The sequence below is a fragment of the Syngnathus typhle genome, linkage group LG1 (assembly GCF_033458585.1).
Source record: "Syngnathus typhle isolate RoL2023-S1 ecotype Sweden linkage group LG1, RoL_Styp_1.0, whole genome shotgun sequence".
Taxonomy (NCBI): domain Eukaryota; kingdom Metazoa; phylum Chordata; class Actinopteri; order Syngnathiformes; family Syngnathidae; genus Syngnathus; species Syngnathus typhle.
In genome coordinates this window covers 11,844,046-11,916,134 of record NC_083738.1, presented here as the reverse complement: position 1 = coordinate 11,916,134, position 72,089 = coordinate 11,844,046, and the positions used below count along the sequence as shown (strand labels likewise).

The 72,089-nt window shown below is 40.1% G+C and overlaps 1 protein-coding gene across 1 annotated transcript; it reads right to left on the bottom strand.

The window, feature by feature from the left end:
• Positions 1-15,104: 15,104 nt before the first annotated feature.
• LOC133165541 (protocadherin-9-like) lies at positions 15,105-70,693 on the bottom strand. Its single transcript, XM_061295297.1, has 3 exons — positions 70,667-70,693; positions 68,607-68,805; positions 15,105-19,371 (listed from the first exon to the last, which is right to left on the bottom strand). Exons 1-3 carry the CDS (start codon positions 70,691-70,693, stop codon positions 18,911-18,913), a joined length of 687 nt encoding a protein of 228 aa, XP_061151281.1. The 3' UTR covers positions 15,105-18,910.
• Between the last annotated feature and the right edge of the window lie 1,396 nt (positions 70,694-72,089).

The following is a 72,089-nucleotide window of genomic DNA, read 5'->3' as shown; positions in this document are numbered from 1 at the left end:
GCCACGAGAATCCAGATAGCCGCTGTCAGCATGGGTACCACCTAACCACCTCCCCGGCCGGGGAGGGGGGAGGGAGGGGGTGGAGAGGGAGAGAAAACAAACTCCAGCCGAATCGGCCACTACAGGTTAGTTAAAGGCCATGTCATAGAAATGTGTCTTTAAACGTGTCTTAAATGTTTCTACTGAGGTAGCAGTCCTAATATCCATTGGTAGGGCATTCCAAAGCTCTGGAGCCCGAATAGAAAATGCTCTAGAGCCTGCAGACATTTTCTTAGCCCTCGGTGTCGCTAAAAGGGTAGCGTTTTGCGAACGAAGGTTACGAGACGGAACATAAGGAACAACTAGGTCGACGAGATATGAAGGCGCTAAGCCATGCAGCGATTTATAGGTTAATAGAAGAACCTTGAAGTCACATCTTAAATGGACCGGAAGCCAATGTAAGTTGGCTAGTATTGGGGTAATGTGATCAAATTTTCTTGTCCGAGAGAGCAGCCTTGCAGCGGCATTTTGTACTAACTGTAGACTTTTGATGCGGGACTTAGGAAGACCCGAAAATAGTACATTACAGTAGTCCAGGCGCGACGTGACGAACGCATGTATAATAGTTTCCGCATCACCGGTCGAAAGGATCGGACGAATCTTTGCAATATTACGAAGGTGAAAAAACGCAATTCTGGTTATATTCTTAATGTGCTACTAATAATTAATGTGCTACTAATAATTGTCAAGCATACTCATTAAAATGGGTGGCCAGCTGTTTGAAAGGAGTACCTGGAGCACCTATTCAATGTCAAGCCTTAGCAACAAAAAAGTCATTTTGCTTTCTCAAACTAACATTAAACTTTCAGGACATACTGACATGGGCTGAAGAAGCGCGCGAGCCAGCACAGGGGGTGACTTTGTAATTCAAGGCATAGACTCTGACTCTGCCCACAGCCCGGAATCATTGCTAAATGGCACTTTGTTACAACAAATTAGAACGATATGCTGGTGGTCATTTTCGATTTACTTTCACTCGTTGCCTCTCTCTACTAACACTTTGTTTCAGCAGGAAAATAATGTGATTATGTTCTTGTTTCATGTGGTACTTTCCGCATCCAATTACAGGCAAAAGAGAGTCATTTTTTCACCGATTGTTGAATTTGCATTCCGTATAAAATATGCAACAGGGGTGTCAGTCATTAATCATTGTCCAATGAAGGCTGTCAGAGCCTGTCATGCTTGTCAAATGTGTACTCTCTTAACCCCCCCTAGTTATCAAATCCACATTTCTGATTCACCTGTGAAGCCTGACAAGGGTGGCCAATCTATTTGACTTGCAGGCCGAATTGGGTTCTAAATTTTGACCGAGGGGCCGAACCAGGAGCAGATGGATGTAGTGTTTGTGTGACGTAATATTAATGACATGTAAAGGCCATTGCATAAAAGGTTTTGGCCTTTACTAGGTAATAAAGCATGGATATTCAAAAAAGGCTTTTTGAAAACAAATGCATTTATTAACAGGAATAAAAAGATATATTTCACCAAAAAACTACTATCACTAATTCTCATAAAATACGACACTGTTATTATGAACTAGAATTTTGCAATTTCTGGAGAAATTGCGTGTGAAGGCGAAATGTATGAATAACTTTTTCGGGGAATGCTGCCGAACGATGTTGAAACGTGTTGAATTACTTGAGAAATGTAGAATATTTGGAGAATTTGTGGTGAATTTCAAAATTGAAAGTTTGGAATATTTGGTAAGTGGGAAGTTGTGGAATAGGTAGGCAAAAGATGAACAGCTGAAAGTTGGAATGGGTTGAAAAATGTAGAAATTAGAGTAAAAAACGAAATTTGGGAGAATTTGGTTGAATTTCAAATTTCGAATTTTTGGTAAGTGGGAAATTGTGGAATAGGTAGGCAAAAGATGTACAGTTGAAAGTTGGAACGGGTTGAATCAGTTAAAAAATGTAGAAGTTAGAGCAAATGTTGAATCCCCATAGAGAATGAATGGGAAAATAAGAAAAAGCAATTGCGCCAAAATCTTTCTAAATTTGGAACAAAACAAAAAAAACGGCCTCAGGAGGTTCACTTTTGGGATAAAAATGTTGAAACGGGTTAAATCGGACAATAAACGAAGACGTTAGCGCAAATGTAGCTATTTGGGGCACTTAGTGTTGAAATAAGGTCACTTCCGGCTTGATTCGGGTCATTTCCGGTCTAATTTGGGTCACTTCCGGTTTATTTGGGTCACTTCCGGTTTAAAACAGGCCACTTCCGGTTTAGCTGAGGTCACTTCCGGTTTATTTGGGGTCACTTCCGGTCTAAAAAGGTCACTTCCGGTTCATTTGTGGTCACTTCCGGTTTGATTTGGGGTCACTTCCGGTTTACCAGAGGTCACTTCCGGTCTATTTGGGGTCACTTCCGGTCTATTTGGGGTCACTTCCGGTTTATTTGGGTCACTTCCGGTTTAATTTGGGTCACTTCCGGTTCGTCTGAGGTCACTTCCGGTTTATTAGGGGTCATTTCCGGTCTAAAAAGGTCACTTCCGGTACATTTGGGGTCACTTCCGGTTTGATTTGGGGTCACTTCCGGTTTACCTGAGGTCACTTCCGGTCTATTTGGGGTCACTTCCGGTTTATTTGGGTCACTTCCGGTTTAATTTGGGTCACTTCCGGTTCGTCTGAGGTCACTTCCTGTTTATTAGGGGTCATTTCCGGTCTAAAAAGGTCACTTCCGGTACGTTTGGGGTCACTTCCGGTTTGATTTGGGGTCACTTCCGGTTTACCTGAGGTCACTTCCGGTCTATTTGGGGTCACTTTCGGTTTGATTTGGGGCACTTCCGGTTCATTTTGGGTTCATTGGGGGCACTTGAGGGTCAATCCAAGATGGCCGCCACACTGGAATTGGGGGTCAAGGGTTGAATGTGTAAGCGTAGTGGAAGTGGGGGTGAATGGGAGTGAATGTGGGAAGCATAAGGTGAATGCATTTGGAATGGGTTGAATCGGTCGAAAAATGTAGAAATTAGAGTAGAAAAACGAAATTTTAGAGAATTTTGGTTGAATTTCAAATTTGAGAATTTGGAATTTTTGGTAAGTGGGAAGTTGTGGAATAGGTAGGCAAAAGATGAACAGTTGAAAGTTGGAATGGGTTGAATCGGTTGAAAAATGTAGAAATTAGAGTGGAATAACGGAATTAGAGAGAATTTTGGTTGAATTTCAAATTTGAAAATTTGGAATTTTTAGTAAATGGGAAGTTGTGGAATAGGTAGGCAAAAGATGAACAGTTGGAATGGGTTGAATCGGTTGAAAAATGTAGAAGTTAGAGGTGAAAAACGAAATTTTGTGAAATGTCGAATGTGCCATTAAGAATGGATGGGGAAAAATTTGTCGGAATTTTGGGAATTTTGCGGAATCGGAAAATTTTCGGAATGAGAAAAATACAAGCGCTCATGTCGTGAATATTTGGAATACGTGAAAAGTGGAATGGAGTGAATCGGATGAATTATGTGAAAGATGAAACGGGACAAAAAAGTGGCGGGAATAAAATAGAATAATAATAATAACTAGAATTTTGCAATTTCTGGAGAAATTGCGTGTGAAGGCGAAATGTATGAATAACTTTTTCGGGGAATGCTGCCGAACGATGTTGAAACGTGTTGAATTACTTGAGAAATGTAGAATATTTGGAGAATTTGTGGTGAATTTCAAATTTGAAAGTTTGGAATTTTTGGTAAGTGGGAAGTTGTGGAATAGGTAGGCAAAAGATGAACAGTTGAAAGTTGGAATGGGTTGAATCGGTTGAAAAATGTAGAAATTAGAGTAGAAAAACGAAATTTTGGAGAATTTGGTTGAATTTCGAATTTGGAATTTTTGGTAAGTGGGAAGTTGTGGAATAGGTAGGCAAAAGATGTACAGTTGAAAGTTGGAACGAGTTGAGTCAGTTAAAAAATGTAGAAGTTAGAGCAAATGTTGAACCCCCATAGAGAATGAATGGGAAAATAAAAAAAAGCAATTGCGCCAAAATCTTTCTAAATTTGGAACAAAACCAAAAAAAACGGCCTCAGGAGGTTCACTTTTGGGGTAAAACTGTTGAAACGGGTTAAATCGGACAGAAAACGAAGACGTTAGCGCAAATGTAGCTATTTGGGGCACTTAGTGTTGAAATAAGGTGACTTCCGGCTTGATTCGGGTCATTTCCGGTCTTATTAGGGTCACTTCCGGTTTATTTGGGTCACTTCCGGTTTAAAAAAGGTCACTTCCGGTTTAGCTGAGGTCACTTCCGGTTTATTAGGGGTCATTTCCGGTCTAAAAAGGTCACTTCCGGTACATTTGGGGTCACTTCCGGTTTGATTTGGGGTCACTTCCGGTTTACCTGAGGTCACTTCCGGTCTTTTTGGGGTCACTTCCGGTCTATTTGGGGTCACTTTCGGTTTATTTGGGTCACTTCCGGTTTAAAACAGGTCACTTCCGGTTTAGCTGAGGTCACTTCCGGTTTATTTGGGGTCATTTCCGGGCTAAAAAGGTCACTTCCGGTTCATTTTGGGTCACTTCCGGTTTGATTTGGGGTCACTTCCGGTTTACCTGAGGTCACTTCCGGTCTTTTTGGGGTCACTTCCGGTCTATTTGGGGTCACTTCCGGTTTATTTGGGTCACTTCCGGTTTAATTTGGGTCACTTCCGGTTCGTCTGAGGTCACTTCCGGTTTATTCGGGGTCATTTCCGGTCTAGAAAGGTCACTTCCGGTACATTTGGGGTCACTTCCGGTTTGATTTGGGGTCACTTCCGGTTTACCTGAGGTCACTTCCGGTCTATTTGGGGTCACTTTCGGTTTGATTTGGGGCACTTCCGGTTCATTTTGGGTTCATTGGGGGCACTTGAGGGTCAATCCAAGATGGCCGCCACACTGGAATTGGGGGTCAAGGGTTGAATGTGTAAGCGTAGTGGAAGTGGGGGTGAATGGGAGTGAATGTGGGAAGCATAAGGTGAATGCATTTGGAATGGGTTGAATCGGTCGAAAAATGTAGAAATTAGAGTAGAAAAACAAAATTGTAGAGAATTTTGGTTGAATTTCAAATTTGAGAATTTGGAATTTTTGGTAAGTGGGAAGTTGTGGAATAGGTAGGCAAAAGATGAACAGTTGAAAGTTGGAACGGGTTGAATCGGTTGAAAAATGTAGAAATTAGAGTGGAATAACAGAATTTGAGAGAATTTTGGTTGAATTTCAAATTTGAAAATTTGGAATTTTTGGTAAGTGGGAAGTTGTGGAATAGGTAGGCAAAAGATGAACAGTTGAAAGTTGGAATGGGTTGAATCGGTTGAAAAATGTAGAAGTTAGAGGTGAAAAACGAAATTTTGTGAAATGTCGAATGTGCCATTAAGAATGGATGGGGAAAAATTTGTCGGAATTTTGGGAATTTTGCGGAATCGGAAAATTTTCGGAATGAGAAAAATACAAGCCACCCTTTCCTGAATATTTGGAATACGTGAAAAGTGGAATGGAGTGAATCGGATGAATTATGTGAAAGATGAAACGGGACAAAAAAGTGAGGAGAATAAAATAGAAGAATAATAATAATAACTAGAATTTTGCAATTTCTGGAGAAATTGCGTGTGAAGGCGAAATGTATGAATAACTTTTTCGGGGAATGCTGCCGAACGATGTTGAAACGTGTTGAATTACTTGAGAAATGTAGAATATTTGGAGAATTTGTGGTGAATTTCAAAATTGAAAGTTTGGAATATTTGGTAAGTGGGAAGTTGTGGAATAGGTAGGCAAAAGATGAACAGTTGAAAGTTGGAATGGGTTGAGTCGGTAGAAAAATGTAGAAGTTAGAGTAGAAAAACGAAATTTTGGAGAATTTGGTTGAATTTTAAATTTGGAATTGTTGGTAAGTGGGAAGTTGTGGAATAGGTAGGCAAAAGATGAACAGTTGAAAGTTGGAACGGGTTGAATCAGTTAAAAAATGTAGAAGTTAGAGCAAATGTTGAATCCCCATAGAGAATGAATGGGAAAATAAAAAAAAGCAATTGCGCCAAAATCTTTCTAAATTTGGAACAAAACCAAAAAAAACGGCCTCAGGAGGTTAACTTTTGGGGTAAAAATGTTGAAACGGGTTAAATCGGACAAAAACCGAAGACGTTAGCGCAAATGTAGCTATTTGGGGCACTTAGTGTTGAAATAAGGTCACTTCTGGCTTGATTCGGGTCATTTCCGGTCTAATTTGGGTCACTTCCGGTTTATTTGGGTCACTTCCGGTTTAAAACAGGTCACTTCCGGTTTAGCTGAGGTCACTTCCGGTTTATTTGGGGTCATTTCCGGTCTAAAAAGGTCACTTCTGGTTCATTTTGGGTCACTTCCGGTTTGATTTGGGGTCACTTCCGGTTCATTTGGGGTCACTTCCGGTTTGATTTGGGGTCACTTCCGGTTTACCAGAGGTCACTTCCGGTCTATTTGGGGTCACTTCCGGTCTATTTGGGGTCACTTCCGGTTTATTTGGGTCACTTCCGGTTTAAAACAGGTCACTTCCGGTCTAGCTGAGGTCACTTCCGGTTTATTTGGGGTCATTTCCGGTCTAAAAAGGTAACTTCCGGTTCATTTTGGGTCACTTCCGGTTTGATTTGGGGTCACTTCCGGTTTACCAGAGGTCACTTCCGGTCTATTTGGGGTCACTTCCGGTCTATTTGGGGTCACTTCCGGTTTATTTGGGTCACTTCCGGTTTAATTTGGGTCACTTCCGGTTCGTCTGAGGTCACTTCCGGTTTATTAGGGGTCATTTCCGGTCTAAAAAGGCCACTTCCGGTACATTTGGGGTCACTTCCGGTTTGATTTGGGGTCACTTCCGGTTTACCTGAGGTCACTTCCGGTCTATTTGGGGTCACTTTCGGTTTGATCTGGGGCACTTCCGGTTCATTTTGGGTTCATTGGGGGCACTTGAGGGTCAATCCAAGATGGCCGCCACACTGGAATTGGGGGTCAAGGGTTGAATGTGTAGGCGTAGTGGAAGTGGGGGTGAATGGGAGTGAATGTGGGAAGCATAAGGTGAATGCATTTGGAATGGGTTGAATCGGTTGAAAAATGTAGAAATTAGAGTGGAATAACGGAATTTGAGAGAATTTTGGTTGAATTTCAAATTTGAGAATTTGGAATTTTTGGTAAGTGGGAAGTTGTGGAATAGGTAGGCAAAAGATGAACAGTTGAAAGTTGGAATGGGTTGAATCGGTTGAAAAATGTAGAAGTTAGAGGTGAAACACGAAATTTTGTGAAATGTGGAATGTGCCATTAAGAATGGATGGGGAAAAATTTGTCGGAATTTTGGGAATCTTGCGGAATCGGAAAATTTTCGGAATGAGAAAAATACAAGCGCTCATGTCGTGAATATTTGGAATACGTGAAAAGTGGAATGGAGTGAATCGGATGAATTTTGTGGAAGAAGAAGCGGGACAAAAAAGTGGCGGGAATAAAATAGAATAATAATAATAATAAAGTAAATGGAGTAGAATAACATATGTGTGAAGGCCTTCGCCTTCACACAATAATAGAGAATGGTGTAGAATAACATATGTGTGAAGGCCTTCGCCTTCACACAATAATAATAATAATAGAGAATGGTGTAGAATAACATATGTGTGAAGGCCTTCGCCTTCACACAATAATAATAATAAAGTAAATGGAGTAGAATAACATATGTGTGAAGGCCATCGCCTTCACACAATAATAATAAAGTAAATGGAGTAGAATAACATATGTGTGAAGGCCATCGCCTTCACACAATAACAGTTTTCATCACTTCAGCGCCTGCAGGTCAGATTTATGAAAGATGTGTATCTTTATCTTATCAGGCGAAATCACATCAAACGGCAAACATTCTGACCAAATACATCATCTTGAAGAATCAGTGAAAGAATACATCTAAAAAAGTAGTCTAGCAGCTGGTCTAAAAGTGCATGTGTGTGTGTGTATGTGTGTGTGTGCGCGTGTGGGCATGCGTGTGTGCCTACTCTTGTGTTTTTCTTCCATTCGCAATTTGCTTTTGTCTGCCCAAGTAATTGCAACATTTGTTACTTTCAATGTTCTCAGATTCGAAGTTTAAATCAGGCTAATGACGGTATTCGGCTTTTATTTTTGAAAATAAAAAACATGCAGCCGTGAAGTGGTAATTCTGACATGTGCATGTAAAAATTCCTACACGAACCTAAATGCACGAATCTGAAACAAGGACGGAAGTTTTCTCTCGGGAGTTGAATTTTCCATCCATCCATCCATCCATCCATCCATCCATCCATCCATCCATCCATCCATCCATCCATCCATCCAGTGTGTATGTAGGGAGGGTTGGGGGGGGGTCCATAGCACCCACGCACTACATTCTACTAAAAAGTCTAACTTGATTCCTATATGTGTGTATATGAGTTTGTCTCTGAGAAATACATTTTTCTTTCTCTGAGACATACTTGCATGACTGACTTTTTTTTTCTTGAAAAGCAATGGGAACAAGCCAGAGGACGAGAAATTGCTACCCAATGGTTATTCCATTGTGAACCAAATAAATAAATACAAAGAAAAGCCACCAACAAAAATGTTGCCTTGAGCCCAATAGTGACAATAAATCCATGTCACATATACTGAATGTGAGACAATGAAATGCATGGTCTATTCGAATTGGCTTTACGTCACTTCTTCTTCTCAGTCACTCCAAATAACACCTTGATGTCCATTATCTGCACACGTAATTGCTGTATCGATTTTTCCTTGTTGTGTCTTTCTTTTCATCCCACCATGCTTGTCATTGTTCAATTGATGTTCTAGCAAGTCAGCGTTGATTGGCTAGAATAATGCTGCCTTGGAAAGACATGAAAAGGACAATTCGTGTGCTTTGTGCATTTTGACCTAATTACTATACAGCAAAACATTTCAGATTATTACAAACAATTTTCAACAAAGTGCATTGGTATCAAAGTGGTGCTTGCCAGTGTCTCTCATTCAGATGCCGTAGATTTGATTGGGCCAGTGGTCTAATACAGCTGGGCCGAGAGATACAAGTGACTTTCGAATTCAAAATCCCAAAACTACCCATTGTTCTGGCAATGTTTTTTGGTTTGAAGAATAAGTGACATCAGCACTGTATGGTGGCAACTCACTTCACATCACAAAGCAGTGAACAATTATAAAAGAAAAGAGGCTTCAATTTGTATATCGCCACTCTCAGTTGAGGTTTACTGTCACACCAAACAAAATAAAAGGAATGATGCAAATATTTCAAACAAGCAAGTAGCTTTGCTTTTTGATAAGGATCGCCATGTGCTAACTTAACAAATAGCACTCTGTTGGAGTGTTTTATAAACATTCGTTCATCCATTTTCAACGCCACACATCCTGTTCAGGTTGAATTGATTGATATTTGAAAACAAACAGTGGACACCATACACATACATGAATCAACGGGGAACAGCGGGGAAATTTACTTGTCACATCAGCGTACAAGAGTGCAAGAATACAAGAGACAAGTGCCAAATGTAAAAATGGATAAATAACAGACAAGGACAACGACAAGTGCCACTAGTAGCGGTAGAGGCGAAACACATGATTGTGTGGATTTTTATGCAGAACCACATCATCGTGCAATCATTCCAAACATGAGATTCGTGACAAAGTCAGGACCAGCATCTTTGTGACATATAAGACCGCTTTTGGACAGTAACAATGCTTCCAACGCAATGTTGTGGAAGAGTAGAGTGTCTCGAGTGAAACTCATCATCTTGTGTCCAAGCCTTCCTCTTTCCAAATGCATTGCCCGCCTCTCTTATGGGCCTGGGCTGATGTTATCTCTAAAGGTGAAGACTTAGTCTCCCCAATGTGTTGGAGTGTTGTTTGGATAGAAAATCGACATGCAAAATAAGTGTTAAAAAATGATCTTTAAAAGGCACTGTAAAAAGGGATGGTGACATCAAGTGTTTTAAAATTAATTGTGATATGTTTCCTCCCTTACTTTAGAGTTCTGCAACGATCACTTTTACTTTATTATCTAATATGTTTGAACATAGAGAATCTCTGAATATGTAAGGAGTGTGTTCTTGCAGTGCTACACAAAATAACTGCTATTATTTTTCAATAATTTTTCAGTTCATAAAACATGTAGACCGTACACTCTTGTCTAATGAGCTTACCTACATGGTAACTAACACATTATTGCTGTTGCACATCGATGGAGACTAAGAATACATGGTCGTATGGGTGATTACTCGTCCAATTGTTTATTCCATAATGTAACCTCAATAAAATAACACATACAACTTCTAACCATGGAAATGATTATATATTCAGACCACAAACGCAACACACAGGATGCGTCAACTGTATTGCTTTGTTTGCTCTTTACGCTTTCAAAGAGGAAGGAGAGGCGTCTCGCCATTGCAGCAACTCTGGCAACAAAGTCTGTAGAGGAAGAGCTGCAGGGACTTGCTACCTACCTTGATACAGCATAAAAGTGTGTGTGTGGTTGTGTGTGTGTGTCTGCGTGTAGAACAGGCTTGTCAGACACAGCGACTGCCGTCGGATGTTGTCTGTACAATTGAATGAAGAGTTCTATGTACAAGCATTTGCTTGATGTTTTTTTCCCCACTGCAAAAAGGCTCAGAATGAGCAAAGTTTCATGATCCGGTCTAGTTGATGGGTCACTCTAAATGTAACTACTATCTATCCTGGCAGGAAAACCTTGAGTTACAAAAAAAAAAAGTGAGTGTTATTAATTATTTAATTGATTATAACAATATATTAAATAATTAATGGTGTTGTTCTTTAATGAAAGTCTACACATAAATAAAACAAATGCGGTACTACTTGAGGCTATAGACTTTTATTTGCCAAATGGTATTAGATTTCATAGGCATGGCAGCCTCACAGGAAGTAATGTGAAGAGTTTATGTAAACAGTAAACAGAAAGCCAAGTTAGTCAATTGGCTGACCTGACTAAAAAGTATACCCTTTCTGTGATTCAAACTTAGCACAAAATAGATGCTGGCAAGTAGGGGATCAGGTTATTGGGGAAGAAGCAAAAATGAATAAGTAGTTAAATGATATTGAGTGACATAGCTTTTGTTTTCTCGTGTCTATAAGAACAAGATCAATGCTAAAGAATGACCACTATTCTAAAATATGACAATATAATTTGGGTTTCTTTAGATGGCTTCCTCTAAGGCAGGGGTGGCCAAACCTTTTGGCTTGCGGGCCGGATTGGGTTCTAAATTTTGACCGGGGGGCCAATCAAGGAGCAGATGGATGTAGTGTTTGTGTGGACTAATATAAATGACATGTAAGGGTCATTGCATAAAAGGTTTTTACTTTTAGTAGATACTAAAGCATGGATATTAAAAAAAACATTTTTGAAAACAAATGCATTTAGTAACAGCATTAAAAAAATATTTCACCCAAAAACTACTATCAGTGATTCTTATTAAATACGACACTGTTATAATGAATAACATTTTCCATCACTTCAGCGCCTACAGGTCAGATTTATGAAATATGTTTATCCAATGAGGCGAAATCACATCCAACGGCAAATATTCTGACTTGAAGAATCAGTGAAGGAATACATCTAAATAAAGTAATGAAGAAATCAATAGTATTGTTGGTTTCCCTTTTTTGATAGTGCCTCATAGTCTGGAGTAAAATTTGTTGTGGTAATTCTAAGGATAGAGCCGAGGTGTCGGTCCGTTAACCTAGATCTGTGACGGGCTTTGTTGACGTTCATATGGTTGAACGTCTTCTCACACACGTAGGTCGAGCTAAATTGGCCTCTCTTTTTTAACATTCGGCACTCAGTGTGCACCTTTCTTTTCTTCGAGCCACTCATTTTAATGGAAGGATTCCAGGGGAAGGTTTGTGGGCGGCATTAGCGTAAAACTGTATCTGAAAACTCAGCGCGCGAATTACGAGAATATTGACGTCACAGCCGACACTCCAAATTCGCCACTGATAGATGAAATTACTACGTACTACTTAGTACGCACACGCACTTGTGAGTGTGCACCGAGCTTTCTGATACGGCTCCCGGGAGTAAATGCGCGGACATTATACTCTTTCATCACAGCAACATCTTCATTACAAATCAAACAGACACACTTTCTGTTGATTTCTTTGAAGAAGTACTCATTTTCCCAACGTGTTTGAAATATTCTACGCTCACTTGCTATTTTGCGTTTCTTCGGTGCAGCCATTTCTGGGGACTCGCGGTAAAAGTTTTTCTTCGCTTGATTTCATTTGTGTGGCGGGCTCTATCTAGTGTTGAAACTGAGAAGTGCAACAGAGTTGAGCTCAAGCTTCTTGTGCGGGCCATATTCAATTATGTTTTCAAAATTTGTTGCGGGCCAACAAAAACTGGGCCCGCGGGCCGTAGTTTGGACACCCCTGCTCTAAGGTTTGACTCTCCAAGACCAATCACCAGATTGTGGCAAATTTGCCCCAGATTCCCACTGATTCCTTTGCTGGGACTTGTTGGTTGTTGGTAACAGCCAGCTTCTGCTGTGATTGGTGTGTCTTTTTAAAACTCTCAGCAAATATACATATATATATATATATAAACAAAAACACGTTCTGTGCACCCACACTTCTCTAAATCTCTCAATCTGGGTTAAAGTATGGATCATGGAACATGAAGCAGCAAAATTCTCTCAGGGGGCACCCATTGCCACTTACTGTCAACGGAAAACGGACATCACAGTGACGAAAAGGGGTTCAGTACCGATCAATCACGCTCGCCTGTTTACTGGGTTTGGTCATGGACATTCGCAAGCTGAGCCTTTGGGCTCTGTGATGTCATTTTCAATCGTCGACAGGTGGCAAAACAGGTCAAAATTGTTGTCCCCTGAAATGGGCAAAAATGAATTGTTTTTCTGCTTAATTTATATTCCAATACATATACCATGTTTTGACTAGAGGGGGCCGCATAGACGATATAACTGTAAAGAACAGTTTGTCTTGACTTGTGAAAGTTAGTCAATGCCTCATCCCAGTGCAGTATCCCAGTACAGGACATGTAGAGCCTGCTTGACTAACACCTGTATCAATCCTTTTGGACAACTCAGCTCTTATTATATCATAGGTACAAAGGACCTGATCACATCAATTACCAAGTGTGAAAGTGAAAACAACCCTCTCTATTTATGATTATGATTTTTGCTTCAGAGATGATCCTGATGTTGTTACCTGGGTTGTCACTCATCAAATGGCCTCATTATATTTGACAGTGTAAGTAGTTGATGGAGGTATTTGAGGAGGCGTGTACACTCAGCTATCCCTTGGATGTGGTCGGAATGTCTCTGAAGCAATTTTCCCAATGATGAATAATTCACTAGATATTATTCCAAAGGTCATTTTAGTAATTAGTACCCTGCTGTTGACTAAACAGCCTCAAGGTACCTGATGGCCAGTTTAATTACAATTGGAAATTAGTGTAATGTTTGACAAGCTCCGTGTTCTCCAGATTCCTTAACAGATGACACCTTGAGAACAAAGTGGTCTTACAATAAGTTTGCTTGTTAGCAGATGGAAACAGAGGGGTGGGTGGTTGTATGGGGGATCAGAAACAATCTGTGAGTGAGCTGGTACACACACAAAGCCCTTTGTGTCCAACTTTCCAGTAATTGCTGTAAATGCAGATTGCTCTTGTTGAGTATGCATGTGTTTTGACAGCGTCGACATACTTGGCACTGGCACTGTCACACTATTAGCCAATTACCGTGGAGAACTAATGGAACAGGTCACAGACGGGACTCTCTTGGAGATCTGGGACCGAACATATGCTCATAATATGGCAAGTTGACACAGTCCAGTAAAGGCTTAGGCCTGTTAAGGAGATGAACCGACTCTTGTTATGAGTCTGAATGGGACTTGCTTGTGTAAAGCCTGAACTACATTTGCTGAGAGCTCATACGAACTATACTTACATATCCGCGAGGCAATGTGGAAACTGCTACGGAGGTTACTGTTAAGGTTTCTCATGGATGGAGGCACTTTCGTAAAAAGGGGTGCACGAACTCTCAAGTACTGTTCTTTTACGTACAATTTTATTTCATGAAAAGATACCCAATAGTGCTACAGGGATTTATTCATTTCTATGCTATGCTGCAGTATATCGAGCTTGCTTTCAGTTAAGTAGTGAAAGTTTAGTTAGCTGATGTTCGACTTTCATCCAGCCTTTCATATGTTTTGGGGAATTAATGGAAATGGCAGTATATGGATATGGGGAGATTGTGCGGTCATAAACATTGACAACCTATCAGGGGAGTGTCTTGTTTCTGTTTTTCTTCTCTGCGTATACTTCTGACTTAAGAACACTAGAATATACTGTTGGCATGAGGGTGGATAGACCTACTCTGTAGTATATGCCCCCCTCATATCTTGGCAGAATTTCTATTCAGCATGTGCATTAACCTTGTATTCATCCAGAATTCAACATGTATCTAATACATTTACATAAACCGGAGTGTTGGGGCCGCTGTAGATGCCATCCCCACACCCCGCAGCTAATTGTCCAGGGCCACTGCCTAACTGCAATTTGCCTGGTGGGTTTTAACATGAGTTGGCAATTGGTTATAATTTTTAGAATTGTTATACTTTTTAAAGGACATAGACTATAATTTTGTTAAAATGACTTTTTCCTAAAAATAATGATATTCGCGTAGGAATGTATTGAAACAAGACAAAATGCCTTGTCTAAATACATTACAAATACTTTGGACAAAATTTCGCTTCGCATGTTGGCTTACCCCTTAGCAGGCATTCCAATTTCTCATGTGGCCCCAAAATTCAAGAGTTAAGAGTGAATACTCATACCAACATCTGTCTGAAACAAAAGGTGGTATCAAACATCCCCAATTTTATTGTATTGACATTTTTCAATATACTACCAGTAAAGTGTAATACATACTTTACAAGTAAGTGTGGTTAAATGATACCTACCTGTATAATATTGAAATGATGAGCAAAGCTTGACTCTGGGAATGAATTCATTGCACTCTGATTACACTCTGACTAATCAATATCAGTATCAAACCCTTGAATGTAGTTGGTTCCACTGTTTACGCAAAATGACAAGCGTGATTTCTGTACACGTTTGGAGAGTCAATATTTAATGGCGCAGTTAAAATTCAAAGACCAAGATCAAACATTTCACTATATCGAAGTCATTTTTATAATATTAAATGGTATCGCTTACAAAGGCATAACAACACAGACTTTATAGATTTAAATGACCAATACAGATTTGCTGGCAAGCACTGAAGCCTTCTCAAAGCAAACATAACTTCACTCACTGGTAACTAATTTACAAGCATATACTTATCATATTCTGATGTAGACTTTGTACAAGATACATGAATGGACATACATTATTATGGCAAAAGGTATATGCCAATTTGCCCTCACAAACACTCATACACACACGCACACACCCTCACATTATTATGTATTATTATTATTATACACATCCATTTACATTGCAACAGAGATTGTCATCTCATCTTTTCTTATATTCTCCTTTTACCCCATTTTTCCATTTCCACATTGTGTCTTGCCCCTGGCTTTAACAGTTACTATAGTGTGTCCATTAGTAATATTGTTCTTAGGGGTGCTATGTACAATGTGATGTCAGTGTTACCTATAACTTGTGTATACTTGGAAACCCAAGTAGTATGCAAAACATTAAGACATTTGAATGTGTGTTCTCCATTTAACATTGGTTTAGTTTCATAAGACAAACAAGTAGAGCAGATAACATTAATACTGACACCGAATCTAATGATGGATGCATCAACAATACAGTCTAAAACGCCTCGTGGGAGTCAAAACAGTTCATGCAAATTATACCACAGGTTGAGTGTGAGATTTGTTTCAAATGTAAAGGCATTGTCTTTTCTGTTGTGCATCTGTAGCTATTTTGAACTGTTTTGAGCAGTGAGCTTGCAAAAAGAGAAACAAGGAAAATACAATGAGATCTGAAGCATGGAGTGGAAAGTCTGTGATTGCTGACTACTTCAACTGTATATTTAGGCTGATAAAAATAAAAGAGTAAATTCTCAATGCTAGTTTTGCTTTCTGTTGAGAGAAATAAAAGAGGATAAATTTACAAAATCAACCAAAAACATCATTTTAGAATCCAAACCCACAACATACCAATGCGTTTAATTGGCACAGTAATGCTGCCGCTGCAACTTGACTGCACATTATATTGTCAAGATAACACCTTGAAGAAAACATATTTAATATTATACCCAAATATTGTGCATATTTTACACATGATTGGATAAATGATATTCATTGTGATCTTTTCTTATGACATAGTGACAGTGTCTCATTGAATATGAATATTCTCTCCCTCTGTGATATGAGGGAGGGCACAATTTCCTGCGACATCTTTCTAATAGTCCAACAAGAATAATGCATGTCCTCATTCCCCCAAATTGTTAAAAAAACCATTATTTTTGTTTAATGTCTTGTTTTTGAATGTCGACAATCTGTAAACATAGATTAAAATGGCCCTTTCAGAAGCAATTTCACTCAATCAGTATGATGTTCCCAATGATATGTGCGCCGTTGACTGAATATGTTTGTGCCATTTGCAAAGATTTGTGTTTTCAACGGCAAAGAAATTAGATGAAAAGTGATGGACGAAAGAAAATCGGGTAATCTCAAACAGGGAGCTCATCATCATCATCAACTGTTGTTTAGGAAGATTGATTAAAATGCTGTCTTTTTTATTGCATTTATTTTCATAATTACCTCAGGGAGAATTGAACGGACTCATTTCCCTGTCCATGACACAACTCATTCTATGTGATCATTTGTCGAAATCTTGGATGTGGCCTCTTTACAAGAATCAGATCCTTGACCCCAGATGGTCTTAAAGAAAAGTTGCAGAGGCGGCCTGCATGCAAACAGTTTGCTTTTCACTCTCTCCAAAGAATGCCTCAAAACATTAGAGATGCAGAGCTGTTCCCAATTTGCAAGATGGTACAGGGAAATGAATCATATACTTGGTGATTTAGACACCTGGCTTGGGTGTTTGTAGGAAGCGGAGACACTTAATGTGGTTGCAATAGATTATACTGCACCCAATCTGTTCTAGTGTAGTTATGTTGGAGCAGCTATCATCATCAGCACAGTTTACACGGATGATTTGGAGTGTTTTGCATTGTCTCAACCGTCATTGACGTGTGCATTTTTTCCCTTTTTCTGGTCACTGGTCATATCATGGTACACTGTAAAAAAACAAAAAACAAAAAAAAACTAGTAAATGAAAATGTAAAATAAAGTTTTGCACTGCGAACAGTAATGTCAGTACACTGTAAAAAAAAAAAACTAGTAAATGAAAATGTAAAATAAAGTTTTGCACTGCGAACAGTAATGTCAGCATTAACAGGTATTGATAATCACATATGATGAAACACAGCTAAATTGAATTTTATAATGGTAATTAGTAGCAAGCTATTGGGAGTTAGTAATGACACTGGAAGACTGCTAGCATATTACGAAGATATTTTTGAGGTCTTACCACCTTATCATTGTTGGTGCAAGTCGCGAGAACATTCCGCTGTTAGCCCAGCGAGCAGTCCTATAGACTTCTTAACCATGATTAGGGTATCTACCAACTTCCCACATCAAAGTAACTAGACGAAGAATTTCATAAATTGCTTCAATGGTTTTGTGTTATGTGGCGGATTATAAGCAGCAAAATATGACCAAAGGAACAAAAGGAAATGAGGGGGTGGGGTTGGACTCTCACCTTTCCAAAGCACATCCATCTGCACATTTCAAGGAGAGATAACGAGACAACTTTGAACAGCAAGCACTTTCTTAATGGCAGAGAGGTGCAGCATACAGCATATGGGAAACATCTTGGATATGGTTGTGCTAGTGTTCATGATTTTACCGGTCCTTGGTGAAAAGAATGCAAAAAAGATTACCAGTGCTGTCTACCATTGGCCTAGTTATGCTTCTCAAAGGTTTTTTTTTTTTCTCCCTCCTAAATCTTTCCTCAGTCCTCCCGACCAAAATAGACTTCTGTAACATGTTCAGGCAAGACAAACGAAACATCTTCCACCACCAAAGGAGTTTGTGCTGCATATTATACAGAGTAATATTTCACTAGATCTCAAATAGAAACACCACCCTGGGCCTCTAATTAGCATTTAGCCCAAATTAGCTTACTCAACAGACTCAACATAGTGTATTTGCATTTTCTTCTGCATGCATGAGTAAATGGTCTTTAAGGACAGTTGCACAAAGATGGGCACAAGGAGTATAAGTACAATGTTCCACTATATTACTAACCACAAATTACATACTCAAAGCAAAAGTCACAGGTTTTTTTTTTCTGTGCTGAAACGACTTTGGTACTATGTTTATTTCCTCAGCCAAAAAGGTTCGCTGTGCATTGTTGTTCCTTTGTTAGTTTGCAGGAGTTGCAAAAAACTGCTTAACCTTCTGCCACCAAATTGTGGCGGATTGAGGCATGGGCCACGAAGTAAGTTTTTCCATGAAAGAGTGAGTGCTCCACTTACGTTGCCATTGTGATATAGATTTGTCCTTTTTTCAAAACCTTATCAATCCTGGCATAAGCAACAGTTGGGTATCTTTGAAGGTTTGCTGCTGATCCTGTGTTAGGCCTTGGTGGAGTTTTTTTGCAGTCAGGGCTAATATAGCTATTCATGGATCAATGACAATGGATGTTAAACATTCAATTTGAAAGGTTTGAGCGCTCAGACTGTCCCCACATTATTATTAGGATACGACTGTTTCAAAATCTCATGGTGAAATCCATTGTTAGATGTTCCCATTAGTAAACCCACGCTGTCACAGTTCGTCAAAATGATCCATACCATCCATACATGTGGATGGAGTCACATGTGCAGGATGTCGGGCCAATGTTCTTACAGCTGGTGCTCATGTAGGAAGGAGCCACTACCAATGCCGGTCGGCGTCTGCTTTCCAGGAGATGAAAAGCTCGCCAAGGGGATAACCTTGACAGTGTCCTCCTTCTTACTGCAGTGTCTCTCCAAGGTGTTGTAGAACTGCGGCCGGTTATGCACTTTGTCCAGCTCGTCTTTTTTAGGCACAGACCTTCCCAACGTGTGCCGCCCATCCATGGTACCAAGGCTGCCCATGTTAACCTTGACTCCCCGGGCACAGCTCTGCTGGAAGCCAAAAGAGGGGAGCGTACCGGAGATTGCAACAGAGGTAGGGGTGGAGGCGGGACTTCCGCTTGTCGGACTCTGGAACTGGGTGAGGGTTGGTGGCATCCAGCAAGTGTCAGAGTGGCCCAGTATCAGACACTCTTGGGTACAGGTCTCAGACGCCTCAGCCAAAGCTTTCTGGAGGTTTACCTCGATGGCTGGAGATAAACACATAATAAAACCCACACGTGAGAGCACTTAAATACATTGGAATGTGCTGATTTACTGAAGTCATGAAATCAAATGCGAGGGGAACAAAGGCATTGTCTCATCAGACTTAATAAGTGTCAGCCTTTTGACAAATTGAAAGTTAGTGATAAATGTTTCATTTCATCGAATAATGAGGAAAACATTAGAGGAGCATTTAATTTTCATTGGTATTCCCACGACACAGTTTGTTTACCTACAATATGCAACAAATTCCCTGAAGCTTAATTAGACTGAAAAAAAGTCTTGTTTCTATCATGGATTGGCTTTCCTGCATTAAATTTTTAATGAACGTTCACACAAACAATGTTTATTTTAGTCACTGTCAAAGTGACACGCCTCAAAACACTAATTTTTCTGAATCCCAAGCAAATCCGATCAAATGGAATTATTAAACTGAAAAAATCAGCACTTCATTACAATAACCAGGCTGCATGTACGGACAAGACAAAAAGAAGAAAAGACTGAACGAGCAGACATATCAGCAAGGCCATAAGCTCCAAAGCAATCTTATCTCATTACCCGCGTGCTGGTATCATATGTGGAATGAGTCTGGTGTGAGGCTTCAGCATTGAGCCTCGGCAATAAAGCCTGTCAAGTCAGATAATTAGAATGTAAAACAGTGCAACGAGTAGCCCGGCAGTGTTCCGTTTCCTCGGCCATGCGAGGGACAGAGAAGTCCACGTTTGAACATCACTTCATTCCTCTAGGCTTCTGCTTCAAGCTGTCACGCAGAAATGATTTAGTATATTTGCATAAGTAAGAATGCTATAAATAATAAATGTTTTTTTTTGTCCCTCGGATGACTTCTTGCTTTTTCCAGAAAAAAGTTGCACAGATGCAAGACATTTGCCACCACATATTAGGTTTGATAGCTTTAGATGAAAGCAAATAAATATCTTGAGATTCATTATTTGGTAAAAAGTGACAATATGACACTCCTTGGACACTTTAGTAGGCACTTCTATACAAGCTATAGATGAAGGATGAGAGCTGCATTAAAAATTATACCCGAGAAGCAGGTTAGACATTTTTGGGCATCACACTGACTCTGAGTGCAAATCATATTTTAAGATATAGGACATACATTGCAAAGTACACAACAATACAATACATATTGTTAAATTAATAATGTAAAGTCAACATTTTCATTTATGCATGTACGATACAGCTCATTTTGTGGCTGGTGAGTGTATTCAACATATGCCGAAAGTGGAGTCAGATCGGTGCTTCCCATATTGAAATAGAGTCTGGGACAAAGAGTGTAAAATCCTTTGGGTTGTATAAAGGTGTCACCTTTCAAAGGGTCGGGAACTTCATTAAGGCAAAACTGGGCCCCGTGTTGTCATTTTCCGAGCTACAACAATGAAGCTGGAGCCAAGTCTCAGATTCAATGTGTTTTCTTGTGTTTTAATGAGGTTACGCTATTAACATAAAAGTCTCACTTGACAGGCAAGCGGAGACACAAATATACAAAAAGCTCCCATTTCTGTTACTGTCCTCGACTTTTTTACATCCAAAGGTGGGGCCTCACATAAACTCCAATTGAAAGCTACTTTAGAAAAAGTATGCCTTTATCGCACAACTGGTACACCTTCAAATTGAGATATTTCATCAGTGGGAGGCTCCTGCCATGCCCTACTGGGAACAAATTAGGGTTCAGTGTCTTGCTCAAGGACACTTCAACATGGTCACCAGGATTGAGGATTGAACCCACAACCTGCAAGTTGGGCAACAAACACGCTATCACTGAGCCACATTAGCCCTTTTATGGGTTTATGAAGCTCGAACCAGCTACAGCTTTGATATTTGAAATGCAGCTCCACAAGACCTGGTCCTGCACTATTTTCTATTCCATCGGGACAGTTTGGATGGGCAGGTGGGAGCAAGGCATGAGCTATGTCATTGGCATCTCAGGCTGCTTTTGTCAGTCAGAGGAAAGATGCAGCCCGCTTAAGATGCTTGCGTCTTTTGTATTCAGGGGAAACAGTCATACCCTGCAGGGCTTTCGACACATCTCCAAATGCCCCATATCTTGGCACTGTAATTTTCCTCTCCACATTTCTTTCAAAGGAAATGTGAATGGCCGACACGCGGGATTCATAAGAGACAATAGTGTATAATCGAAAGCAAAGCATAGATAAGACCTACTCTTCTCATTTAAGTTATTTTCAACAAATTGGTTCTCAAAGTCTGCCACCCATTTAGTAAACTCACAGAAGTCAATTAAACATCTAATGTAAGTTCGGCCTCACAAAGATAAGTGACGATTCAATTCACAAACTGATTCCAAACAGCCTGCGGGCCAAATTAGTGACTCAGTCATAATTAGCTACGCTTTTTTTCAACACACCGGTTGCACACTTTAGCTGGTATCTAACAGACAATATCTGTCTGACATCACTGCATCCTTTAGTCAGGAAAACAACATGCCGCAGCCACCTTCTGCTAACCTTCCATTTGTGTGATCAAACCAAACACAGAATTTGGTTTGAATATGCTCTGAAATACAACATCTATGGACTAAAACTACTAGCTATGAAACTATACATCACAATTTTACTGGACACGCATTAGTGCACAAAAGCTTCTCTATAATGACCAATAAAAAGTGCTTCATTTAAACATATACCGTAAGGTGGTTGAACAAGACAAATTGCATTTCCATGATAGTTTGCATTTCGATCCTCTAACCTTGGATAAGAAAGACAATGTTTTGAAGCTTATTTCCTCATTTGAGGGTTTTAAGTATTTATAAGGCCTTCGTTTGCCATGTGTAATTCAGTCTCCACTAAAGGCTGAATAAAACACCTCTCCTCTTGGGTTTATTTTGGCTTCAGGGTAATGTTTGATTTCATGTAACATATTGGTAGTAAACAGTGTACAGCAGAGCGTCATGATATAAGTGCCATCTTAAAACAGACATGCTGTATGTTTATCCATTTCAAGCTTTCTCATACTTGTCTGGTTATAAACATCCTCACATTTCTAATAGAGTACAACACTTACAATACAATTTAGAGGAACCGTGACGAGTTTTACTGACAGACCTGCTTACATCCTGATGAGCTTCATATTAATGTCTGCACACATATGATTTAGCTCATTATATCGGTGTTCACAAACTCATTATTGCTAATTAAAAGGATAATTGCCAGTCATCTGGGACATTAGACTCTTGAAACCAGCCATCAGAAAGGTGGACCTGGCCACATCCTTTCCAGTACTAACTGAAGCAGTCCTCTATACACAATGCATAAAACTGTCGAGTTGTTATGTTACAAATTTCCACACTCCATCCAAGCATGCAGGATTATGCTCAAATTTTGAATGGTAATGTTTGGTTTTGATCGTCTCGGGTGTACCGTATAGGGAACTAAATGTGTCAAGTTCAATCCCAGGATAACTGTGGAGCATCCACTGACGTCTGGCAGCACATAAAACTAGCCGTTTTGTTTAACTTGACCAGTGAAGTTTTGATTCAGAAGCTGTCATTGAGCAGCGCGTTTTATTTTTGCTGCCAAAATTTTCAAGCATAAAGAAATGTGTTTCTTGACATATACTGTTCGACATAGAACAAAAACACAGCTAAGCCAAATGAATAGGAGCACTTCTCAATGATGTTTATTTCTGGACTGGCCCTTGAAAACGATTATATTAAAACAAGCCAGAAAATATCTTCACTGGATAATATTCCCACTGGAATGTAAATATGTCCATCCATACGAACAGTGTGAATTTGCTCATTTGGGGATGAGGGGAGTCCTACATTTGTATTAAAAACACACAAAAAAAAATCTGTGTTCTTTTAAAGGGCACAATTGTTGTTGTTAGGATAACCCAATCGGAAAGAAACATCTGAAGCAGAACAATAATAATAATATGAAAATGGAGATGTTAAGGAGTTGACATCCACCCAATAATCTCTCTCACATGCATTCAATCAGATTGACTTCTTGCACCACTTTATAGCCTTTTTATTTTCTATGAAGATTACTATGCTAACCATTTGGGTTAGTATAAAAGTTCAAAGTACTGACTCGGAGTCTGTGACCACGCAACAATAAATCTCAGCTCTATTTTCATGCACAGTCTCAGAAATGTTTGTGTACCCTAATTTTCATGCAGGCGCAAGCCTCACTTTATCTGTTTAGGGAATTTGGCAGAGCATTTTGCGCTTAGCTGAGTTTAGCGGGGGGGTGTCCTTTGACAACATCTGACAATTTGGTGGCAAAAAGTAATCAAAATTTTATGCCTGCCGAGACCATATCTAAATCCGGAACAATAGGTAAATTGCTTGTCAACAGTTATTTTGGGACAGAAAGTCAGATTCTGAGCTCCACAGACGTGTGTGAATGTGAAGAGCGGGCATTAAAACATTTGAATCACTGTATAAATAAATTAATTGAATGCATTATTATTATTATTATTATTGTTCTTGTTATTAATCACCTCACTGGCCAACATGCAGATGCAGAGGCGTAGCCAAGCCGGGGCGAGCCGGGGCGGTGCCCCGGTTAGGACTCCCTGCGCCCCGGTTGAAAAAAAAAAAATCGAGCTTTTTCGATTCTTCATTTTCATGCCATTTTTTTCTTTCGGTCTTGCGCGAATGTGCTTGCGCTATTCTATGTGCGCGATATTATCCATTCACCGTTTGCCTCCCGGACCCGGATGTTGTTTTAGCGATCAGCAAACGGCGTGGGTGATGTTCGATTTTTTTTCTTGTGGGCGCGCGCCCCTATCGGAAAAATTCCTGGCTACGCCTCTGTGCAGATGGCGGGGAGGGCACACAAATGATTGGTGATGGGGATGCGTATACATTCGCGGATATAGAATTAACACACCAGCGGTTATAAACAGCTGTATGTTACCACCCATCACAAATAATTGGTGCAATACTCCATAGCGCCACATTTAAAAGGAATGGGACTGGGCACGTTGATTTTCAAAAAATCAAGATCACTCTGTTTACACCCACAAAGGGGCAAACTGTCCTTTTCACGTAAGGCTGAAAAGGCTATTCGTTTGCTTTTATCAGGATATATTACAATACGTATAATCCCTTGTGAATGCAATGTGAAGGCAAAACTTGTCACATTCACTGGTGACAAGGTCGTGGAGGGTGAAGTAAAAAAAATATATTTTTTTAAAGCTTTTTGGAAAGCTTAAGATCACAGAGTTCAGGGGATTCATGTTGAAGAATGACGTATCTTCAAGAGAGCATGTTTGGCCAGACATTTAGTCAAAGCCTATTACTATAGAAAACACACTTTTGTTACATGTAAATAAATGAAACATTTGCACACTTACTTACTTACTTTCAGCCTTGAATTTTGTAATTACAATTAGATAAAACAATGGTGTAGTAGATTAAAGTCATGAAAACATACATTTTGGGATAATTTTTGGCGATACAAACAAAATACAATCTAAGAAATTGTATTGCACACCTTTTTGGTTCAAATAGAGGCAGATCTAATGAATAGCCTCTCTCAACGGAGACAATGTGATACAGATAAGAGGGGTGAGGTCATCCATATATACTCTAGACTAATTACTTCAGATGCATTTACTGAGACGGCGCTGACAACAGAGAGTCTCAGAGCCACATACGTATTTATCAGCACTTGCGGGACCTTCACACTTTCTAGCCTGCAATCCATCTGCACTTGTCCACTCTGTGGCTTCTTCTTATTTTTTTTTTTTTCTTTCAAACTTCCAGCAGTTTGACCCATTGTAACCAAAAGTAATTGCAGGCAGAAAACAACATCTAATGATTATTTTATCTGTAGGTCTCAGCAAGAGTGAAAAGTCACAGTAGACAGGTACTTCGGACAAAAGGAGAAGTCCTTTTTTTGTTCCTGACACACAATTTCAGACAACAAAGAATATTATTGACTTGGCCAAGATTAGAACACAGAAACAAATAATGAAGCACTAGAAGCAGACAAAGCGCACAAAGGGGAAAAGAACAACCCAGGCAAAATACTTGCTGCTTCTTTCTTTTGTTGTCATTGATTAAAGGTAAGGTGTGAGTTGAAGTGGCTTTTTGTCCACCATGCAATGTACACACGTGAATGTAAATTTCAACTACACTACAATGCTTTCACTGGGAGCAACAACAGTTCCAAGGCAACAATTTTTCCTTTCAAAATACAGTGCTGAATAAATGTATTACTGAACCTGATATAAAAATAAGAGGCTATGCTAGTTTTTAAGGTGAACCCTTTTCTATTTCAATGAGCTGTTTGTTTTGTAATTTTGAGCTTCTCAATATGAATGGCTTAACGATTACCGTACAGAAACATTGGTTTTAGTAAATTCCGATTATGTTAATTAATGTCAGCAGTGGCATAAACCTAGTATTGGTTGGACTTTTATTTCTTGGGCCCTGTATATAAATAAATACACAGTGTTGTGGGCACCTCCTACACGATTACTGGAAAGGTATGAAACCCAAGACAGTTTTTTTGTGGTCAGTTGCACAACACTTGACTTTGCTTGCATGACATTGCTTGATTGCACCTCCTTCATTATGTATCTGGGCTACTATTTGGTCACCTCCACACCGTCTTTAACCGCCCACCCACTCATGAAAAAGATGTGTCGTCATTATCAGCACAATCAAGCCTGGTCAAATGCACAGCATGGGCCAAGTAGATGAAAGGTGCAAACACCGTAACAATCTGCAATCAGCGCTCATCACTACAATGATACACAGAGGAGGTGGGGGACTAAAGAGTTTTTGATGGGGGTTCAAACTGAGAATGTGCAAACACCCACAAACACCACACTTTAGTATTTTAAAGTCTATCACAAAGACATGGATGTCCAGGCGGTGAACACTGTAGATATGTACAGTGGATGCGGGCTGCCACTGATACAATAGTAATATATAAATGCATACAGTATGCACGGGTTGAAAGAAACGTGAATAGTACTACCTTAAAATTCATTGCACATGGATGACTATTTATAAGCGCCTACATTGTCTACCAACCGTCTAAATGAAAAGCTCTTGCAATGACACAGAGAAAAACAATACTTACAACATCCAAATGATCAATGGTTTGACAATTTTAGCATTCATTATAAATGTTGGTAAAAAGAACCAAAAGAAAATATGATTTAGAAAAATTACAGCTTTCTTTTCAAACCATACTATTAGACCAGAGGTTCTTAACCTGGGTTTGATCGAACCCTAGGGGTTTGGTGAGTCTGTCTCAGGGGTTCGAAAGAGCCTCCACTGCGGAGATTTGGACACACTTGATTTATCGTGTAAATTCGTGATGACGCATATCTGAACTGGTCTCACAAAGGCAACAGCAAAAGTCACACTGATTTGCAGGTATGTAATTTGTTGTGAGTTCATGCATTGTGTTGGTTTTGTTCTTTGAATAAGGTGGTTTCATGCACAGCTCCTTTTGTGCATAGTAAAGAAAACACACCTATGTCTTGAATTTGAAAAAAACAAACATTTTATTTCTCACTAAAGGAGGGTTCGGTGAATGCGCATATATGAAACTGGTGGGGTTCGGTACCACCAACAAGTTTAAGAACCACTGTGTTAGACCAAACATTGATATCTGGGGCATATTTCAAGCAGATTCTCAACTATTAAAACCTGTTGCATCTCAGGTAACAACAGCAACAAAACAGCTGCCATTTAAACAAAATCTTTGTTCAGATGATCGAATAGACAAGAGGAACTGTACTAGGCAGACCTACATCTTGTGTCATGTCGCAAACAAATTCATTGCACTGACCCATTGCCCCCAATTATTATGGAAAACAAGAATGAATCAAATTAACATTGAAGAGATCTCCGGGCACTGTCTAGCCAATGGAGTCAGCGTCAGTCGGCAGGGAGAGGGTAATAAACAAGGTGCCACTGCATATGCTATATATCTTGCAGTCATTGATGATTAGCTCCGTTTTCCTTTAGCCATACATTACTGTTATTGCCTTCACGGCGAGACAGATAAGGAACGGATACAAAAGCATCCTCCAGCCCATCTTTCAACAAACTGGCAGGCTGCAAACCACTCAGCACTGCAGGGGTTGAATGGTCTCAGCGCTTGGTAGAGAGCATAATCCCTTGCAGGGGCTGAGGGTTAGATGTGTGATGCAGGTTTCATCATTTTTTGGTCGGCTAATGTACAGTACATGTATTGCGTGGAACACTATCCAATCCCACTGTAGACAGAAAGATTGGGATAGCATTAAACAAATGAAAAAATATATTGTTTGTATCCCCTCCGCATCATACACTCTTTTACAAATCTTGTTTTTGATGAGATCTTTTTTTATTATTCTCGAGGAGCATTTGTGAGGTTAGAGGTCACTGATGTTGGAGCTGAGAGAAAGCCTGGATTACATTTTCTAGTTCATCCCATATTTGGTGGTATCACCTATAAAAAGGTCAAAGCATAGTCACTTGCTCACTCATTAGGCAGCAGAGAAGTCCCCATTTTCCCAGTATGCCAGTTTTTGTAATACATCCATCTACATTGGAGAAAGCAAGATAAAAGTCATATAGTAATTTATCAGTGCCAAACAGGAAAGCAGAGACAAACAGCTACATTCAATAAATCATGACTTTACTTTGCCTGTCTTGATGGTGACTGTCACAATCCTCCACCCAAAACAGCAGCCACTTAAAGTTCAGATATATATGCCTATGACTCCACCAGGAGACTCACTGACAGACATGCGCTCTCAAAAATCACAGATACTCAGTGGATTGTCTTAATGTTGCTGTCACTACACACTTCATTTTGGCGGAATGCAAGTGCAGCCATTGTTGAATAACACTGAAAACGGAGCCTTGTTCAACACGAGGCGACAAGAGTGCATGTGGCGTTGTGAGGGAAAAAAGGAAACAAGGTTCAACCTGTCTTAACAGATTGTGTTGTTGTCACATAAGAAAACTGAGTGAACCAAAATTTGTGTGTGTATGTGCGTGTCAGTGCACGCGTGTGTGCGTTTTATGACCAAGCAAGAAGACAGCATCATCGTTGTTGAGATGATGTTGAACAGATCCTCGACCCTTCTATGCAATCGAAATTATTCACATGGCAAGCATACACTTATTCACATCCACCGATTTGCACCTAAAGCAGACTACACCCTGTACTATACAGAAACAGACATCCTTTGACCCTCAAAATCATAGCGTCATTGAATGGAGCATTAATATTATTGTGATCACTAATACATTTGCAAGTCGATTTTTGCCGCTGTCACGTTGACTCTTCGATTTGAACAAAAGTGCGTCAACAGAGGAAAAATAAAACCCAAATGATGAAGTAAAAGGGCAAATGCAGAAAGTGGGTTCACTGATTATTTTCAGTGTGTGATGATGAAGAGAAAGCCCCAGTGGTTGAGACCGTCCTCACAGGAGGAGTTAGCGAAAATGGCAGTGCAATGTTCCACCGGAGACTGTAGACGACCCATTGACCTGAATGTCTCTGCTGCTGTTTTGCCTAAAGCGTTAACTATCTCTATTAACACGCCTTTGACGTCTTTGATTTTGTCTGCCTGTCGAGCCCCGAGGACGCTTGTTCCTCCTGAGGCGCCATCCTCTTTATGTCATCTGTTTAGCACTCTGCTGGCATGACAAACACCCGCAGAGGCGAGGCAGTTGTCATTGCTTGCTTTTGGTATGGACCCAAATACAAAGAAAGAAAATAATAATAATAAAGAAATAAAATAAAAAAATAAAGAGAAATAGCATGTAGAGACTACAATGGCATAAACAAAAACACACCACCTAACTTGGCCTGTTGTTTGTGGGAATGCGGGAGATAGAGAGGAAAAAATCCACTAGGATTCCTTGGCTCATCATCGCAGCCAGAGTTATACTATAGGCAATTTCATCCTGACGATGAGTCCCACCTTCTGTGTTTGTATGCGTTTGAGTGAGAGCGAAACAGGCTGCCGCTCTGTGTAATTCAGTGCGTGGGGGCACCGGTACCCATTTCTATGATAATTTCTTACTCACTATAAGCAAAGACAGCAAGACTGATACAATTCATTTCCTCTTTATTCACTGGTGTGGAAATGTTGGGCCTGGCGGAAGCTACTTGTGAAATCTTTTGGGGTCGTGGGGTGGGGAGGGGCTTGTGTTTCTGGTGGGAGGAGAAAGCACAGGGTGGCTGATTTTGGAAGACGTGCATTGGCAACTTTCTGTTTTTTCTCTCAGACAACAGACCTATTTTGTATGAGCACCTGCATTAAAGGCAATTGCTCCTGATATCTTAAAAAGCAGACAAGGTCGATCAGCTCGGGGGGGTGTCTTCTGCACCCATTGATTTCAACTTGTCCCTTTCAGTCAATCACTTTGACGTTCGATATTCCAGATCTGATGGCCTGCCACCCATCTGCCATTCCTTTACTCATCTATCTTATATTGCTCATTATTTCTCACTTTCCTATATTGCTCATTATTTCTAACTATCGGGTAGCTTGTTACAATACAAATGAAATTTCTTCTGCCTCCACAATGACGCAGGGGGTCAGCGTAGAAGGTCACTATACAACCCAGCTGTTACGTATGCTATTTAAGAAGAGATTCACACTTGTTTCAAGCCTGACTTTAGTTGGCCAACCACTAAGCTAAGCCTGTTGAGACTGAAGAGTGTTTGCGAATGACACATTCAGGTATGTGGTAATTGAAAGGCTCTCAACTGCACCTTTCAAGCCATATGCGACTGCTCTGATATACACTGCAAATGATGTAGAGGACAAATTTACAACCATACACGGCTAATCTCGGCTGTCTGGTGTGCGCAGCGGGTCTTAAATGTGGCGATATAACAATGACATATAAGATAATGTAGGTTTACTCGCATGTGACATGTTTACCCGCAGCAATCCAACAAGTTCATTAGTGGGATGACCAATAATATTAATGTAACTCCAGTATATCTTGTTCAGTACCTACAAAAATAAACCCTTCATAGTAGGCTTTCTGTATTACTCTGTAATTGAATTGTATAACTAGCTGCAATATATAGATAAATAAAAAACAGAGGGCAGCATGTAAGTAAGGGAAACAATTATCTGATATTGACAGCTAGCGCAATCAAAAGATCCTCTGCCAGACTCAACGAGGTGCCAATCAGCCGAGCGTCTCTATCTCATCTTGCTGTTGCCACCGCTGCCTTTCATTTCAAACAGATTCTTCCGTGGTGGATCATCAGTCGATAGCGCAGAGCTGATGCTTAATGCTGAGTAATGACATTGGCCAAGCCCGATACATTCTTACGCCCCCAACTCCCCCGCATGTTCTCCAACCTACCATCAGGTGGGGAAAAAATGTTGCCAGATCCACAGGCCTCAGACAAATACGCAAGGTTATTTTCTATTTTTGCTCAAACTATTATTGTAATTTCAAACTTAAGGTGAGTCATACACCGTTAAAAATAACGCGTTTAAAACAACCCAATTTGGATAAAAAGTTGGACTGTCACAGCTTTTTTATTCAGATTTTTTTTAATGAGACGTAAAATATAGCAAATCATTCATTTACTCGACAGCTATCAAAGATCCAAATTAACATTGAACCAAAAACATTGTGATGTTAATAGTCAACATCATGTTTAGGTATTTTGAGATTTGAAGTGATCACTTCAAACTTCAGACCTGTAAGTGTCTGGTTATTTTTTTTCATTTGTTTTTTTTACCTGTGCAGTATTACCCCCCCTCCGTGAGTCGTCACCTTATCGTGGTGGAGGGGTTTGCGTGCCCCTGTGATCCTAGGAGCCATGTTGTCTGGGGCTTCATGCCCCTGGTAGGGTCACCCATGGCAAACGGGTCCTAGGTGAGGGGCCAGAGAATGCACGGCTCACAGTACCCCTTATGATGAAAACTATTATTGAATCACGTTTTCCCTCGCCCGGACGCGGGTCACCGGGGCCCCCCTCTGGAGCCAGGCCTGGAAGCGGGGCTCGAAGGCGAGCGTCCGGTGGCCGGGCCTTCGCCCATGGGGCCCGGCCGGGCTCAGCCCGAAAAGGAAACGTGGGTTCCCCTTACCATGGGCTCACCACCTGTGGGAGGGGCCAAAGGGGTCGGGTGCATTGCAAGCTGGGCGGCGGCCAAAGGCAGGGACCTTGGCGGTCTGATCCCCGGCTGCAGAAGCTGGCTCTTGGGACATGGAATGTCACCTCTCTGGCTGGAAAGGAACCCGAGCTGGTGTGCGAGGCAGAAAAGTTCCGACTAGATATAGTCGGACTTGCCTCCACGCACAGTTTGGGTTCCGGTACAAGCCCTCTCGAGAGGGGCTGGACTCTCTTCCACTCTGGAGTTGCCCACGGTGAGAGGCGTCGAGCAGGTGTGGGTATACTTATTGCCCCCCGGCTGGGCGCCTGCACACTGGGGTTCACCCCGGTGAACGAGAGGGTAGCCTCCCTCCGCCTTCGGGTGGGGGGACTGGTTCTGACTGTTGTTTGTGTCTATGCACCAAACGGCAGTTCAGAGTACCCACCTTTTTTGGAGTCCCTGGAGGAGGTGCTGGAGAGCGCTCCTTCTGGGGACTCCATCGTTCTACTGGGTGACTTCAATGCTCACGTGGGCAATGACAGTGAGACCTGGAAGGGCGTGATTGGGAGGAACGGCCCCCCCCGATCTGAACCCGAGCGGTGTTCTATTATTGAACTTCTGTGCTCGACACGGATTTTCTATAATGAACACCATGTTCAAGCATAAGGGTGTCCATGTGTGCACTTGGCACCAGGACACCCTAGGCCGCAGTTCGATGATCGACTTTGTAGTCGTGTCATCGGATTTGCGGCCGCATGTTTTGGACACTCGGGCGAAGAGAGGGGCGGAGCTGTCAACTGATCACCACCTGGTGGTGAGTTGGCTCCGATGGTGGGGGAAGATGCCGGTCCGACCTGGCAGACCCAAACGTTCTGTGAGGGTCTGCTGGGAACGTCTGGCGGAATCCCCTGTCAGGAAGAGCTTCAACTCCCACCTCCGGCAGAACTTTTCCCAGGTCCCGGGGGAGGCGGGGGACATTGAGTCCGAGTGGACCTTGTTCCGCGCCTCCATTGCTGAGGCGGCCGACCAGAGCTGCGGCCGTAAGGTCATTGGTGCCTGTCGTGGCGGCAATCCCCGAACCCGCTGGTGGACACCGGCGGTAAGGGATGCCGTCAAGCTGAAGAAGGAGTCCTATCGGGCCGTTTTGGCCTGCGGGACTCCCGAGGCAGCTGACAGGTACCGGATGGCCAAGCGGAACGCGGCTTCGGCGGTTGCTGAGGCAAAAACCTGGGCGTGGGAGGAGTTTGGCGAGGCCATGGAGAATGACTTCCGGACGGCTTCGAGGAAATTCTGGTCCACCATCCGGCGTCTCAGGAGGGGGAAGCAGTGCAACGTCAACACTGTTTACAGTGGAGATGGCGTGCTGCTGACCTTGACTCGGGACGTCGTGTGTCGGTGGGGAGAATACTTCGAAGACCTCCTCAATTCCACCGACACGCCTTCCATTGTGGAGGCAGGGCCTGGGGACTCTGAGGCGGACTCTCCAATCTCTGGGGTTGAAGTCACTGAAGTAGTTAAAAAACTCCTCGGTGGCAAGGCCCCGGGGGTGGATGAGATCCGCCCAGATTTCTTAAAGGCTCTGGATGTTGTGGGGCTGTCATGGCTGACACGTCTCTACAGCATCGCGTGGACATCGGGGACAGTGCCTCTGGATTGGCAGACTGGGGTGGTGGTTCCCCTCTTTAAGAAGGGGGACCGGAGGGTGTGTTCCAATTACAGGGGAATTACACTCCTCAGCCTCCCTGGTAAGGTCTATTCAGGGGTGCTGGAGAGGAGGGTCCGTCGGGAGGTCGAACCTCGGATTCAGGAAGAACAGTGTGGCTTTCGTCCTGGCCGTGGAACAGTGGACCAGCTCTTCACCCTCAGCAGGATCCTCGAGGGTGCATGGGAGTTCGCCCAACCAGTCCACATGTGTTTTGTGGACTTGGAGAAGGCGTTCGACCGTGTCCCTCGGGAGGTCCTGTGGGGGGTGCTTCGGGAGTACGGGGTACCGAGCCAACTGATAAGGGCGGTTCGGTCCCTGTATCACCGATGCCAGAGTTTGGTCCGCATTTCCGGCAGTAAGTCGGATTTGTTTCCAGTGAGGGTTGGACTCCGCCAAGGCTGCCCTTTGTCACCGATTCTGTTTATAATTTTTATGGACAGAATTTCTAGGCGCAGCCGAGGCGTTGAGGGTGTCCGGTTTGGGGACCTCAGCATCGCGTCTCTGCTTTTTGCAGACGACGTGGTGCTGTTGGCTTCTTCAGGCCGTGATCTCCAGCTCTCACTGGAGCGGTTCGCAGCCGAGTGTGAAGCGGTCGGGATGAGGGTCAGCACCTCCAAATCCGAGTCCATGGTCCTCGATCGGAAAAGGGTGGAATGCCCTCTCCGGATTGGGGATGAGGTCCTGCCCCAAGTGGAGGAGTTTAAGTATCTTGGGGTCTTGTTCACGAGTGAGGGGAGGATGGAGCGCGAGATCGACAGGCGGATCGGTGCGGCGTCGGCAGTAATGCGGACTCTGTACCGGTCCGTCGTGGTAAAGAGAGAGCTTAGCCAAAAGGCAAAGCTCTCAATTTACCGGTCGATTTACGCTCCTACCCTCACCTATGGTCACGAGCTATGGGTCGTGACCGAAAGAACGAGATCCCGGATACAAGCGGCCGAAATGAGTTTTCTCCGCAGGATGTCCGGGCTCTCCCTTAGAGATAGGGTGAGAAGTTCGGTCATCCGGGAGAGACTCGGAGTAGAGTCGCTACTCCTCCACGTTGAGAGGAGCCAGATGAGGTGGCTTGGGCATCTCATCAGGATGCCTCCTGGACGCCTCCCTAGGGAGGTGTTCCGGGCATGTCCCACCGGGAGGAGACCCCGGGGACGACCCAGGACGCGCTGGAGAGACTATGTCTCTCAGCTGGCCTGGGAACGCCTTGGGATCCCCCGGGATGAGCTAGATGAAGTGGCTGGGGAGAGGGAAGTCTGGGAGTCCCTCCTGAAGCTGCTGCCCCCGCGACCCGACCCCGGATAAGCGGAAGAAGATGGATGGATGGACAGTATTACCCTCAAACAGAATACCGTAATGGAAGAGAACAAGTTCACCTCTCCTCTAAGTACAAACATCATTCCTTTTAGAAATATCCTCACGTAAATGTATGTGTCAAGACAATGAGTTGTATAATAGACACTTTCTAACCCCGAATTGTCAAGCAGTAGGAGCAGCACTGCAATTTTGCATAGGTGTGATATTGAAGTGCCATCCCGGGAAAGAAACTCAAATTATTTTCTCATCATTTCTACTTGTCTTTGCCTTCAGAGTAGCTCTTGTTATTTTCCCTCATTGCCTATACTCGCAAGGTTGCTCCCTGCATCACAGGGTGAACATTTTTTAACATTTCATTTCATATTTGCAGGTTTTTGGTAGCATGCCAAGTGTCTACTGAAAGTCTCTTTACAGCAAAAAGAAAAAGACTATGGAGAGGTATCAAGTCCAGCAAAAAGACTCCTTTTGACATCATCTGCTGGTGCCTTCGAGCAGGATTTACTGTTTCTTTCATTACCGCTCCTCATCTACAATTCACCTTTTATTTATGGTCCTCTTGGGGTGGCAACATATTGAAGTCAGACATTAGGAAGACAGGGTGTTAATCATTCACCGTTCTAATTTGCTAATATGCAAGCATGTGGCCTCGGTCTTTACTATTCATAATTCATTATGGAAATATAATCAGACATCATTCCTCACCGTAAAGACAACACTGCAATGTTGAAAGACATCCTACACCTCTATATTAAATGGGCGTCCTTCAAACCAACTGCGTTGTGCACCTGAAAGTGTTTGAGTGCGCTCTGAGCTCAGAGTCTTTGAGGGCCGTTTTTCAGAGCTGCTTTCATTTAAGGTGCTTTTTGATTCAACCACATACTGTATTTTAAGAGCAAGGTGGAACGATTATCGTTTAAAGTGGTTAACACTCCCCAGATGGTAGTTCTCCAGCTAAAATATTAGTCACTGTCATATCTTTAAATATGTACGCCGGGAGAATTATTTCAGGGTCATACTGTACAAAACAGGATAAACATGCTGAAAGAGGAGGAAAAATAATCATTAGTAAACAGACATTTTTCCAACCAACAACTAACACAAATTGAAAGACGAAGGAATGAATTGCAATGATCTTCTATGTGACTCTTAACTTTTTTTCTAATTCTCGTTAAGTCCACACTTCAGAGCAAACAACAGAAAAATGTAAACACTCCTGGCACATGAAGACAGGGTATTAATTTTACAACTTGGAAACTGTAAACGGAAATTACCTGTGAAGTGGATAATTCTCACTGGGGGAGACATGTATTTTTCTCCTTCCTTGTGTCAACTTCTTTGCAGGGATGTCTGTGTAGACGTGATAAGTCTCTTATTCTCAGCTAAGAGTAATTTGCAAAAAGCAGACAGCTGCACACGCTATCCACATTGTTAATTAAATATTTCTGCCTTTGATGTTTTTCACAGGTTTTAATGGGGAATAACACAATTAAATTGCATGCTGTCTCCCCTTCTTGAGAAAAAAACAATCTGTGATGGTGCGTAAATGGGAAGTTTAATAAATAAATAAGAAATAATTTTTCACTGAAACTTTGCTTGTGTTTCTGCGTGTGTGCGAGTGTTTAATTTAGCACTATAACTGCACTTTTCAAGCACATTAACAAATATTTGTAAACTGATGCAGAATAAACAAAAAAATGACATGTATTCAAGCTTCTTGTTCAGCATAATTTTGCATATAAAACAACGTTTTGGTTATATTCCTTCAATCAGCTCAAGTCGCCTTTACACACCAATCTTCAGAACTTGAGATGACTTTTTAAGGTCTCTCTGGTGGATCTTATTATGATGGTTATTATTATTTTATTATCATTGATTCAAAGCAAATTTCATACTCAAAGGTCGGTCAAGGACATCTTCGTGAGTTCAAGCAGCAAATGGAATCAATCCAAGGAAGGTGGGTGTGCTGTGTGTACAATTAATCTATTGGAACGCTCAACAATGTTTAGTTTATTCTGCAGTAAATCGTAGTAATATTCTGGAATACAAATGCTTTGTGAAGACTACACTATGGCTCCAATTGGTCTACATACACTTTGCATTTCAAGACTAAGCTAGGGAATCAGGAGACGAATGAATAGAGTGTATTTTTAAGCTGGGTCAAACTAAAACCTCAGCCGAGTTAATGGCAGGCTGATTATCCAGTTAGTGTTTTTATTCCATCACTTAATTGCTCCCAGGATTTAGTTTTTAAAAAAGGTAATTATGATGTGGGCCAGAAAGCACACCTCACCTTAATACTCCAATGCATTTCTTATTAATTCATAAAGGCAGATGAGAGCAAATGTTGAAAAACTACATCTGATGCTAGTCATAAAGCTACTGTCACTATGCAAAATGAATAAAAATGGACTACATGACTTATAAATTAGGTACATTAGGTAACACTTAATATATTTACTCCATTAATGACGTGTTGATGAATGATGTGCTTTTTGTGTTCTCTATCAATTCAATGTAGGGAAATAATCATTTTCCAGAAAGGGGCCAAATGTTAACCTCAATGTTTTGCTCATTTAGAACTTGAATTTTAGGCTTTGATCACATCGGAGGTCTTCATGCTTGACTCGGAATTTTGTGTGGATTCCAATTTTTCATTATATGTTAATGCACCCTCAAGCCATCTTGTGTGTGAATACTATATGGGTGCTCCAAGTGAGCCGCGCACAGAAGAAAGAGATATCACTTGCAACATAGTAGAGGTGGAAATAGATGAGGCGAGGCTTTTCGATTGCATTTCATGGTGTCGTCACTAAAGATGATATAATTCACAGGCTCCTCTGAAAGCCGTTTTTCAAGAGCATGACGTCTCTTCCGGTGGGGCACAATCACAATTGTTGCCTAAATACATATTAAGCCTGCCTTTATTGGCCACGGTTTACGCAGCCCACATACAATACATGAGGAAAGGCCTTTGAAGCCGTCGAAAGGCCCAGCCGTCTTTCTAGACCTGCGGGAAAGTTGCGCTGAAATGCGGTATTTGAGGACGTAGGGTTTGAATTTGGACACAGCCTTTGTCACTGATTTACTAGTATTACTACAAATGTCCACTTTCTGATTCATGTTTCAAGCAGGATTAAATTAGAGTGAAATGTAACATCATTGCTGTTGCTCAAAACAAGTTTACACATTGACAATCAAAAGTCAAGGAGTCTATCTGCCAGCCTACGCAGAGCGCATGATGACGTCGGACTACAGTTGCATTGTGAAATATCTGATACGTACATATCCGATCAGGGACCACGTTTGAAAGTGGCCCAGATCGTCTTTGAAAAAAAATCGGAATTGAGCCATTTAGACTGTCAGATCAGATACAGGTACGTATATGGGGAAAAACATCTGAATTTAGCTGCCGCATGAACATAGCCTTAGTGATTCTTAAGGCTTAGCCACTTGATGGTCTGTGATTCAGTTTGAGGTGCGCCTATATAAGAACTCCCTTTTGCAGTGCATTAATAGCGCAGGTCCACTGTGGGAGAAGGAGACACATACTCCCACTATAAAAAAATGTGCAACTGCTTTCTGTTTAGTGCCCTCTTGACTGAAAGTGATTATTTTTTTCCACCCAGTCCCTCTTGAGCAACCAAGCGCTGGCAAAAGAAAAAGAAACAAATAATTGAGTGAATTACTTGCCTCTCTCATTAGTGCACATACACTAAATTGCATGGGTAACATCTTACATTTGGCAACCCCACACTAACAAAGAAGTTCTATAGCATTTAATTAGTGGCATGCAAGGTGCAGTTGTAGTCACTCTGTTGAAGCTATTTCATGAGCAGCCTGCATCAGTGATTCATTCACAATTGGACACTCAAACAACAGTTTGACAGCATGGCCCTACAGACTGGACCAAAATTCACGATTTGTGACAGCTTCAACAAGCCAGGATATGAACAACCATCCTGAAGCCATTACCCAAGTACAAATAGTTGCAGCACAAGCTCTGACTTTGTACAGGGCCTTCTTGCTTATTGAGGCATAAGAGCAGAGGGGACATCCGTCTACATTGCACTACACACAAGAGAGTGGATAATCTTAATGGTGGCAGCATGTATTGTGCAGACTGGACACTTAGATACGTGTGCTTACCACTTTGATTCCATCTGGACAAACTTCTGATTGTCCACTCTTTCTAGTAGTCATCAAACATTCACGACATCAATGATATCTTTGGTCTGTATACTGATGGCTTTTAGGCCCGTGCCAATACCTGTTGTTGTAATTACAACTGCCTGTTTGGCGCTAATATTTTAGCTCTGGTGTGATTTGCACGGTCATGAATGGAGCAAGATTAGACGCAGTTGAGGAATACAGTGAGGCAACTGCAGTTAGATACAAAATCATTACGTTTTCCATGTGTTTGGAGAGTATTGTCTTGTTCAGCTATAATAGGATTGGAATTGTTGTATTGTGATAAAAGCCTATTTTGAAACTGGGCAAATACAGAACCTATTGAGCACCTTTTTGTTTCTACGGGACAAAAGACAAGCTTCTCTTTTGAATTACCCCAGGAGCCATAGAGGCGAGATTTGAATACAAGCCATGAAAATGGTCAGGAGAGCAGCTTTGAGCTGAGGGTGGAAAATGCCAGGCTGAATCATTTTGAATGACTTTATCATTTAAGATGGAACATCTTTGTTCACTACCCAAATCCACAAAGTAATGGCAATGTATGTGATCTGTACCCTGGGTGCAGTTTCAAACTAACAGTTATACTGTTTTTCATGCTTTCTTTGCAAAACCTTGTTGACTTACAACAATATTTTAAACAAGAATGACGAGGTGGCTAATTTTGACATTCAGATGAGGAATTATAGTCATTACTTTGTGTGTACATCTGTTAATTAAACTCAGTATGCTTGGTGTTTTGAATGACATTTGAATCAATAGAGGCAAAGCAAAAGTGACATTAGATTCAGGGGTGGAGCTGCGTGGTAGCCAAGGGTGGCCATGACCATTCCCATGTCACTCTCTGGTAACCCTCAGGCCACTACCAAACCTAGGGGTCGTGCACGGCTGTGTTTGAGCCTGCCAATTGAAGGGTACAAACAGAAAAAAAAACCTAGACCTGCCATTCACAATCACACCTACGAAATATTTGGACTGGCCAATTGGCCCACCATGCATGTTTTTGGTATGTGGGAGCAAAAGCGAACAGAATATTTTATTCCTGCATGTAACAAAAACAGTTTGACCTCTTAATGGTAAAAATTCCCTCACCCAAAGCCATTTACCCCCACTCCCCCTTGATTATATTATCACCTTTGAATCTAAATGCCTCCATAGTACTGCAAGAGTTTCTTACACATGTTCATGCTCCTGATGTACACTTTGGGCTTGAGCAATGTCAGGAGTGGCATGTTAGCATGTCGGCCTGCTTGCTGGGGTTGCTTAAGATTCAGCAGATGGAATCATGGGATAGAGGTTATCACTATCAGCCAACCTATTCCCCTCTGGACTGTAATTCATTGTCAACAATGTGCTATGGACCCTAAAGGCCTGCCATCTGCTTACTTCCTTTTTCTTCCAAAGGTGAGAAATTTCAAAGCACCACCTGGTTGATAATTTGGCCAGGCCTGAACCCTAGCCTCTCTTGCCCAGGCACTTCTAAATAGATTATTTACATGCAGTGAAAGCGTGAAGAAAATGCAGATTGGGTAATTAACAGCTATTGAATAGTTAAATTACTGTAAGTGGAATTACGGTCATGACATGTCAGTTGTTATGTTTGCATTTACAGCAAAAAATTGAATTTTACCGTTTGCTAGGTCCCGAATAGTTCTTTATGATAAATGCATTCATCTTAATCACAGTTCAAATGGTGATTAATACATTGAAGCGGACCTAATATCACTAGTGGGAATCTATAATCTCCTCTATTTATTGAAATTCTTCCAATGGTGACATACATATGTGGGAAATCAGTCTCGAAACAGAAACCACATTTTTCACCTATATGATTTTTCCCCTTTACAACTGCACAGCCAAAACGAGAAAAGTCCTTTAAAATTACAGGCACGTTCATGTCTGGTTCTTCAACTCTTCTAGAATAATATCCGGCACAAAAGAAAAAGCTTCTTAAGAGTGCCTGGTTCCTCACAGATCATAGGCATACTCACCGGATGCTTTGGACACGAAAGCATTCGTAATCATTGGTCACGGAGGAAGTTGTCAAGTCAATGTGACTGGTTGTGGTGGTGGTAGGTGGGCATTTATTCGTCACTACGATGTTGGATTTTGCATCTTAACCATTCAAATTGTGGAATAGTAAGTGATTCTGTTTTTTTCTAGTTTTTTTTCAGGTTTTATCGACACAGTCAGTTATTTAGTTATTATGGTTGTAGTGGTGTGTATCTATATTGGTTTTTTTTTGCCAAAAACCATTTGACACATGTTTGAATGTCTGTTAGAAGAGAGCAGTTCCCTTTTTAGATGCGTTTTGCATATCGCTGTCATCGGGTTGAATCATCGTACGTCTTTTCATGAGATGCCAAAAACTTTATTTTTTCAGTCAACCACTGTCAAGTCAATAACTTGTGAAGCTAACACCCATACCAGTGGACTGTACAGTAGTAGTGCAGATTAGTATTGCTGATTAGTAGTGCAGATTTGTAAAAAACTGCATACACTGTATACTTAGCCAATGGCCAAAGCCACATTATGTCAAGAATTCTGCTGAATGAAGTAAAATGCATGTTAAAAAAAGGTGCCATAACATCTCCCGCAGTACACCTAAATATTGAACTCTCACCCAAAGCTACTAGTCTTGTCCTCAATCCATCGTCAAATTGATCCAGTGAGTGAGGTTTAGACATGAGCTTTAAGAAAAAACCCTCACTCCAAGATCAAATAAGGAAGGTAAAGTTCATGTTTCACCTGCCTTCTCACATCTGACCTGCGCTACCGATTATGTGAGGAGGACCCTAGGGATTTACATTGTGGTGATGAGTTAAACCTGCGTGAGCCAGAGAAATCCACTGGATTTCTTATCATCTTGCCTGCTGCAATGAAAGGACACTGATCGCACTATTCAACGCCGTCAATAAATATCCATGCAACATGGGCGCAGCGGGTAGTGGCTGATGTAGCCAACACAACACATCTAAAGTTTGCTCAGCGAGGACAAGCTCTTCCTGGAAAAAAATAAAACAATGTGGAGCCAATTTATCAAGAGGGAGAACTTCGAGATGCAGAGTCCACGTGGGCATAGGAAGTCCTCAGAAGGCACTTTCTCAGTCCACTTAATCACTTGTTCTCTTGATGCATGGTGGTGTGGTGAACTACAGTAGGTTGCCATACAATGAGATCCAGGTTTGCTAAGTATAGTGCACAAAGCACAAAGCAGATGTGAACAGAAGGTATCCTCTAGGCATGCAGAGAATTGCTACATATTAAATGGGGTGGCAACCCCCCCGCCCCCCATTTCAAATTGAGCATTATGTATGCATGTGGGGTTGTTTGTTAAAACCCCTTGTCTGCTCTCAGGCTTCACCTCTTTCCCCTGAATCTCACAGAAGGAAATGTAAGCCGTTTACAAATACAGTATGACAGGTTAGATTCTGTTAACTTAAGTTGTCATGTCAGAACCTGTCAGTGGCATTTACAGAGGGCCAAAAAATAGTAATAAAGAAAGAAATAAAATCTATCCATATATCCCACCCAGTTAGAAATAGCACTAACTGCATGCAAACATAAGATGGAGGCTTGGAGGGCTGTTTTTTCTTTCTACATGTTCAGTTTTTAATGACACTATCAGAAGAACTTTGATTTATCGGCACCTTACGTTTCAAGATGGTCACAGTTTACAAGAGTGTAGCACTTCATCTTTTGAAGCGCTTTATATGTCACACCAAATAAAAAGCTCATATTAGCAAACTACATCTACAATAATAATTATATTTAATCAATACATATTATTTTCTATTGACTGCCACTGCTGTTATGATAGTAACATACAGTATGCAACCATCAAGTTAATCATAAGCATATACTTTATACTTCAATCAAATTGTTTGATAGGCCGATATTTAGTCATGTATATATACGTACATGCTTTCTTCCTTCAGTAATGTGTAACTACTCCAAGTATATCAACATATACAGTTAACTCATTCACTGCCATGCTAGTTAAAATCTAACTTTGATGTCAATGGCAGCGAATGAGTTAAAAAATCACTTTAGTCAGTTTTTGAGGTGTGCACTCAAGGAGCTGTGCTAGTTGCCTTTCTTGTAGACACGCATGCAGACCAAACATGTGCATGCACATGGGCGCATGGCGTCAACTTTGTGAGAATGTAATACTCTGAGGGAAGATCAGAGTGGAGAGACAACAAACACCAAGTGCAGGTGATATTTGTCTGTGCATCAAATTGCCCTTTTCTGCAGCCCGGCGGATGTGCCACTTGCTCTGTAGATCAAGCAAATCTGTTGTCAAGGCAACACGATAGACATAGATGGAAAATAGACCCTCCAAAACCTGCAACAAGAGCAGATGGAGTGACTAAAAAATAAAACGAGCAGAACAGTTATTCTAGATAGAACTAGATGGACTGCAGCTGCTAATAATCACCCAGAATGTATAATGGTGAAAAACGTCACTAAAATATAGTTAATGGAGGTGTGTCGAGTCAGAATTTTCATCCTCACTTCAGTGTAAAAGAAAGTGCATTTGATATCACTACCGCCACTACACACTATTAATTAAGTGATTGTCATAAAACATTATTTTGATGTTACAATGGGAAAGAAATGTCACTGCCTCAAGTTACTAGCCTTATTTGTTTTAGTTAATATGATCCAGTTCAAGATATTTAGTTTAGTTTTTGTTGTGTAATTTTCCACACAACACATTTTATAGCTTCAACAGCATGGAAAATAAGACATGGCAAATATTGATCCTATTTAATTTTATACCTTCCTATATTACTCAAGGGAAGAATTCAAGTCAAGGACAGGATGATGGCAAAGAGAGAAAAGTCCAACACAGTGAAAACCAGGATAAGAAAATGTTGTTCACATAGCATCTATACAAGTTCCATCAAACCCCAAAACATTTGTGAGCCAAAGGGCAGATCATGAACCCATTTGGAGAGAGAATGTTTTATTCTAAGAAGTGCAGGAGCTAAGATTGCTATTCAGGAACATGGAGAGCTTTTTATCTGCACACAAAGGCACCCTGGACTATGGGCTATTATTTGACTTAGCTACATGAAAAGCTACATGCTCATCCAGAAAGGGGCTCTCTTGTCATTTTGAGGTAGATAGAGACAAACTGAAAACATATCTTACTTGCACTGAGAAGGTAGAGAAACAGCAGCACACAGGTATATGCTGAAGTGATCTTTGATGGATTTTACCACCTCTTCAAGTGGCACCTTTTCATCTTCTTGGCCCAAAATCCACTCCAAACAGTTTAGCAAATGTTAAGAATATGAATGAACTTGGATGCTCTATACCAGGGGTCCCAAACTTGCGGCCACAACAGTTTGCAGCCCTCGCCTTAATATGAAAGTTGAATATTAGTGTGGCCCCCGATTTTGATATAAATGGTTTTGTGCGGTGCTGATTTGAATGTGTCTTACGGACCTTTTGAGATGCAAACCGGAGTCTCTCCATTTTTTTTGCATCTACTTACAAACCATATTTCAACTTCTAAACTGAAGCACCACAATCAGTTAATTAAGAACAGTTAAGAAATGAGTTCCGTTTGAAATAATGTGGACATTTATTATATAAATCTACATGGAAAGAATAATGAGTACACTGAGAAAGCAAACTAACTACAGTGAAAGAATAGTAAAGAAACAAGAATATCATTGAATATACAAGTCAAAAGATAAAAACAGCTCAAAATCAGCAATCTGGTATGAACCGGTATTAAAAGCATGAACCAGCTTAAACTCCCATTCCAAAATTTAGGCACCAATAGTTTTACACTGGTAGATTGCACTCACTGAAGTTGAAGGTGGTTCGCAGTGTCTTTGCAGTCAGACAGGCCATGTCGGGAGAAGTTGGCAGCAAGGTTGAAAAAAACGGTAAAAATAAAATATAGGAAATGGAAAAATTGGAAAAGGCTGGCTTAGCACAGAAAGTGGTCAGGTGGAGCTATATAACAGTCTCAGGCTGGTCATGCACACCTGGCTTTTGAAGTGTTCAGCCTGGCTTGGGCCTCAGAAAAGGTTCTAGCATGCTTAATCCACCATTGTGGAGTCGGTCAGGAAGTGATGAGAGCTCAGTCGTGGCCATTTGCCATCCAACCAGCAGAGAGAATAGGTCTACCAGCACAAGTGGGGCCACATGGCAGGTGAGCCTCATGCAGAGTACAGCCACGCCCATGTGCTTCTTCAGAGGACAAAGGCACGAGGCCCGAGCCCCCACCCCATGGGGAAAAGGTCGTAAAACGGGCCTTATGAGAGCAAGAGAAGAGAGCCAGCAAACAGAACAGGAATAAGAGCAAACAACAAACAAGAGAGCAGTGATTTGGTTTATAAAGTCCAGAAAAACAGATCCGCCTTCCGCTTCAGGGATAGGCTGAAGGCTTCTGTAAACCAATCCGGTCCTTTGAATAGGGGGAGTTAAACTCACCCATTCCTCAAGTTGAAATGTGGAATTATTCTTTGTGTCTAATTCTAGCTGAAAAATGTAATCAATGTTCAAGCAATTCAACATGAGTAAAATTTGAAAAACATAGCGCATTGCATTTCTAAAATATACCTCATATTCCTGTAGATTAATTAACAGCTCACTGTGCAGACACAATCAGATATGAATCAAGAAAAATGAAACACAGAAATGCCATGTTTCAAGGTTCCTCTCAAAATTGTATATGCATGTGGGTTTCTCAGTTTTACTTAAATGATTTTAACTACATTTAGTATCGTGCATGACTTCTCCTGGTTGGGGAGGGTGTGTGTGAAATGTGCATGCACAGGTCTTCCGAACCGTCCTGTGAGTGGAGTTTGAATGCGGAGGCAATTGTTGCTACACATTGGATAATATTAAAAGTTTTTATCCAAGCTTAAAAAACGAAACAAAATCCAGCCCAGTCTCACCCCAGACTCTACCTCTAGTTTCTCCCAAGTAAATTGAGTTTGAGCCCCTGCTCTATACATTTGTTTTAACAGTTTGCAGTCAGATCTGGGCTTGACATTGGAAAAGCCTCGAATGGGGTGATATTTCAGACCCTTTTCTGATTATCCTCCTTGGCTCTTCTGTTTCATCTCCTTTCTTGTCATCCTGATAATATTAGTAAATTCTATTTGTCGTGATTGTGCTGATGATCCTTCAGAATAAAGAAATACAAGTTTAAAGATTTGCTGGTGCCGACATGTTCTAGCACAGCTGGATTGTAGGAAAGAAAACAACGGGTGGGCTTGTGCAGCATCATGGATGCTATTGGATCATAGTTTGAGTGACAGATAACAAGCTCTGAGGCTCGATGAATGTTTTTCCCTGATGGATATAGCACACTTTATGCTGGCAGGTCTGTTCATTCTTGTCATTAAAACATTATGTCCTGACTGTGCATGTGGAAAGAGGATTGACTGACACCAAGAGATCCATAATTAATGGATTTGCAAACACTTTTCCACTGGCTCTGCATTATCAATAACTGAGTTGTTCATATTTTTAGGGTGTGTTTGACATATGAATTTTTTATTCTGTCTCTTGAGTTCCTCCCCCAATTTACTCTGTAGATGATAAGTACAGGAAGTATTTCACTCTATATCGGTGAAAGCAGGAGAAAAGCCCCTGTAAAATGGAGTGGTTTAAGTTTGCCTCTTTATCCGTGCAGCACTGGTGAAAAGTGGAATGGTGGATTTTTTGGCACGCTGAGTGCTTGTTTCCCTCCACTAGTCCAATTTCATATTGATGAGGCCCACAGCAATACAAAATGCATGTCTTATTTAAACATTTAACCGGCAAAGAGCAATCATACTCTACTCAAATCCTAATCCAGCTGAAAAACACCCACACTGAAAGGGGAAAATCAGGTACCTGAAGAACTTGAGGTTTTCCTGCTACAAGAACAGGCTTTGTCTTATTAAGGCACACATTTCAAACCTGTCATACAATAAATCCTTAATGGCTTATTTTCCACCAAGTAGACGCAATATGACTAAATTTTTTATATGACTGAAATTGCAATTCAGATATAGAACAAGCTTTTTCTGAAGGGAAGTTGGACGATCAAGAATTCATTTTGCAATCATCAAAACAATTTTGCCATATTTTCTTTGTATATGACTGTAATCACGCATATAAATACTGTAGAAGTGTAGATATGTGCTAGGACAGGGAACTGCATGTTTAAAAACAATATCTGTCATACCTATCAGAACCATGCACATTTTCTGTATTCAAAGAAGAGCACAAAACAACACTACCAGATAAAGATGTGTTTTCGTGAAATAAACTCAACCCGCTCCTTTCAGACAATTAATCATTATTTAAGCATTCACTGATTTATTCAGCAAAAACATAATTTATTTGAATATACATTCGACAAGAATGTCACCAAATAACCAGCACAGACATTACGTAAAAAAAACCTAAAAGTAGCCTTTTTTTTCTTACATATTTTTAAAGATCATATTTCTTTGTGAGTAAACATTAAAAAAGACAATAACTATTTAGAAGTGAGGAAGTTCAGACAGTTCCACTGAAAATACTGAAGAAGTTGAGGCTTTGTTTAAAAAAAAAAAGTCACAGTGCACAGGGGACATTATCAGGGCAAACCCCCTCTTCCCTCCTGGAGGAGATAACAAGATACTGCGTGTGTGTGGCTGTGGATTCCTCTGGGGAGCAGTCTTTATTGTACAGTGCACAGAACAAGCAACAAATCAGAGTGCCACTAACACGAGGAGACCAAACAAGTTGCTGCTTTCAGATATTTTGTTCTTGCTTGTGATCACTTGGACACTTGGTCAAAAGAAACCACCCACACACACAGTTGCATACGTAGAAAAATAAACCCCATACAAAAACACAAATTGCAGCACAGGGATACTGTATGCTCTATGGTGGTGGTAATATAAAGTACAAAATGTCTAGCTTTTGGGCCATTGGATTTTTTTATTACATAGAAGATAAATTGGTCAAATAACAAAATGAATGTTTTTCTTTTCCGATAATGTTCACTCTAAATGCTCCCGAGGAAACTGTTTTAAATGATAATCCAGTAGAGGAAAAGAGAATCGCTGTAGATCTGCCTCAAGCCTGTTTTCAACTCTATTAGGAAATGTTGAGCAGCCTTGCAAATAAGCCTCAATTCCAACCTTAAATTCTATCTGGTTATTTTTCCCATTCCCGGCCATATCGCTTGAAGTTTAAACAAGAATATCTGTGGGTTTCTTTCATATAAACAACTGATAACGAACTATTTGTCTATGTCTGCTTTCTATTCGATATAATGTCCTTTTTCAAAATTTCCAAACATAAAGATAAAAGAACTGTATTTAATCCTCTAAAAACAACCAGGTAACATTGGAAGCTACTGTTGAGTAATGAAACTGGGCAGCAATATGCTATAAATATTTTCCTGTTTACATCAGAATTTGAAGTATAATTCCTAGTGTAAGTCCACTTGACTTGCTTTCAAGCTTGATATAGAGGACAAGATGTCAGAACATTTTAGGAGTGGTGTTAAAAATGATTAAATTCAAATCCAAACTACAAATTACGCACGCAAATTACGGACGCACGCAAATTACGCACGCACGCAAATTACGCACGCATGCACGCACACACACACACACACGCACACATACATAAATGCAAAGCTTCAACGAGAGCCAATTAGACTGTTAATGTTTTTACATAATGAAGTGTCAAATGAGTCTGTGAGCTGCTGATCCAGACAGACCGACAGCTAGACAGTGCAACCTAATGCGCCATGTATCCACTCACACGGTAATGGCCTAAGCAGCGTCCAAACCCAACTCTCAGGGGGGGAAGCAGGTAAGATGAGAAAATAAGTGGGTCAAGCACTTGGTGCGAGGGACAAGCCTAGAGAAGGCTGCCCCAGTGAAATCAATGCACTTGTCTTGGCCCGCTTTGGTGGGAACCAGACACCAGAGAAGAAAACTTGGGCAGCTAAAAACCTACTACTAAATTTAATCTCTATTCCAAAGTTCCTTTTGGTAATGATTTATAACTGTTACATATTCTATTCTATTCTATTCTATTCTATTCTATTCTATGCTATTCTATTCTATTCTATTCTATTCTATTTTGTATTGTGTTTCTTTTTTCACAACATTCAGTTTTCACTTTGACACCCTATAGAAACAAAGCTATCACCAGCTGCTTATTTCAAACAAATCGCATGAATAAAACCCCAAATCAACAGTAAAACAACCTTCACGGTGTTTTTGCTTGTTCAGAGAAACACTTTTTGATTCTCACATCTAAATACTCTTGTCACCGATTAGTCTCCTGGTAAAAATATGGGAAAACACCTGCAATGTGTTCATCTGGAGGAGCAAATGAGGAATAAGAAACATTCCTGCCCTGGATCTGTGCTGCCTGATTTACAAGGATGCCGCAGGAGGTCAATTGTTTGACTTCTTGCCTTGATGGATGCAAGAAGCACTATTTTGAAATGTTATATGTTGTTTTACCCACTGGAAAAGCCCTTTTGTAAACATCATCTGGAGTCTTTCTATTAATGCCAATGTGATCACTGTTATTTACTTGTAAAGAAAAATGATAAATAACACCTAGAATTGTCAAAGTAGACACATGTAGATGCACTGCAAATGTTTTGTTTAAAGCCAATTCATTAATGTATAGGTAACAATACTATACATTTTGTGGCTCCCTGAAAATCATCGTTTGATACAGTACGCCCTTTTTTTTCTTTTAGAATACGATACTGAACATAACCTAACAGTGAAGAGCTGAACTAAACCAATTCTGAGGCTCCAGTTGCAAACATATGGCAAGTATTATGTATCATTCACACGCCCCCATCGTGATGTTAAATTGTTACTTAACTCTGTGATACTTTATACGCCTAAGTATCTCACATTAGCGTCCTCATTAACTTTGTATACAACCTAACTACTGAAAGTAAAAGTGACAGGTTGAAACCTTAGAGGACCTTGGGCTCCATTATGGCTGTGGGAAATAGCAGAGGTCCCCCTTTTAGACAGACACTTGTTTTTAAGGAGGTACACGCATGTGGAATCCCTTATGCGCACGGCACAAAATTGACCATAATTGAGCACTTAAAATAGAAAATGGAACACTCTGTGAACACCAAACAGCCAGGAGGGAAACAGAGGTAACCTACTCTCCTCACACATTACTTTCTTCCTTTGGCTTGACTGCTGCCTAGTTCTACAATTAGTGCACATCTATTTTTGTCATGCTCACTCAATTTTGCTGACTTGCTATATAAATTTAATATTAATTAAATAGCACACATTAAAGATGTATCATAATTTCAATCTCTGAGGAATATAATGTTCATAGTAGCTCATTTATTTTATATTTGAACTCATGCACTTCTTGCCCCTGAATGTCAGTTTATTTCTTTCTTTCTTCCTTTGTTTCTTCCTTTGTTTCTTCCTTTGTTTCTTTCTTTCTTTCTTTCTTTCTTTCTTTCTTTCTTTCTTTCTTTCTTTCTTTCTTTCTTTCTTTCTTTCTTTCTTTCTTTCTTTCTTTCTTTCTTTCTTTCTTTCTTTCTTTCTTTCTTTCTTTCTTTCTTTCTTTCTTTCTTTCTTTCTTTCTTTCTTTCTTTCAAAACATCAGCATGAAAAAGACTACAACATGATTTATGAATTATCTTATAGTCCTTAGGGAACGTTAACATTTCAATGGTTTCAATATCTATGTTTCAATATCTTAGTGAACATAGCTTGTCATAGCTGTATAGAAATTGCAGGGCTTTACTGTGATATGCATTGCCAAGGGTCAGGTTTTGGTGTGGGGGTGTCGGGAGCAGAGGTTGGCAGTTGGCTGAATTTCCATTTACAAATTGTGTCCTCATTTGTTAGTGGCATGGCGCCTCAATTACCCAGTGAGTAGGTTTTTATTTATTCATGCAGACAAAGTCACGTATTCATGAGGATTAAGCCAAAACTCGCTCATAGACTGGCAGGTCCAGATTGCATATTTAACCATAAGAGGAAGAGCTGACGTGCTCACCCCCGCAAGATTGAGAGAAAGCAAGATGAGAGCAGGAGGAAAGGCTGAGTTGTTTTTTGGGTCACAGCATGCTGAAATTCACTGAACTTTGCTTCTCATTTCAAGAATATATGAGAGCTTTCGGACTAATACGTAGTCAGTGGAGAAAAGAAAAAATAGCATTTTCAATTTCAATTTGTAATCATGACCAGACAAAATTTTGTGAAGTATTTGACAAGATTAGATGATGGAAGAACATTAACATGACATAAAACAGACCGCATGTACATCGATTCCTATAACTAAAAGTCGCCCTGTACTGAAAGAAAAGCGCATACGGTACGCTTAAGAGCTGATATGCTCATCTGGTAAACATCAAACCAATCAAATAGCCTAACTTATCCTCAGAAATTGTTGGGAAATTTTGTATCTCTTGTCATATGAAGCACATTTAGGAGGATGCAGCACAACCATTATGTCCGGAACTGTATCGAATTATCTCCTCAGAATGGTCAAAAAGGGAAACATTACAGCCAGCTGACTTTGTGTGAGCTGCTGTTAAGCAATATTACCAGAACCTGCTGCATCGAAAAGCAAATTATGGTGAGCATAACAAAGACAGAAAGGGTGGCCTCTTTATACTTTTTATGCATTGGCCCTTTTGGCCAGCTAGACAAATTTGAATTGTGCCATTGCCTTCAGGGAGTGCTATGAAATCTAGGCAGAAAGAAAGAGGTATAATGCTATAGTAATGAAACATGGTTTGTCAACATAGTTTCTGGAATCAAAAAATAACGACTTGTCATCGTATATTTCAGGAATTTTATAGTTCAAAATGCGATTCTTTTCAGCCGTTATCAGATTTCTAACCCTAGTTGTTTACTGTGCCACTGTTAAAATTGTTTAAAGCACGTTTTAAACTTTACATCAATTTAATAGTACACATTTGTATGGCACTGCTGGCTGGCAAGCAGTACCACTATTTTGAAATAAAAAGACTCCCCAATCATTTCACTGTCAATGTTGTATCTGATCTAATGTGGATATATATATAAAAAATGATATACTTTGAAGACAATGTGCTTTAGATTTCTTTTTTTATATTATGAATTAAAACAATACCAATATCCAGTACAATTAACATTAATATTCACGTGTTTTGAAGATTGCATGTGATTGCATACAGTATTTTAGAGTGCATAATTAACTCACAACATCCCCCAGATCAACTGTGCATAGAAACAGACAAGATACTAACAAAACAAAAAAGTTTCAGATGAGTTGAAATATTTCCAAATCAAGAATTTTAAGTTTCGTTGCTTATGAAACTTGGAATCTTTTTTTGCCAACAAGTTTCTGATTGGGATGAAGTTTTGTGGAGTAAATATTTCCTGGATGGTGTTTATCATTGAAGCGAGTCCCATGTGATGTTGTGTTCATTTTCATCAGTGAAACCAGCTGCTCACAAAGATATGTGCTACCAGAGCATATCGTAGCATGAGCTACCGAATGATTGCATGTAGCCTGTTGTTCGTCGAGGCAGCTCTTGCACTGCACTGTGAGATTCAAATCAGGACATTGTAAAACATATTGTAGAATGTTGGAAAATTGGAAGAGGAGGCATTTTTCTCAACATGCTTTATTTTCATCACAATTTTCCTGTTTGACTATGCTACCATGCTAATAATGTGTAACTTCATACAGACACGGTGCGTGATTTAGTATGAATTTGCACGTTCAAAAACAGACGCAAATTCAATTTCAAGCAAACAGATGTGGAACCTGAACAACTGGTAACCAAGCTTGCGTCTGCCAGACATGCTAAATTGCTACCCAGTTCAGTGTGTGCATTGTAGGAGGAGTACATGCAAATTGATTAATTTAAATTAATCGGATTTATCAAACCTCAGATGAGCTGACTATGCATCTTTTAATAGGCCCTCTGAAAGCCTGGTACAAATCATCACAGTGCAGTGCAAGGTAGCACAATCAAAATGAGAGTAAAGGGGGGGGGGATGGAACATTGCAACTCATGTAAACATTTAGCAAATGGCAAAAGGATTATTGAACATACTGTATCAACTATTCCTCTATCATTTAAATTGACGTAGAGCAAGTCACAAGAAGTAGCCATGCCACATCACCTGACAAAAGTGCTACGAACACTGCATTTCTATGTGTCTCGGTCATTTCAGTGCACAATGACATCTGGTACTTGCCTCTCCTAGAGCAGATTGCCTGTGCTAGTCAAAAACACAATATTCTGCAGCATGGGCACATACGTACCTGTACATCCAATTGCCAGTAAGGATGCAATGAACGATTATTTTAATAATCATTTAAACAGTAGAGTATTTTATCGATTTATAGAAATTAAAAAGTTTTCATTTCCATCCCTATGTTAAAGATAGAACATTATTTCAGGTATTATTATTTGGGATTTTGGTAAAAATGAAATCTAGCTGAGGTTTTACTGCTAGTTTATTTACGAATATGACAGCACAAAACACTAACGATTCCCTATAAACAAACTCAGAAGGTTAATCAAAAGAAACTTCCGGTCACATCACAGCTTTGCTTGACTATTTGTTTGAAGAGCAAACCAGAGGCTGACAGTAATGGACAAAGCCGACAGAAACGGGAAATCGCAGACACACACTAAGGTCACACACTAAGTGCAGCAGTAACAGCATGATTAGGAATATGTAGGGGTTGTTTCTCGTACAGTATTCACTAGTTCTTTTTAACTATAAAATAGGAGTGTGAAACAGAAGACATCAGGCAAACAAATATATAATACAGCGACATCACTGCTCCAAATAGTCTGTGGTATCAAATTCTTATTGCTGGGTAATTGCTTCTGAAAGAGAAAAAAAAAAACCACAACTATTTCATCAAACATAATCTGCGGTAAACTGAAATCAATGAGGCTGAATTGTGTGATTACAATTTGATCGGATCGCTCGCGGCCAACAATGACAAGAAATGAGGGGTTAGACTTCATTTGTTTTTTGAGAAAGCAAAGTCACTCTGACTTAAATGTTCACCTTGGTGGCTGCATATTGATCCTCTTTGAAATCTTAACTTTCATTTTTTAGGTTAGGTTGCACTGCTGTGAATCCTTACACATTTTGTAACCACAATAGAAGCTTCCAAATACGATTTGGTTGTCAATTTCGGCTTTTTGTGTTGTGTCTTCTTTATGTGAGAGCTTTGCTTTGCTGCATGCACGCCAAGGTGAATGATCTATACGTGTGTGCGTGTTTTCTGCATACACTAATGTGTCTGGTTTCCGCATAGATTGTGTGCGGAATAATCATGATTATAGTCAATTCACCAACTACTGAATAGGATTTTATGTCTTTCAAGAACAACAATGAATACATTAAAAAAAGTACACAAACACAAACTAGGTCAGGTTTTAAGCTTTAAGTACTGGAATGTGTTTATTTGCAGCCCTTTCTTATTTATCTCCGTAAAGGCATTAAAAGTACCAATTAGGAATTTATTTCTGTTCTCTTTTTATTTTTTGCACATTGACTGCACTTCACTGTTTTTTTTTGGTGAATATTGCACATTAAAAGTGCACTTTCTTTCAGCAACTAACACCGCACGCACGCACGCACACACAAACACACGCACACCCCGTATCTGTATAAATCCATCATTCAATGAAAAAATGGGAAACAGAACTTTGCAAACACAAAAGAGGAAGGTGCATTCCTAAACTCCTCGGAAGTCAACTTCACAAAAAGTTTTCTTTTTCTATCGTTCTTCCCAGCTTGTACACTAAGCCAGCATGTGACCCCATGGCACCTCTGTCCACACGGCCATGTGTGGCTTTAAGGCTGTGTTATACTATGGACCAGTGACTCACAGATGCGACAGCAGGGCTGATCATCCATTATTATACCTCAGTGGATCAAAATGAGCAGATCTGCCCATTGCAGCCTCCCTGGCACTGGCCGACGGCGTCCGAACGGGAGCTTAGTACCCCCACCCACCAACTCCACCCACCACCCTCCTCTGCACCTGTAAACTCGACAACACCAGCCGGAGCTCTTGTGGAGGCAGTGGACATGCCTAGAGACAACATCTGCTTCCCCTTTGGTGACCTGCCGAGTTAAGCCAACTGCAGAATCAAGGGCACGCTTGCAGTGGTCGCAGATTTGATCCAAACTGATATTGGGCTCTCAGCTCTTGCCTGTGACCTGCTCCAGGACACTTTTCTCCCAACAATGTGAACTTACACTTTCTCTATCTAAGCTTCTTACTTTTCTCCTACTTTTATTTTCTGTTATTGTGACTTCTATCGCAGATTTTCATTTGTGACCATTTCATTTGTTTTCTTGAAAATGTTCTTCCTTCTTAGCCAGACCAGACAAAGAAGTCAGAATGAACATGATGAACATGAACATTAGAACTCGTCACCCCTAAAATCCCTGTTCCCTCATCATGGGTGCATGCTGAAATACGATTCAAGCATACTGCATTACCATTTGGAAACTCAGAATGTTGTTCAAATGTGCCATTCAGTTATTCAGAGTGTTCCAAAACCCATAGCCCAGTGCAAGCAGTACAAGGAGAGTAAACTGTTGCGTTCGGAAATTAATGTGAGTAGAGTGTGCTGTCCCTCCGACAGCTCATGAGGATGACAAAACGCCTGATGAATAACTATGTCAAAATTTTCAGTTTCAGTTTAAAATTGTTTCGAATGTCTTAGAATCCTGCATCGCATTGTAGCCAAAGATGCAATCCAATTTGGCATGATTGCCAGTCTTCTACATCCAGCGAAAGCTGCTTCTTCGTCGTCTTCTTCGGAAGAACAAGAAGAACTTCCACAACAACAACGTTAAAGGAAGCTGATTTTTGGTTTCCACAACAACAATTCATGCATTTACGCAAAGGCGAATTAATCCACTAACACTTAACCTTTGGCACGATGCGACAAAGAATTCTGGTTATGGTCAGCCATTTGAAGCTAAAGAGAAACAAAATATAGTATTTCAAGTAGATGTTTTATCATTATTGTTTGCTTACGGAAGCATAACGTACGTAGTGTAAGAGGTGGTTAGATGGGGGGGAAACTGTGTGTATGTGTGTGTGTGGGGTGTAATGTCTTAAAAGGGGCGTAAAAAAGTCAACTTCTACTATTATGTGGGCTCATGGGACGTATCACCTGCAAAAAGTACCGTTTTTTTCCGTGTATAGTGCGCAAAATTTAACTAATTTATTGTCCTAAAATCTGGGGTGCGCATTATACATGGGTACAAAAAAAATTTAATTTTTTTTTTTTTAAAATTTTTTTTTTTGCTGCTGCTGTTCACTTCAAACACGCTCCATGCGACCGCAATGCTCTCGTATCAGACGCTTGCTCGATCACCTGCTCGTTTGCTGTCCCGTGCGCGCACGGAGCGCGGTGGTGCGTTTACGGGCAGTCGGAGAAATCAACGCCAACAAAAAAAATTACATCCAGCCTAGTTAAGACCATACCAAAGACTATAAAAATGGGACCCATTGCCTCCCTGCGTGTGTGACGATCATTGGGACTTAAAAAAAAAATAATAATAATAATAATTTAAAAAAAATCATAAAAATTGGGTGCGTATTATACATGGGTACAGGCTTTTTTCCAGCATCAGCATGCCATTTTTAGGGTGCGTATTATACATGGGGGTGCACTATACACGGAAAAAAACGGTAATTGAACACTGCAAAAACTGTGGCCAGAGTAAGCAGATCATTCACAGTTAGGTGGATAGCCTTCTCTTGGCAATCGCTTACAAGTAAAAGGTATAGAACCCCAACTATAATGGCTTCATTCTTGGCCCAGCATTCCCGCACTATTTTTTGGCACCACTGTTGCACAACTGCACCAAGAAATAAACAGATACATAATGCAAGTAATAAACTCACAGTCATGAAGTAATAAGAGCATTTCTTCCTTCATCTTGCACTAAAATGTTCACAATTGTTTTTATTTTAATGTTGCATATTCAAACTCCTACCTGAATATTTTCCTCTGATTGGTGCATGGCCTTTGCCTGCAGGGGGAGACTATGCATGACAGATGTTTGACTCTTGAAATCCGGTGGGGCCCCTGGCTGAATGAAGTCAAGTCAAATTAGTGCAATCATGCAGGTGTCTGGGGGAAACAGGGACAAAGGGACACAGTCTGTCTGACGCTTTGCCAGAGCTCCTGGCACCGCCTGCGCACCAGGTCTGCTTCTGCATGCACGGAATGGCAGACAGCTGACTGACCTCACGAGCGTTACATCGCCTTGAGCTTCCCACAGATGCCTTGCAAAGCGCCTTGGCGCACAGGCGCCTTGTAACCACGGAGAACGTGATGAATGCTCGGGTCTCGCGAGCTGGGTACACAACAACCGGGTTCATGTGCTCGGTTTCGAGCCCTTTGAAAGCCACCTGTCATTTGATGTTAAGCCGAACATGTCCTGCAGGGCCAAACTCCAAATGTACTCCTTCAACATCACCTTTATCATCCTCCTCTTTTTCTTCATGCACCCATTCACTACAACTCCTGCCATGCTCTCAGTCCATTTGTCTGGCTTATCATCCCGTGAGTGCTTTCTGAAGTGATCCATTTGCGTGTGGATGACAATTTATCAAGCAGTCGGTGCATTGATCAGGGTCCAATAGTGAGAACCAATCCTGTACATGCTTGCAATTCTACACCTTGATTAAATCTTTAGCCATAACCAATACGAATAAATAACAGGCTCCGACCGGCATACTTTGATGTGTCGCGGCCAATTGAATTAACTGACAATAACTTTGGCGGAATTCATGCGTGTGCATGTTTGCAGAACGGTGGCTATAACGGTGGTGAAGTGTTCACCATGAAATTTACAGAACGTGTACGCCAAACCTCATGAAATTATTGAATCCGCAGTGGCTGTGACTGGCATGTTTGAGTTGAAATATGCTCGTGCATGAAATTCAGACAGATGGCATCGTAGCTGTAGCCCCGTCTGTCATCCAATCACTTATGTGACTGCAGCAATACTGCAGCTATCACATTAAATTGGATCTCATCAAAATTGCATCTAATCTCATTGTGATTTCTTACCGCAAAAGAGCAGAAATACAAATGGGAGACATGTCACAATAATGTTGCATAGCCATGGAGAAAAGCTCTACGGAGTAAACAATTCCTGATGTCACGTCCGTTTTGAGTTGTTTTTTTTTTAAAGGAAAGCTAAGGTCAGCTGATCTTGATTGATTGACTGATTGAAATATTGGGGTAAAAAAAAAAAAAAAGGAACTGCGGTGACAGAGGAATGTGAACCAGGGTTAGGGTTAGGGTTACTATTAACTATGACAGAATAGATTTGGGAATGCATGATAACATGCATGACCTTTTTAAAGGAGAATTGTTTTATATTTTCAGCTATGAATAATTTGCGACGAATACAGTCTTGTGTCAGCCTATAAAATAGCATCTTCTGGCAGTTCAAAAAATGAAATCTAAAATAAATGTATGCAGGTAAAAAACAGTCAGTTGTCATCATTTTCTAATTTATATTTTTATGGTGGTGTTGTTTTGCCCATGGAGACCTTCTTGTTATTTTAGTCTTGATTAATTCCAGAAAAGCTGTGTCCAGTAACTTTTTTCTTGCGTAATATGCAAGTTAATAAGAGAGAGATACTATATGGTGTGGAGGGCAGTTGAAGTTATCAAAACAATGTATAATTAACAATAAAATATAATTTTTACTTTTGTAGTACACTACAGATTCTTTACTTTGTTCTTTTACTTAAAGGACTTAAATTGATACTTCTAAAAAACATTGCCTGTTTCAGTCATTTAAATTAGTGGTGCAATGACAAGCTTGCTGTTTGTTGGTCGGCATCCATTTTGTACAACTTATCAGGTCATGATTTTTTTTTCCATCGAATAACTTACATATGTTGGATGGTTTAACATTTTTTTCTAAGCTTTGAAAAATAATAGGATGGCTTTTGTATTCGTTTCTGGACCTGCATTTCTCCTGCATATCAAGTTAATAGCATCATGGGTTTAGAGTTGGAAATACAACCGCTGGGATTCTCAGGTCCACTTAGCCTTCAGGAGCAATATTGACACACTGTTATTTCGGTCAATAAGTCTTTCTGAGCAGAGGCCATCCTTACCCTTGAAGACGGACTGCATGTGAAAAATGAGATCGGGATGGGACCTTGCATTTTTATTTGAAAGAGCCTTAAAGGGATGTGAGGATGAACAAAGCATGCGGGGGAAGAGAGAACAGGACGATGCACTTTCTCTAACCTCATCTCAGCCTTGCTAATGCAGTAGTTAACAAAAACCCCCACTATTGGTTACACTGAAACATAACACGTCCAAAGCCGGAGTACAATGGCTTCATTGATAGATGAATGAAGCTGAACTCTGACCCCTTGACCGAGTTTATAGCCAAACATGTTACCCTCAAAGTTCCTGCTCCTAAGAAGCAGATTATTTACCATGTGTTAGTTACCAGGTTGAAGTCCAAACTACAATGCCAAAGCAGCAACACACTCAAGATATACATACTGTAAATGCATTTGATGAGCGGCACTTGTAGAAAGAATATCAATAACAAATCCCTTAAATAAAATATGGGGTATATACAACAGCAGGACTTTTGAGAAATGTTGGGTAATGTGAGGTGCTGTTCCTGTGGTGAGATTTCGTAAAACTTTAATAGATCAGGTAAGTTATTATTTCAGGAGCTCTGGCTTTAAGAGAGTGTTTACTAGCAGCACGGTTCCAACTGGATCAAATTAAATGGGGATATAAATATTTACTACACAGCCCTCAGCACCTCGCGCACGGTTGGCGACCGACAAATAACTTGCCCTGTTTAGATTTCAGGAATGTTGTCTTAAATGATTCATGCTTGGTGTTAGTGAGATCACATCAGTCTGACGGGATGAAGGAGCACAACTGTTCATCTCTCTCTTACCCAAACATTTCACAGGTTTAATATGCAGCCAGAGCAATATTCCAATTTTGAAATCAGAGTCGGTCAAATGGAACAAAGTGAATTGCTGACTGATGTCTTTGAGCCTTCGTTCTTGTTTGAAGTGGGTTCCCCTCCCTTCTAGTTCAAAATATATTGTCCAGGGATGCGATCAAATCTGGCAGCTATTGATCCTTTCCCAAACCACACATAAGTCTTAAAAAAACATGTTAACAACTTCAGGATGAGTACTTTAATTGTACAGGTCTTTGAGAAGCCCCCTCAAACCACAGCACTGCAAAGTGAATTTGAAGGAGAATCTCAACAGTATCAAGCCAAGTTCTGTTTTAATGTTAAGTTCTCTGAAATTATACCAGAAACAACGTCAGACTGGATGCATGAAAGAAGCTCGATTTGGTGAAAGCCTCAAAAGATACATTACGTCATTTAACTACATTTTCGTATGCGTTGTAATATCTTCCTGAAAGTATCAAATAATTTACCAATAAATCAGTGAGAGAGTCTTCGTCCTTGAAGCTCATTTAAAGAGTTCTGTATTCAGAAGGTACTTCATTTAAAACAATTACAATTTGCAGCCTGTGACCTGGAAGAGGGACTCCCCCAAATCCAGTCACTTCTCAAGGTCTCTTATTTTTTAACCCAGATGGGTTTTTGGGAGTTTTTCCCTTGCTCACCAGATGATTTTTAAATGAGACTTATTTTGTAATTAAGTCCATGTTTTCCTGTATGACCTGTTAAAAGTATGCACTTTTGTTAACCAATGAAAGCTTTATATTTTCTTTCAGACACAGCCTTCAAAATATACCAAGCTGTTTTTCTTTCGTCAAGCTATAACACATTATGACTGATGTTTTAATCAACCAGATCAACAACCTTGGATTATGAAATTTACCAATGTTTTAAGCAGATGACTATATTTTCAATGAACTGAGCTTGATTGAAATATGCAAGTAAAATAGGGAGGCTACGTTTGCCTTTAAACTTTTAATTATGCTGATTTAAATGTAAAATGCAAATGATTTCTTTGATGACTTTGCAAGCGTGGTGGAAATGTCATTTTACCTTGACACATAGTGCTGCAAGCTGAGAGGAACATGCGGTGCCTTGATAAAGTATTCATACCTCTTAAAATTATTGACATTTTGTGACCTTACAATCACAAACTTGAGTGTATTTCAGTGAGAACACAAAATAAAAGCTAATTATAAAATGGAACAAAAAAAATTAAATAAATAAATACATTTCAAACTTTTAAACAAATGCAAATGAGAAAATTGTAGTGAAAACTCTGATGTCCGTTTGTATTCAACAGTACAATACAGTCAGGTCCATCAAAGCTAGCACAAACACTATTAACAAGCACAGACATTAATGTACTTTTTACCACAGTCTATTGTCTCATAGAATGTGTCTTGGCTGCGGAGCTTCTAATCATTATTATGTTTGTTACATCTGATTGTTTTACTAATTTTACTAGCTTGTTGATTTAATCAGTGTTACCTGACCCCAGACAAGGCAGTCAAAGATGGATGAAAAGGAGGGAATCTGGTCTGAGTAAATATTTCTCATCCTCAGCTAATAAATATACTGGAAGTACTGTAAGGTAGTTCTGCTTTCATCTGTGCAGCTCACCGAGGTCCGGGTATTCATGCCCGGCCGGGCAAAGGCGTTTTAATGTTCCTTAAAAGTTATTTGTCAATGGGGAGTATCAGGGGTGGGTGATGGAGTGGTTGCCTGGATGTCCACAGTGCTATTACTTTCAACATCACCAGAGACACTGAGGAAAAGGGGTTTCGACCATGATACTTTTCAATAGTTTGAAGGAGGGTAGAGGGAGATTTCGGAAAGCTGACTAGACTCCTCGAAATCAATAACATCTTTCTCTGTCTGTCTCTCTCTGTCTCTCACTCTCTTTCTCTGAAACAACTAGTGTGGCATTTGAACCAGATAAAACAAGGCTGCCCCTCCACCTCACCTCCAAGAACTGAGCACTTCCACTAAATCCCTATCGGTTGAGAAGGATACAGATGACTCCATCTAAATCCCCTTCTGACTCAGCTCTACACCCCCGCTGGTCAAAAAAAAAAAAGAAAAAAAAAACATAAGACCATCTTAAAAGGAACGGTCCAATCTATGTAGGTTAATACTCACTGTTGCTTCATTTAGCTCTGTTGCAAGCCCACTGGGGCAGCTGTAAAAAGTTCTGGGAGCCAGAAGGCACAAAAGATTTTATTTATTTATATGAGCATTATATATATATATATATATATATATATATATATATATATATATATATATATATAGAGAGAGAGAGAGAGAGAGAGAGAGAGAGAGAGAGAGAGAGAGAGAGAGAGAGAGAGAGAGAGAGAGAGAGAGAGAGAGAGAGAGAGAGAGAGAGAGAGAGAGAGGAAGCAAACTGGTGCAAATGATGTGGAAAGAAGTGGGAGTTTGAAGATGTTATCTCATACGTACATTGTAGGATACTAACTGCAGCAGAAAGGAATTGGGTGGACAACCATTTTTAGTGTGGCATAAATGAAATATACACAGACAGAATACTGTCACTAATAAAATGCTCTTCAAATCTGCCACTTCAGGAAAATGAAAATGGCGGGGAATTCAAAGTATTGTTTATCAGCAGCAACCCTAGATGAGGACGGACTGTAAACATTTTTTATTCTTTAGAACTAAAGAACTAAGGAAAAAAGCTAACTATACAAACGAGTGAACTAGTTGGCCAGGATTTAACAATCTGCTGCAAAACTGTCCCGTTCTGAATATGATATAACTGCTATGGCAGCATTCAAACAAATAAACTACTTTTATTTCACCACCTCCAAATGCAGTAACATTGACAGTTAACATTTTTACTTTGTTCAATAACTGTTAAGGCCACAAGTTTCAAAGGATGTCAGCGGAGTGATAGAATACTCCGTTGAAAGAAATTAATATGAATATATCAAAGAGACGTCATTGCATTAATCGTCAGTAATCAAAAGTAGTTCTAAAATGTAGATAAAATTATATTTAATCACTGTTGTAGTTAGTTCATTTTACGAACCTGTGGCCTGTGGTTAAATGCTTCTTCGTGCACTGGACGTTTAATTCTCTGAACAAGGGTCCATATTTTTCCTTCATGTCAGCTCGGTCTCTCCCTCTGGTCGCTGATGATATTGTAATACTAATTATAGCTAATTGTCCTACGCTGAATGGATTTAGTCGCGTTGCAAATGATATGCCATTGGTCAGTGTCACATTGTTTCCACAGAAAAATTCGATGGGGGAGCGGAAATTTGCACAAATGAATGTAATTAAGAAGCACATTCATTACTACTAATAGCATTTGAGAAGCCTCACAGTGAAACCGAGATCCAAATAATGAATGTAAGTTAACTGTATGTAAAGTCTTGTCAAATAATGGTGAAGGGTAAAACACACAAAGTTAAACTGGTGTACTGTGGTTGGTACTGCTTTGCTCCAATCACACTAATAAAGCCTTCCCATGAAATCCCTTTATTCTTGGGCGGATTGTGTCTAGACAGTTGAATTCCAGTCTAAAGTGTAAGCTCACTATTGGCTGTGAGACAATAATGGCTAGAGGCTTGAGATGAGGTTATAAAAAAAAATTCAAAAAGGAAAAAGAAAATCACATGGTGGCAGTGTTTTTTTCCACCAGATCAAGTGATTTTTTCTTCCATACATAAGGGGAAGTGTAGTCATAAATCAGTCTGCTGTAAACTAAGTCGAAAAGCTACTATGAACATTTTGGAGGATTTAGAATGTTAGCATCGCATACAAACACCAAACCTAGAATTAGATTATTAGTCAGCATCAAAAAGGATAAAATGTGCTGCAAATGGTTCACGCACATTATGACACATAGTAAAACTGATTTAGATATAAAAGAGGAAAAGAAACATTGATTTAAATCTATTCTTAAGATCAAGCAAGTCTTTATAAATTGAGTTTATAATTCACTCAAGCCTATAAAAAACATAATCTTATTATAGTTGCAGTGTTTAAAGGGACTTAAAAACGGGATGGTCTTATTTTAATAGCAGATTTAGACCTTAGACAAAGTGTAAGCTGGTCATTTGAAAGCCATATGCCACAGATCAAGCTATGGTACTGCACTGCTGGCCCCCAATGCACCACCCCCACCATCACCACGAGCGCACACACACACACACACACACACGCACACACACGCACACACGCGCGCGCCCGCGCGCACACACACCCCCTTGCCCCCACCCACTGAATAATAGTAGACTGCGTAGATATTTATGCAAATAATGCAAATGGTCTAAACTGCTAGATTTGCAGACCATACAGTAGTCCAAGTGTTTTCCATTGTTTGTGACATGATGGATCTCATAATTCAGAAAACATTTACATCACAGCCTATACATTTAAATGCAAACAACTAAACATATATGCAGTACTAACATATATGCAGTAATATCTGTAATTAACTTTATTTTATGAGAGATTACAAAAGCATGACAATTTACACCATCCCAAAAAGTCACATTTGATGACTAAAACTCTGCCAGACTGTGTTGTCATTATGACACAGTTACAGCAAACTGCATGCTTTGCAAAGGCACTAATTAACATTGCATATCATTATACCCTGCGAGTGTTGCAATCTGGCGAAAAGGTAGTGCTCCAAAGCTTTGTGTCTGATTGTTTTAAAATGTCTCGGATTTTCAAGATTTCAGCAATTTCTTGACATGCAAAATAATGTAACCATTTACGTAACTAAAGCAACATTCTTTTAACTAATGAATAATACACATTTAAAGTCACATGAACTTTATTTCCAGTGCATAGCCAAACAATAATGCATGCTTAAAGAGAGAACTACTGTCACAATACTATGACAAGGGTTGCCTTTTGGACATACAATTACACATCAGTTGACATCCAGGTGTTTTCGACACCCAAAATATCCTGCTTCTATACTTCACTTACTTTAGGCATCTAAAAACTACGCTCTCAGAGTCTGCTTTGTTGGAAGAATGTTGACGGCTCAGTCTCAAGCCAAACTTTTTTGAAGAACCAGTTTTATGTTTTAGCTAAACATGAGACTTGGCTTTACCGTTTTTATGTTTTCACTGTGTTTGTTATTAATTAATTGTTGTTGATGAAGTCATCAACAACAATAAATGCTGAATTTTGCTCCATGTGCAACACATTGTATGTAGCCCTATAAATACAGTTGAGTTGAATTTAAATATATTTAAAGCATATATTTTGCACATACAGTCTGCACATACTTTTTTTTCCATATCTAAAATAGCATTTTTGTCATACATCTGATTAGGGGGTCCATAGACCTCTGTGTCCCTCCCTTCAATTGTCAGCCCATCCAGCATTTAAGATGCCCATCACCGTTGTACAATTTACAGTATGTGGAGCCACAATGGATATTTCTTCTGTGATGGTTCAATTCAGTCGCATGCGGCCATGTCGCAGGTTTGTGCAAAGCCTTCAGCATAATAGGCACCTTTCAAAACATTCGCACCTCCAACATGCCAAGGATCCATCTTGAGTTGTTTTCGTGAACAAGGAACTAGACTTGTGTGAAGTTCTGCTTCTATTAATAGATTATATCAGCAAGATGGAATCAATTTGGATACAAAACAATAGAAACTCATAGCTTGTTTTTTTTATTTTGTTTTATTTTTTCATTGAGGGACCTACCTACAGTTTTGATGTGTAAATGGCTTTCTAGCCACTGGCGTACTTAGTAATAAACACACATTGGTAAAGTAGATGTTCACAAGCTAAATAGGTCAAAGTAATGCTGGCTTGTCAATATACCGTAATTTTCGGACTAAAAGTCGCTCCGGAGTACAAGTCGCATCAGCAATAAAATGCCCCAAAAAGTGAAAAAAAAAACCCATATATAAGTCGCTGCGGAGTATAAGTCGCATTTTGGGGGGCAATTTATTCGCCAAAATCCAACACCAAGAACAGACATGAACGAGCAACAACAGGCTAAACGATAGGTATGCTAACGTGACATAAACACAAACAAAGAGCTGAGAACGGGCCTGACGTAACATTCAGAGTTATTAAAAAAAACTATTACATATATAACACGTTTATAAAACCATCTGTGTCACTCAAATTCATTAAGTCCATCGATCGTCCTTTGTCAACAATGGGTGCGCGCCGCTAACGGCGCTTGCACTTCAAAATATTCCACAGGCCCATATAACCTTATATAAATTAGATATCAAATAACCATTATATAAGCAATAATATTATCAAACCATCTGTGCACTCTAAATCATTAAATCGATTGATCAAATTCCTCGTCAACAACGCCGCGCGTGCGCCCTGACGTCAGCCTCGTCGTTATTCCACAGATCTAGTATATAACTATATTGTAGCGTTAACAAAGTACAAGGAAAGACGTGGGTTTGGTAAACGGCTCTTTATTTAACAAAACAAACTTACAGGCGTGTGGCGGCGTGGACTTCCAGCCGTGGAGGGGGAAGAGAGATCCATAGAATAGAACCGGGCGTGCGTAAAAGCCATGAGCGAGCCCCATTCACCATCCCCGGACAGCCACCCGGCCGAGCGCCGGCCCTCGACTTCCATCCACAGAGGTGAAAAAAAGCTCCGTAGAGTAGGACCGGGCGTGCGTAAAAGCCATATTAGTTTTTCAAACCTTCTGTGTCACTCCAAATCCTTAAATCCTTCAAACTCTTCGTCCTCCGTTTCACTTAGAAACAAGGCCGCTAATGATGCCGGTAGTACGTGGGGCCCTTCGTCATCCCGTGATCAATCTTTGTCTTTTTTGTAAACAACCACCGTGCCACGCAGCGTCGCGCTGCTGACGTTACTTGAAATTCAAATTACAGTAACCGTTTATCGCGGTTTCACTTTTTTGTTTTTGGAAAATTCTTGGAAAAAAACACATATAAGTCGCTCCTTATTATAGGTCGCTCCCCCCACCCAAACTATGAAAAAAAACGAGACTTATAGTCCGAAAATTACGGTAAATGAAAACAAGTGATTATCCTTTTAGTTTCCTTTGCAGTTCTGCAAGCTCTACAAACAACTCTGAACTGTACTGTTTACTGAGATGCCTCAATTGTCCAGCTGTGTCATCCAATGGTAGAGCCCTCTAAAGAAGGTAATAACAAAAGCATTGATTTACAATGCATGTCTAAGTATTTGATTCCGCAAATAATACAAATACATTTTAAATGTTACTAAGGTTTGAGTTGACCTGGAATGATTCTTCCTCCTGTTGGTATGAATGTAAGCGTACTGCACTGGCGATCATTTTCCTTATTAAATGCTCTGTGCACCTCTAATTTACAACCTTTTTATTGGTCTCTGCTTTCACTGTAATGTTGATTTACCACTAGTTTATTTTATTTCTTTTAATCACAATGACGGTGTGTTGTTTGGGTTGATCTACTTTTGTAAACATTTGTAATGAGGTCATAATTAAACATACTTATCTGAATCTTATATTTATATTATATCTCTATATTATTTTATATGATTTTCTTTACTCTGTCATGCAAACTGGAACAAATGGTGTTATTCTCTGTAAAAACATCATGTTGTACACCATTTAAATGATAAAAAATGTTCAATAATATTAAACGTGTTAACTGCACGTCGAAATGCCCTTCCAGTTGTATGGTCTTCCATTTAAAATGGATGTGCTTTAACAAATATTATCTCACTAGCAAAGTGGGCAGGTGGGTGTCATATAAGATGTTTACGCTAATGAATATCAATGAGGTGGTGGACAATTCAGTCTATATGTGTTAAGATATTCTGTCACCATGGTGAATATCTTAAAGTGGAGAGGTTTTATCACCCACTGGTTGTGTCTTTGTTCTCGCATTTAAAACAAGTCACTGCATCACAGGTGTGCAAGTGAGTGGGAATGTCAACTTGTCTTGTAAATATAAGATTTCTTGGCACGTTATATGAGCCTTGTATCAGAAAGCACCCCAAAAAAATCCCAAATAGGAGGGACCTTTGAACATAAATGAACTGAAAGCCATTGACGGGATGTCACCCATTTCATCTAATGTCGGACAAATACATTCACAATCACACTCGTGTTGACACCCCAGGGCCAGACTTGTCAGCGCAGATGCTAGTGGGGCTGATGTAACCAAGGACTGTTGTCTGACTTACAGAAATGGCACAATGGCTATGAAGTGTATGAAAAGCAATTTAATCCTACCTGTCATGCAGATTTGAGCTATACAGTGGATATGTATCTTTGAAAAATGAAGACACTCTCGAAGCACTTCCTGCAATGTTGACCACAACGGATAAGACTCGATCCAGTATTTATGTTGATTCCTCACTTGTATCACTCCTAGTTGTGTAGCAAAATATCGGGTGTGCGTCTGCTAAACCGCCTTTTCCCGTCAGCAAATTAATTATGTTCTTTTTTTAAGTTTCTTTATGTTTGTGACTTCAATGGTCTATTTTATGGGGAACATCAGTGGGCAGCAAAATAAACAGGGACAGCTGTCCTGTGAATATTTTGATTCATCTCAATTCAACACAGAAATTAGCATAACTCTTTAGTGATGCATACTGGTATTTGTAATACTTAAAGCAAACAACTTTAAAGTGGCAATAGCTCAATACTTAAATGATCACGAAATACTTATTTTAACACTCAACGATGGAATAATAAATTACGGCAAATACAAATTACAAATGCTCACCTGGAGGAAGCCTGGACAAAAGAAAATCAATTATTCTTCATTAAATATAAATATAATGGCATCCTTAAATACAATACAAATTTACACTAAAGGTCATTCAGACATATAGATAATTATACTAATTCATCATTTCAATTGAAAGAGTGACAGTTACACACCTACTTTAGTTTAATAATCAAGGTTACAATGCAAAAGCATCTCAAAATCAAAATACAAGAAAAGCAAGGACTCACTTGATTCCGGGTCTGAGTTTCCATCTCCCTCTGTGCGACTGTTAGGTGATGTTTGCTCGTAATACTCCTCATGGGGGAAGCTGAGCGGAAAGGCCTGGGAGGTACTGGCCGTACTACTTGGCTCTGGATCACCCAGCCCACTGTCACTGCAGCTCTCCTGGGAACCATCTGGAAGATGGAACGTCACTCGGCGCTGGGTCTGGGAACGCGGTAAAAAGCAAGAAATGTTCAATAAAAATCCCTTATTCTTTTAAATGGGTCATAAAAGAGCACTAAACAATAGTGATACGTGCATTTTTTTTGCGGGGGAAGAAGGGGGGAATGTTCCACTCTTCAATGCGTACCTTATATCAATGCATGGGCTGTGACGACATAAATATTTGATGTGTGTTAAGGCATGAACATTATGTTCAAACGTATTGTACGAGAGCAGATCTACAAATTCATGGACAATTTTGAATCAAGGAAGGCCAAAAGGAAGCACTTGTGAAATAATGTACCAACCTAGTCCCTGAGATAAAAGAAAGGAAGCTTGATAAATAAAAAAAGTCCTATTCACTGCAAAACGAATGACATTATTTTGTCAGTGAAATACAAGATTTTAGTCTCAATTTTATTTGGAATGTTCTAATACTGTATTATTTGCTTGCAATTCAATACTCTCCTATGCGTTTATCGTGTGTGTGTGTGTGCATGTGTGTGTGTGTGCGTGTGTGTGCGTATATGTGTGCGCGTGCGTAAGTATGTGCGTGTGTGTGTTTGGGGAGTTGGAGGCGGCAAAGCAGGATCTCACACAGGGTGCAATTCAAGCTCGGGATGCTACCGCTCAATGAGATTTCCACAATATCATGCTGTGACCTTTCTTTTGAGCCAAGAAAGAGAAGATGCTTCATTTCACGGCATCTTCAAACATGTTAGTGTTTCTCAAGAAAACAAACCCTTTACAACCAATCGTAGCATAAAGGCACACCAGGTAATCTCCATTGCTGGTTTGATTTTCACTTTTTTCGGCGTTAAATTGTTTTATATAATATGGTTTTTGTGGTTTCGAATTTTTTGAACTGAGCGTTTAAGAGAGAGATGGAAAAAAAACAGTGGGATACAGCGAGAGTGGTTTATTCTGACATTGAGGTAACACCAGCATTGTCACAGTCATTATGCTGTGTCATGAATTCATGTCTTCACACAATTCCCTAGGTAACATCATAATGCATCACGCTGCTGTGGTGTGGGGACGTAAAGAAGACATAAAATGTAATTACACCCTTGGCTTCAGTTGTTGCTGTGAATTTTAGTCATCCTATTATCCAAGCCAATAAGAGATTTTATTTTCAGTTGCAAATTCAACTGGAATGTAAATGACTATCTAGATTTTCATCATTGATATAGCAACAAAATCATTAGAGTTAAAAACAAATTAATACATGCTCCTTTTTTCTTCAAGCTCCTAAGGGGGTGTCATACATGTTTTTCTCAACCAATATGTTGCAGAGATAACCAAGCTGTTTTTCTTTGATAGGACAGAATTAGGAAGGAGGGATGGAATAATGAAGGATGTGCATTATACTTTATAACCTGCCAAAAGGGAAGTGTGACTGAGGACTAGGATTTGATGGCAAATGACAAAAAAATGTCAAATTTGATTCTATTAATCTAATCAAATCATTGGTAAACTAACAAATAATTCTTTCATTGTTTTTAATACTAAAATTACTTGTGCTGAAACAAAAGAATGAATGAACAAACGAATGAATTAACAAATGAATGAATGAATGAATGAATGAATGAATGAACGAACGAATGAATGAATGAACGAACAACAAATATGTGCCAAATGGAATCAAATAATGAACACAGATGTGATTTTTTAATTCTGGAAAAACTGATTAAATTGCATTTCCAGACAAATCAGTAGAAAAAACAACTATAAACTGTCACTGAACAGACTAATAGTTTGAGTGCCATATTAGGATAGTTTTTTACATTACATTCAATTACATTTTTTCGCATGTCAGTTGAAAAATTGGTTCACAAGCGAATATCATTTTCTAACCCTTTACCTTCAACCACTTATAACGGTCTACCATCCTTAGCAATCGCCCCGGCAAGTGAATTTGCAAGTTAGTTCAACATTATAGGCTCAAAGTTAGGTTTCATATCGCAGTTTATGAGTGCAAATTAACATTTTATTTCTTAGTACCACACATCGGAAAGCAGAACTGAGAATCCCAGATTTTAAGTTGAAGTGAGCTTGGGCTGGATCCGCAAATGGTCATGTGAGTGCACGATGTTTTACCTTCCCCAGGAGCAGACTTACTACAGCCCCTGGAAAACGTAAGACAAAAAGCGCTTAAGTTGACGGGTCGATTGAAGAATACCACAAGGCCGGATTTGATAGGGTAAACCCACATGAGTGTGTGTGTGTGTGCGCGCGTGTGATGTGATGTGAGAGTGCGTAAATGATAGTGGGAAAATCTGCATACCCAGAGAAGTGCACAACCACTTTCCTTTTCCCTTTTATGTACAGGAGTATAGCTCTTACTGTAGGTATAACACATTTGACCACTACAATTGTAGTGGTTCGGCTTGGCAGAGGTATACAGATTGTTTTTTGTTTGTCTTTGAAAGATGACCCAAAAAAACTGCAGTAATTTGTGATGAAAATGAAGAATGGCTGCTAACATGTGGTATTCCCTCTCTCTCTCTCTCTTTCAGGCTTTTTGAAGCAGACGAGGTTTAGAAACAACACCTTGTTGGCTAAATCCTATAGCTGTGTGTGCCATGCATGCCGAGGCTTTCAAGGAGTCTAAATATCGTGTCGTTCTCAAACAGCTTTGACAGGTGTTTCTCAAATGAGCAGAGCGTGTACGCAGACACAGAGCCCAAGTTCTGGCTTAAGAAAGAGCCCACTGAAGACGGCTTGGCAGCATTACAAAAAAATGATTCTTCCTCTCCACACGATTCTAATTATTGGAAACGTGTTTCGGCAATGGCATCCAGAATCTATTAGAACAAACAGCTGTCCGTGACAATTAGGCCGTAATCATTTTGCATAGAGTCAGAGGAGTGTCTTCCACTATAAACTGCTGTTTCTTCAAGCACACTGAAGATGGTTCCAGGTGATAAAAATAATTTAAGTTAATGACATTAATTACAATTCAATTCCATTAATGGCTCTTGAATAGTTATGTTTTGCTACGAGGTGAATCAAATCTTAATGCTAAACGACAATCATTAAAAAAAGAAAGAAAGAAAAAAGCATTCACACAGAAGTCAAGGTGAGTGTTTTACTAAGCGCTATCATTTATTTAAAGAATCTGCCAGAAATCCATAAAGCAAAGACAAGCTGTGGTAAGAGATATCAAGACCAAACAAAGCCTGTTCAGCCAGATAAAACAGCGCCTTGAGAAGTATGTACACAGAGATAAACTGAACAGGAGCGTGTGTGTGCCAAGTTCTGCCACAGAACAAGTCAGCCAATCC

What these genes read in the sequence shown, in the direction of transcription:
- LOC133165541 (XM_061295297.1), bottom strand. Translation starts at nt 70,693, where the DNA reads ATGGTAGACCGTTATAAGTGGTTGAAG. An exon ending in ACCGTTATAAGTGGTTGAAG is followed by an intron (nt 68,806 to 70,666) that starts GTAAAGGGTTAG and finishes CCGCGTTCCCAG; the next exon opens with ACCCAGCGCCGAGTGACGTT. An exon ending in AAACTCAGACCCGGAATCAA is followed by an intron (nt 19,372 to 68,606) that starts GTGAGTCCTTGC and finishes GTTTATCTCCAG; the next exon opens with CCATCGAGGTAAACCTCCAG.